Raw genomic sequence first — 72,089 nt, forward strand, 5'->3', positions numbered from 1 at the left:
ATTTCACACCAAACCACTCCGAATGACTCTGTTTACATCTCAAACGCTGCATTATGCAGAGAATAAGGGGGGAAAAAAAGATGCTGGAATTGCCCTTTTAGTGTTAGAGCGGCTGCAGTGCTGCCTCTGCTCGAGTCTCTTGTAACGTTTTGCATATAAATCCAGAGAAATGTGCTTGTGGTTCATTCAGCAGTGGAGGCAGAGTCATCACCCGAGCATCGCAGCACTACATATATATGTATAAGAACAACAGTGTGTACAGAGTCTCACAGACGCATACATGCAGGCTCTGCATCCGTCACTTCGGCGAAGTGAAGAACTTCTTCTTTCCTAGTTCAGTTCTGGGTTTGCCTCTGCAAAGGAGCAGCGTTTTCATGAGTGTCACAGGTTTTCCTACTGAAGACAAACCCAGCCAAATGTGCAGCGTTAGTGAGGGTGACTTACGGGTTGTTGAAGGCGCTGCCCAGGTTTCTGATCTTGCCCTTGATGGAGGCGTTGCCCGGCGTGCGGGTGTATTTACTGAGTTCAGGAGAGGTCACGGGCTTGAACATCCGGTCTGAAGGAGACAAAGAATCCTTCATCAAGTCTCTATTAAACCAGCTTTCCGACTTCCACCAGTCAGTGCTGAGACCCACCAGACAGTTTGCTTTGTCCTCGATCGCCAACACACCTTTACAGGAGTAGTTTGAGCCGAGTTAAAGCAAACGTGGACTAGGTATTTAGGAAATGTGTTTAGACCGAAGCCAAATACACTACACAATTAAAAAAAGGGGTTCTTTAGTAAAGAAAATGGTTCTATGCAGAACCATGAACACTCACAGAACCCTTTGCATGATTAACGATTTCCATCATGAAAAGGTTCTTAAGAATGGGTTGTGTATGGTTTTATATAGATCCTTATTGAAAAGGCTTATATAGCACCAAAAAAGGGTTAGGGTTAAGAACCCTTATTGGTGCCATATAGAACCATCTATAGCACTTTCTTAAGAACCCTTTCATGATGCAAAGAAGGCTTTAATCATGCAAAGGGTTCTTTGAGTGTTCATGGTTCTACATAGAATCATGCTCTTACTAAAGAACCCTTAAAGAACCATCTTTTTGAAGAGTGTGTATGGCAGGGCTGGTCCTATTGGGGTGCAAAAGCATGCATTTCATATATTCAGATATTTGAAATAAAAACAATTTACAGAACAAAACATGGATTTGCAGTGACGAGGTAACATACAGAGTCAGAGTATGGATGGACTGACAGATACATGTATGTATGGATGTTCAGATGGACTTGAACTGTCTGCAGGGTATGTATGGGTGGATGTTTGGATGGAGGGATGGATGGACGGATGGATAGAAGGATAAGCGTTCAGTTTGTTCCACTGCAGCAGCCGACAGCAAAAGTTGGGAAAAGTTGGGAAAATCTGAAATTTAATTCACTGTCCGCTGTGATACGCTGCCCCTGCTGCTGCTATCGGCACAGTTTTCAGTTGCTGCTCTATTAAAAATCAATTCATACATAGAATATCTGGTTTGCCCGTGAACTACTACTGTAAACAATACATACAGTATTTAAGAGGCTGTTCACTCGCAGATATAACTGATAATATGCGCCACTGCAGCCTGAAAAAATCAGGCCGTATGTTCTGACTAAACAACACACGAGTGAAGTAAATCCAAACTTACCTCGGTCTGAGCTCGCAGCAGCTCTGCTGATGTTGGCGTCCACCACAGATGAAATGACCTGGTCACTCTCCACAGTCAGGAAGCTTTTCCAGTAATCTGAAGGGAACGAGAGCAGCCGGGAGACCACCTGCACCAGACGAGACACACAATATCTCCAATATTTCCAGAGTCTCTTGTGAAATGAAGGGTATTAATAGTGAGTCTGTGCTGCAGTAACAGCCTCTACTCTTCTGGAAGGCTTTACATTAGATGTCTGAACATTGCTGTGAGGATTTGATTGAGCATTAGTGAGGTCAGGTGCTGATGTTGGATGGTCAGTTCTGGATCTCCAACTCATCCCAAAGGTACTGGATGGAGCTCCATCACTCCAGAGAATGCAGTTTCACTGCTCCACAGTCCAATGCTGGGGGGCTTTAGACCCCTCTAGCCCACGCTTGGCACTGGGCATGGTGAGCTTAGGCTTACGTTTGGCCTCCTTTTCTATTGGCTGATTTTAGTTTACTCCTAATCTGTCATGCCAGAAACTTTTACACAATGTGTCCACCTGCAGCATTGCGCAGTGCATGATGGGATAGCCAATCAGGCAAGAGTAGAACATCCATCTTCAACAACAGCAAACATGAAACATAACTCCCTCCAAAGGAAGAGGGGGAAAAAATGACAGATCTCATTTAAGTCCATGACAGCTTTACATAATAATATTTGGTTTTATACATACAGTTGTATGCAAAAGTTTTGGCACCCCTAGTCATGTTGAGCACATCGTCTATAGAGAAAACTATACTGCACATGTTAATGCACAGTTTATTTGCTGAATTGAATACATCAGAAAAAAATATACATAGTGTGCAAAAGTTATGGCATATTTAATCAATTATGTTTTATCTATTTGCAATATGTTCAAGTCAGTAAATAAACAGACATTGTGGACTAAGGTTTGCAGAACCAGGTCTTATTTAAGTATGTTCTTTATCGAGGGCGGATCTACTTATTCACACTCAGAAAATCATGTACATCGACTGTGGGTGTTCAAACTTTTGCACACGGCTGAATGTGTGGGATTAAACCTCGAGGTGTGTCCCTGAATTATGTTAAGCTACAGTCAACACTGAATAAGACTCTCAGTGTAAACTGAGTCCAGGACAGTGACTGATTTAACTGGGAGATGATTTACTGGGTCACTAACTTTGGGCTGCGTGTTGGTGTCCCTCATGATGGTCAGCGGTGACGGCTCTGGCATGCCGTGTCCGATAATAGTGGGTCCAAACACACAGGCCAAATTATTCCGATCCATCTGACACCGAGGACTGTGCATAACCCTGAGAGAGAGAGAGAGAGAGAGAGAGAGAGAGAGAGTCTCCTCATTCAGTGTACATAGCCCCATCCACTTAGCCTATACTTGTTTAGCCCCTCCTATTCAGCCTACAGCAGTTTAGCCCCACCCACTCGGCCTACAGCAGTTTAGCCCCTCCCACTCGGCCTACAGCAGTTTAGCCCCACTCACTCGGCCTACAGCAGTTTAGCCCCTCCCATTCAGCCTACAGCAGTTTAGCCCCACTCACTCGGCCTACAGCAGTTTAGCCCCTCCCATTCAGCCCACAGCAGTTTAGCCCCTCCCACTCAGCCTACAGCAGTTTAGCCCCACCCATTCAGCCTACAGCAGTTTAGCCCCACCCATTCGGCCTACAGCAGTTTAGCCCCGCCCATTCAACCTACAGCAGTTTAGCCCCTCCCATTCAGCCTACAGCAGTTTAGCCCCACCCATACAGCCTACAGCAGTTTAGCCCCTCCCACTCAGCCTACAGCAGTTTAGCCCCACCCATTCAGCCTACAGCAGTTTAGCCCCGCCCATTCAACCTACAGCAGTTTAGCCCCTCCCATTCAGCCTACAGCAGTTTAGCCCCTCCCATTCAGCCTACAGCAGTTTAGCCCCTCCCATTCAGCCTACAGGAGTTTAGCCCCTCCCATTCAGCCTACAGCAGTTTAGCCCCACCATTCAGCTACAGCAGTTTAGCCCCACCCACTCAGCCTACAGCAGTTTAGCCCCACCCATTCAGCCTACAGCAGTTTAGCCCCACCCACTCAGCCTACAGCAGTTTAGCCCCACCCATTCAGCCTACAGCAGTTTAGCCCCACCCATTCGGCCTACAGCAGTTTAGCCCCTCCCATTCAGCCTACAGCAGTTTAGCCCCACCATTCAGCCTACAGCAGTTTAGCCCCACCCATTCGGCCTACAGCAGTTTAGCCCCACCCACTCGGCCTACAGCAGTTTAGCCCCACCCATTCAGCCTACAGCAGTTTAGCCCCACCCATTCGGCCTACAGCAGTTTAGCCCCACCCATTCGGCCTACAGCAGTTTAGCCCCTCCCATTCGGCCTACAGCAGTTTAGCCCCTCCCATTCGGCCTACAGCAGTTTAGCCCCTCCCATTCGGCCTACAGCAGTTTAGCCCCACCCATTCATATATAATATGGGCCCTTCAGCCAGCAGAACTGTGTAACAGTAAGTAAGACCTCTGTAGATGCAGCATGAGGAAGGCCAGCGTCTCCCGGTTGGCCTGGGGCAGCTCTCCGATAGCCTGAAACATCATCGCCGAGCTGTTGTCATCGTCCGCCGTTTCTGTAAGTGACAGAAAGCCGTGAGTCTGAGGCAGCCGTGGAAACGGATTTAAACCCCCCTTAAATAAGCTCCATGTTCGGATTTTAAAATGCTCCGGCTCCCGTACGAGGCAGAACAATAAAACAGACACTGAGAGAGGAATCAATCACCTCCATCTCTATGTGCTCTGACTTTGTGGGGATAAAGCAGTTTTCTGCCTCAAGCCTTATAAAGACGGAGCGCAGGAACAGCGGGGTAAGCAGGGGTGACTGATTTACATGCTTAAAAAAACATTAGCGTCCAAAAGAAGCTCAACAATTTAGCTCTCGATGACATCCATCCCAGTTCATAATCCAAGAGGGAGATGCTGAACCCCTAATTTCACCATTTAGCCTCATTCAAGAGTGCAAACAGGCTGAAACCAAGTCAACACAAACTAAATGTTCAGATTTGTTTTTAGAGTCATCAGGATCTGGTCAGATTTGGCCTTCGCAGAGCTGGATGGGAGTAAATATCCATACAAAATGTATGAAATCATGCCTGCAGCAGAGAAATGCCAAGTGCTGGATGATCATTAGGATATCCACCCCAAAAAAGACTTAAAAAAAGATCAAAAAATCTAATTTACACAATTTCCCTCTTACTGCAAATGTGCCAACTGCATGCCTGAATCATCCTTTAGTGCCTAAAGAATTGTTTATGTGGTTTTATGTACTAATTTCTGTCGTAATTCATGTTTAGTCATTTTCCAACCTCTCTTTATCCCTTACAATTAAACAGGCTGTTCTTCTTACTGTGCCTTTAAGACTAATATATGTAAATGAGATCTGTTCTGATTGGCTGCCCTATATTACACCTCATTCAAAAAGTAGTCCAGGCTGAAACACTCCATATAACTTCAGTGTGAGTGGGTGGGGCTAAAGTGCTGTAGGTGGAAGAGGTGGGTATATTTTTAAATGCACTGTTTTCTTTGACATTACAAAAACAGTGAATTCAAAATGGCAGCTTAGTTTTCATATATGGACTGTATGGACTGGGGGGGTTGGGGGTGTGTCTGAAAGCTTTAACACTAACTGTTTACATATGACAAACTCTTATTTTGAAAAAAGCAAGGAAAGATCAGTTTTCCACAATACAGGCCCTTAACGTAATCTCTAATAGCAATCTCTTACGTGGTTTCTGACTGTATGACATAAATAAAAAAATATTATATATATATATATATATATAGTAATAATAATAATAATAATAATAACAATAATAACTAAATATAAAGCACTTTTCAAACCAGTGTCAGCTCAAAGTGCTTTACAGACAGGTGATAAACAAAAGTAAATTATTTCCTAGCCACCATCTCCCACCAAAATTCAGAGATACTGGTCAGCGTTGTAAAGAGATCTGAGCTAAAGAGAGTTTTCAGGGCATGTAAGTCTTATAGATAATATATAATGCAGTTTGGTTGGAAAATATCTTTGTTTTTTAAAACACAGAATTATACTGAATTAACTCTGTTTGCACTGACTGATCAGACTTTTCTAGCAGGTGTTAAACTGACCCTCTGTCTGTTACACTGAACAGCTCAAGTGCTAAAACTAAAGAAGCAAACTTAAGCCATCAAACATGTCATGGTTGCTCGACAACATTTGAAGTGGAGCAGCTGCGTCTGTAACTGTGTCCTATTCACTATACACTGCACTATTTTGGGGTTCTGCCTTTTTGTAGTGGTGTCTGAAAACAGTGCAATAGATTTTCAAATGTAGGGTTTAGTGATTTGGGGACCGTTTCAGTGTAATTTGCATTTTCTGCTGAACTAAGAACGAAGACGTTAGTCATCAAATTAAGATGAGAACATTACCAGCAGCGTCCATGAAGGTTCTGTGGAGTTTGAAGGTGACGAGAGGCTCTTTGAGTTTCCTCAGGAAGTCTTTGAGAAGGCCGCAGACGACGTGGACCTCGTCCACTTTGCGGAGCATCAGCGACCCTTTGCCGCTAATGTAGCGTTCCCGGAGCTCCTTCACCGTCCGCTCTCCACCCGGCACGCGGTACAGACCCTTCTGCAGCACCGGCACACAAAACCACAGTCAAGACACCTTCGGCATCCCGAGTCCAAAAGCAGTCAGGGTTTAGGCTGCACTCAGACGGTGGAGCGACAGGTTTCACAAAGTGGAGAAGAAGCAGAGCAGATATTTATGAGCGGGAAGCTCAACAACACATCACACTAAACAAACTGATTACCCTGCTGAAAAAGGACCATTAGAACAATTAAGATGAAACCTTGTTAGCTACTTTACCATTAGGTTTCAGAGTGTAAAGGATCCTAATGGTTTAACAGGAGATCAATGGCTGACTCTTAAATGGTATTGGATGGTTTCCTAATGGGATCTAAAGGTCTTCTACTGGAAACTAGAGGGCTCCTTTGGAAACCATTAAGCAAAACCATTAGGTTTTAATTGTAATGGTTTTGCTTTCTAATGGGAATTGGCTTAATGGTTTCCAATAGAGAGCATCTTTAGGTCCCATTAGGAAGCCATTAAATGCATTTAGTATCAGCCATTAGTCACCTGTTAAACCATTAGGGTCCTTTACGCTGTGATATCAACCACACTACGGTTTCTATGGGTTTTTTCAGCAGGGTAAACAAAACTACTCTGATGGTGTGACATACATACATACATACATATATATATACATATACATATATATATATATATATATATATATATATATATATATATATGTGCACCTATACACTTACTGTATAGGTGCACTTTGTAGTTCTACAGTTCTCTGCATACTTTGTTAGCCTGTGTTTGTTTGTCAGACACAGCAGTCCTGCTGGAGTTTTAAAACACTGTGTCCACTCACTGTCCGCTCTATTAGACACTCCTACTTTGTCGGTCCACCTTGTAGATGTAAAGTCAGAGACGATAGCTCATCTGCTGCTGCGCAGTTTGTGTTGGTCATCCTCTAGTCCTTCATCAGTGGTCACAGGACGCTGCCCACAGGACTCTGTTGGCTGGATATTTTTGGTTGGTGGACTATTCTCAGTCCAGCAGTGACACTGAGGTGTTTAAAAACTCCAGCAGCACTGCTGTGTCTGATCCACTCGTACCAGCGCAACGCACACTAACAAAGTATTTGCCTTTATTCAGGCAAATTATATATATATAGGACTCTTATTGTGGAGGGAAGGGGGGGGGGCTTCCTGGTATGTGTGAGCAGAGAGCTGAGAGAGTCAGATGTGAGCTGAGTAGCAAACGTGATGTTAATAAAGAGAAACTCTTGTGCTGAAGCTGCGTCTCTTAATAGCAGTAAACGCTACAATACATACTCAACTGTGTACATGTTTGTTTTCAGTAAAAAGTAAAGAAGAATTGTTCCCCCATCCCTCAATTTCACAACAGTGTTTAACACTGTGGAGAAGCTAAACTCAGGAGTTACTCTGATAGGAATAAGAAGCACATCACCTCGTCCAGACCTCTTCTCTCGATCTCTTTAACACACTCGACGATCAGGGCTGGAACTCTGGGCCTTGTGGATGGAGCAAAGCTGTCCAAGGTCTCCTAAAAACAAACAATCAAACAAAAAGGAAAATCAGAAAGGCAGTAATAGTCAGCATTGCCTTTACTACCCCAGAAGGGCTCCTACAGATAGTATTCCGATGACATCACTACCATCCACACCACCATTTTGGTAGCAACATCAAGTTCATTCAGCGACGCTGTGACAGTTCATAATGAGATAAAGCCATAACTGATCCAGCAAAGGCAATAAAACATTTATCACTTTTTAAATTTAATTTTTAAGCGTGTTAACCGATATACTTGAGTGCACTGCCTTGATTTTATTTGATTGGTTTCTGTAGTGATTAATAATAAATGAAAGCTGAAATCTAAATGGCTGAGATTTCCCGCTGTGTTTTTAGCTCCCCGTCCCAAACTGCATACTAGCTCACTAAACAGTGTGAAAAAATAGTGCATATCCCATTAGAAGTGCACTCATTAGTGCAGTAGGTGAAGTACAGAAGTGTGTGTTTGGGACGCGGCATTAGATCAGCCAGCGAGACGCGATCAACAGCTGCTCTGCTGAACTGCTCGCTAGCTGCTCCTCAAACACCTCCCAGAGGAAGCTTGAGGGGTTTGATGATTAAGGAGCCTTTATTCAGGCAAACTAATACATTTACTGAGGCAAATTAATGTTTATTGGGGTAAATTAATTCAGTTACTGAGGCACATTAATGCATTTATTGAGGTTGAGCTGAGGTATTAAGGTATTTGCCAACTTTCATAATTCGTTCTATATTTAAGGCACCTTTAAGGTGGAATGGAAACTTCAAATGAGAAGCTGGTGAATAAGAAGCTGACTTCAGCTTTATATCTGTGTTTGAGTTTATTATTTAAGAGCTTTGGCAGTTTTGTAGCCACTTTTATTAGTGTTTTTATTAAATCTCACGCACTGTAATGTTCTGAACTCTGGAGAAATGCTGGTTATATGGGTCCAGATCCAGTCCACCAATCTGGCTAATGTTCTCCTTGTAGTGTTTTTTTAGAGACACAATTAAAGTGTCCTAATACCTTCTTTTTTGTGGTCATTCTGGACTGTTTTATTGGTGTTTATCCACCTGCAGGGCTGTATCTGCAGTAACAGTGATGAGACAAGCTCAGTCAGAGCACAGTCAGAGCTACAGCTCTACCAACATGGAGACGGGCTCTTCTTAATGACGCAGTCGAACACTATGAATTGTTGAGTTTAGCCCACTAATGTCTGACTGAGAGTCTGTTCCACCCCTACCAGCACTAGGGTAGGAACAGGTAGACAAGTTTGCCTGTATTTACATCTCTTTAGACCTGAGCATGTTCAGCAGTGAGGATTTGACCGCATTCAGCCACAAGAGCATTAGTGAGGTCAGGTACTGATGTTAGGTGGTCAGTTCTGGATCACAAACTCATCCCAAAGGTATCGAATGGAGCTCCATCACTCCAGAGAACACAGTTCCACTGCTCCACAGCCCAATGCTGGGGGGCTTTACTGAATGTCAGTAATGTGTGCTCATCCTGAATTCAATCAATCAATGAACCAACCTTTATTTAACCTTGGAGAACATTGAGGGTGACCCTTATTTACAATACTGCCCAGTTGATACAGGGAAAAGGGATTGAGAACATGTAAAATAATATCAAATAATAAAAGTAAATTTATTAATAAAAATGACTCAAATCAGTTAAGTAAAAAAATAATAAATACATAAAAAACAGTAGAAAATATAAAACAATAATTAAAGCGTAACTGAAATGTGAAAGTTAATAAAATCAAAAGAAGACAAATAAAACAAAAGGAAACAAATTAATTAAAATGACTGAAATAATAATAAAATAATCATAATTAAAACAAGAATATGAATAATAATAAAAGAATAAATAAACAAATAAATGGGGAAAAAAATAAAATAACTAAAATTAAAGACGATAATAGTGAAAATCAGGCAGTTGCAGAGTGGAGGTGGTTAGAAAGTAAAAGTTTAAAATGACTCATTCACTCATTAAAAAGGCTGTCTGGATACTTTTGGACTGGTATATGATACAGCATGTATATATGATGGTACCTCACTGGGATGAGAGTTGCCGTGTGCATTGGGGGAACACCTCTCCAGACACATGTGTTTACACTCGGGATGGGCCACCACACGGCAGTCACGGCATTTCACCGCCACCTTCCCAAAACGGATTCTCTTCCCGCAGGGAATGCACGTCTCAGGGCGGATGACCTAGTGACACATGAACAAACAAACAAATAAACAAACAGAAATAAAAAAACAGGGTATCTCCAGTTTTTGTACAGCACATGAAAAGTTAGGGATGACTAGATTTTCCAAATATTTTTGCTAGCTTGCAGTAACTGAACATCTGAAAGCTTAATCAATAATAACAGTACAGGCACAAATACATAAGTAAATATTTGTGCCAGCATGAATGACAGCACTACTTTGGGAATAAAGTCAGAGGCCACACATTTTACGCCCTTGTTGTGATGTCAGCACCCAGCTTTTTGATTTGCTATCGAGCATTTTCAGTACCAAATTCTCTTTTTCAGAACTTTTCACACCAAAACAGCTCTATTCCTACCAAACCATGAACGCTGTTTTCCTCGCTGGAATACAGAAAACATTCACATAATGCAATTTCACAAAGTTCTTGCATCCACTGACTGTCTGGTATTAACAAGTCCTCCTCCGCTTGGCCTCACCACTTTCGTCTACGCTCTAAGAATAAAGGGACTAAACTGTCACTGGGGTGGAACCCTCAAGGCTCCATCTCAGTACCTTTAGTCAGGGAACATAACTGAACCATAATCCACTGAAATGATATGTTCTAAGCTGTACTGACTCCACACACCCCGTCTCGTCTCCAGGCTTTTATTTTACTGTTCTGTTTAAAACATTCGGTTATGAAAAGGTACAAATACGAACTTTTCACCTGGAAAAACTTATTTAAGGTTCACAATCAGACCTTAAAACCACTGTTGGAGCTTTGAGGGAACATTTACACTGTTTGTACCTTGATGAACGAGAAATGTACCTCTTAGCAAAACAGAAGAAACACAGTATCTCTATTTGACTGATTTTAATAGCTTCTGCAGGTAAAACAAGCACAACATTCACCACGAGGCTGAAGTTGACTATATTCAGGAGCTTCATACTGGAACTTGCTGTTCCACCTTAAATGGTGCAGTGGTCAGGCGCCGGAACGTAACTGCTGCACCGTTTAAGATGGAAGGGAAAATTGGAATAAGAAGCTGCTGGCAAAAACAGTCGACATCAGCTTCGTACATTCACCATCACTTTGCTGTCTTTTCTGTAAACAGCTCGGTTGTTTTGGGTTCCGTTGTCTAAATTCAATTTAAACTATTGGTCGTTTTTAGTTGGCTGAACTTGTTTTAGTGCTTTAGAGTTAGTTTTTATTTTAATCCTGTGTGCCCAATGTTCCCAAAAATCATCAAAAATATCAATTATTAAATATAAAGTTTTTTTTTTCAGTAGTATTTTTAAAATTCTTTTTGTGTGTAGTTGCACTACTCTTTGTATATACAGTATGTCTTTCATGGTTATCTGTGTAACATGGATCTTGTATTTTAGTTGGAAGGGTAAAAAAATAATATACACACACACACACACACATACATACACACACACACACACACACACATACACACACACACACATACACACACACATACACACACACACACACACACACACATACATCATCTAAACCGCTTATCCTTCTGGGTCGCGGTGGGGTGCTGGAGCCTATCCCAGCAGTCATTGGGCGAAAGGCAGGATACACTCTGGACAGGTCGCAGGTCCATCGCAGGGCAGACAGACAACAGACATACACACACATTCACACCTAGGGGCAATTTAGCATGTCCAATTGGCCTGACTGCATGTTTTTGGACCGTGGGAGGAAACCGGAGAACCCGGAGGAAACCCACGCAGACACGGGGAGAACAGGCAAACTCCACACAGAAAGGACCCTGGTCACCCGGCCAGGAATCGAACCCAGGCATTTCTTGCTGTGAGGCGACAGCGCTACCCGTGCCCCCCCCAACAAACAAACTAACTAACTAATTAATTAAAAATAAAATAAAATAAAATAAAATAAAATAATAAACAAAATAATACACAGCCATACACTGCCAATGTGCTGTCATTAAAAGGCTATAGTACCTGGTACTCGACTTGAGACTCGCCTGTAGCGACTCGGGACTTGAATCGAGACTCAACTATCTTGACTCGGGACTTGAATATGAAGACTTGAGACTTACTTGTTACTTGCAACTTAGTGACTTGTTCCCTCCTCTGTATGGTTCTATATAGAACCTTTTTGAAAAGGGATCTTTATAGCACCAAAAACAGTTCTAGAATAAAGCCTTTTTAATTCAACTATTAATGCTGAAGTTCAAAAACGTTTCTCCTTCCCCTGAAAAGTTTGGAGATACAAGGTTTTCAGTCTGACAACGAATATGTGCTTGAAGAAACGAACCAGCAGAGGGATCAAAGGGTGGATGGACAGACAAACGGATGGAAGAAAATAAACAAATAGACAGGCTTACAGATGAATGACTAAACAGTAGACAGACAGATAAGACGGTCTGACAGCTCAGTTAGGCCAGATTAGCCTTCGCTTGGTGGTCCTTTCTCTCTGACTCGAACAGAGAGAACGCTGGGAACAGAGTTTTGTAAAACTGAGTGGGAGGGACACAATCAGCCTCGTCATTGGTGGGGATATTGCTTATGTATGCATGACCCCAGTTTAGGACCGAAAGAGGAGCTAAACACATCAGCCATTTACTGAGCACTGGAAATTTTGTAGATGTTTCTAGGATGTCCACAAGATCAACCCTGCTGAAAAACGACTGTAAGAAACCATTAGGACTAAAATCTAACAGTTTTGCTTTCCAATTGGAATTGGCTTAATGGTTTCCACTATTTTCCACTATTTTCCCACTATTTTCCTGTAGAATACCTTTAGACCCAATTAGGAAACCATCAAATGCATTTGGAATCAGTTATTGGTCACCATTGATTAAAGCAGTAGGATGACTTACATTGTAATATCAACTCATAAAAATAGCCAAAACACATTACAAAACCCTTAAACGTTTAAAGGTTTTAATGTTTTTTTTCTGCAGGGAAGATCAACCTGCTTAAAAAGAAAACATGATCTCTGGGGCTAAAAGAAGATGATAGCTGTGTCCCAATTCAGGGGCTGTGTCCTTCGTAGGCTGCATTTGAAGGCCGATTGCGTCACAGCGGTGCGACTAGGCTGTCCCATTTCGAAGGCTCCTTCATATGTGGCCGAGAAATGTGTCCTTCTTGTCCATGACAACTGGTGGATCCTTCGCCAGCCAACATATCCCAAGGCTCACTGCGTACCGGTGAGGATTCGAGAACATGCCGGCGTCAGCAGAGGAGCGAATGGCAGCAGAGGACACGCTTTAAATTTAAGTATTGAGTTTAAACTGAGTCGAATAGCGAACGATACAAATGTGAACAAGGCCAATGTGGTCTAAAGTAAAAAACTTCGTTTTGTTTTGTTTTAGGAAGCAAAGAGCCGACAGAGAGAAGCATCTCCAGCTGTAATAAATGAAAAGATAAAAACTAAAATCAAAGTTTCTCCGTCTTTAAAGAACTTTAAAAGAACCTGACAGGAGCGGCGTTTCGTGACGCAGCGGTAAGGGCGGGAACAGCAGTGCTGTGACACAAACAGGAAATCCGTAGAGCAGACTGTCTCATTTCAGTTCAGCCTTCACGGGTCTATCCTTCGAAGGATGCAGCCCCTGAATTGGGACACAGCTAACGTGTCCCCAGATTTTGCCTGCTGAGTAAAAGGTAAGTAAGTAGAGGAGCTCTTACAGTTTTGGGCAGGAATACGTGCTGTAGCGTTTTGTCCACAATAGGAGTGAGATCTGGAGTGAGTCTGGACTCTGGAGGGGTCACTTCCACCTCAATAACGGTCTCAGCCTCGGTCACATCGTTGGGAGCCCACACTGACGTCTGCTCCGTAACGCACACCGTCTCTGAGCGCTGGACCATTCGCGCTGACAGATCAGGGTGGGACTGTGATTTACCGCTGATGGACGGCAGGAGATCGGTTCTGCTCCTGGCCGGTGGCTCTGGAGTCTCCTGGGTGATGTCGATCACCATGTGGATCTGACCGCCGTTGTCCGGCGTAGTGACGGATGCTGTGACAACTGTCGACTCAGTTTCCTAAATAAAGTAAAACAAGAAATGTAGGACTTTGTAGGTGAAGGAAAACATTTATTTAACTTCAGAGGATCCATATTATAGAAAAACAAACCTCTCACTTTTTTGGAGGCACTTAATGTAGTATGTATTTGCAAAAGTTTGTGCACCCCAAATTTTATGTTCATTTCCTGAGTGTAAATAAGTGAACAGATCCTCTACAGAGAACACCCTTCTGGTCATTTTAATACACAGTTACTGTTTATTTAAACTTTTTGGGGAAAAAAACAAACAAACAAATAAACAAACAAAAAAACAACCATAAAAGGTGCCCTGTGCAAAAGTTACAGCTCATTATAATTTATGCATTTTTCCCCCCTGGTATCTAAAACTCTAATACAAACATCTGCTTATTCAGCCTACAGCAGTTTAGCCCCACCCATTCACACTGAACTGAATGTTTTAGCACATACTGCTTTTTGAAAAAGGCATGACATAGGGCAGCCAATCAGAAGATAGTACTGTAGGTTGGAAAAGGATATTTTTAAATGTTTTTGCTACATAAAACCACACAAACACCACGGAGTGGTACTTGTACATTTGTGAATCCTTTAGAATTTTCTATATTTCTGCATAAATTTGACCTAAAACTTCATCAGATTTTCACGCAAGTCCTTTAGTAAATAAAGAGAACCAAATTAAACCAAGAAGACAAAAAAAAATAGACTTGGTCACTTATTTACTGAGGAAAATGATCCGATATTCCATATCTGTGAGTGGCAAAAGTATGTGAACCTTTGCTTTCAGTATCTGGTGTGACCCCCATGTGCAGCAACAACCGCAACTAAACGATTCTGGTAACTGTTGATTAGTCCTGAACATCGGGCTGGTGGAGTTTTAGCCCTCTGTACAAAACAGCTCCAGCTCTGTTATGTTGGTGGGTTTCCTCCCAAGAACTACTGCTTCAGGACTCTGGCTCGGTCATTCCAAAACATTAACTTTACTCTTCTTTAACCGTTCTTTGGTAGAACGACTTGGTGTGTAGGATCGATGTCTTGCTGCATGACCCATGTTCTCTTGAGCTTTAGCTCACGGACAGATGTCCTGACATTTCCTTTAGAATTTGGTGGGTTCTTTGTTCCATCAATGATGACAAGCCATCCTGGCCCAGATACAGCAAAACAGGCCCAAACCATGATACTACCACCACCATGTTTCACAGATGGGATAAGGTTATATGCTGGAATACAATGTTTTCCCTTTCTCCAAACATAACGCTTCTCATTTATACCAAAAAGATCTATTTTGGTCTCATCTGTCCACAAAACATTGTTCCAATAGCCTTCTGTCTTATCCAAATGATCTTTAGCAAAATGTTCAAAATGTATGCATAATTAAATGGTTGAGATGTAAACAGAGTCGTTCAGAGTGGTTTGGTGTGAAACACCCTGTTCTAGAGAGACTTACAGAGTCAGAACTGTTCACAGTGGTGGTGGTAGGAACCAGACGTCCACCTCTAAAAGCTCCCTCACAGAAAGTTACTACAGGAAATGGTTATGAATTCACTGTGTGGTGCCTTTACAATAGTTATTGTTAGTAATAGCACTGTGAGGCAAAATAGTCCCCAATGAAACCTTTTTTTTCAGATTTATCACTACTTATATGAAAGTTCAGAAGACTCGTGTAGGTTCACTGGTGGTTTTGGATAGTAAATAAAATGTCTATTTCTGTGTTGTAGTCATGGTGACCCCTGGTTCCTATCACCACCACTGTAAAGACATCTGAACCATTTTACACCAAACCACTCTGAATCACTCTGTTTACACCTCACACACTGAATTATGGAGGATTTTTGAGTGGAATTCCTCTTTACCTGTAAAATCTTTTAAAAATCACAGCTTGCTTCAACGCTTTCGGTCTGCAGTGTATATCAGAGGGAACAGTGCCAATGCAGGAGCTTCAGTACAGCGATATGAGGACAAATGGACTTCCTCAAAGTGCTGAATTGCCTCTGTTCTCTCCGAGTGATCTGCGTGGGCTGGAGAGGGGGACGCTGAGCCGTATTGAAGGCAGAGAGACAACGATACAGACCGCTGCTGGTTCCACCTGAGCAGAGAGGTGGGCAGGAAAAGGACGAGAAGGAGCCGCAGGCCGCGAGACTGATGAACGAGAGCTCTCACAGAAAGGGGCACCGAGCTGCAGGCGGTAGGATTTTACACAAGGGGCTGAAAAATGTGAGCGAAAGTTGAGTGAGGAATTTTATGTTCCACTAGACACTCCTAATGTTTTGCTAACCGTGCCCTACTATTCCCACCGCTCAGATTCCAAACCCTGCCTTGTAGGAATCAGCCAGCAGGAAGCATTTTATTCAGCCTCGGGAAGCCATAACCGCCCTGCTCGGGACTAAATTCTGTCTAATGGGTGAAAAACGCTCCCCAGCTAGGCTTTAAGGATTTTACTGGTCGTAAAAGTACCAATTACGACCAATTTGGTCTGTTGGTGCTGATTCTCTACAGGAAAACCTTGTTATATTAAAGGGGAAGTCCATCGATTTTTCAGAATTTCTGTTCAGTTTAGTGGTTGAGATGTAAACCAAGTTATTCAGAGTGCTTTAATGTGAGATGGTTCTCTGTAGACTAACTTACCTATGACTTCTTTACTTTGCTTTAAATGTAGCTTTGAAACACGTCCATGAGTCAGGAAAACAGGAAATTGACCTGTTTTAAAGGTACATTTAATGAAATGTAAAGAAATCTTAGTTGGTGAGTTTCTCTACAGTGAACCATTTTACATTAAAGCACTCTGAATGACTACAGCTCAACCACTAAACTGAACAGAAATTGAGAAATTGGTGGACTTCCCCTTTAAAGAGGGGTAAATTTGTCTGTAAAAGTACTTCACTAATAAAAGTCATCACATATTCACCAAGACAGTTAATTGCAGCCTTTTGCACCTGATAAATGTTTCAATATGGTTTTATTATAGAACATTTAAAGAGACTTTATGAGGTGTTTTAGTGGTGGGGTTTGCAGTGATGCCGATAAATCCAATGATATCTCAGTCAGGCCTTGATCAATTAAAAAAATTCTTATGATTCATACATAATTATCTGATAATTCAATGTGTGAAATGTAAACAGAGTGATTCAGAGTGGTTTGGTGTGAAATGGTTCAGATTTCTTTACAGTGGTGGTGATAGGAACCAGGGGTCGCCATGGCTACAACACAATCTATCATAAAAAAGTCATCAGGCAGTGAATTCATAACCATTTCATGTAGTAACTTTCTGTGAGGGAGCTTTTAGAGGTGGACGTCTGTGTCCTATCACCACCATTTCAGTGCTTAAAATGACACAAATATCATTTGTGGACATCAGGGACAAAAAAATAAAACAAGTAAAATGTAGGGTACGGGCCCTTTAAGTAGTTTTTGAGCTGCTACTTTGTTTGGTATGTTTTCTGAAGCTTCTGTTCCTTCTACTTCATTAATTAAGTTATTAATTAATTTAATTAACAACACTTTAACTTGAGTGCAGTGTCAACTTCCTCTACCCGTCTCTGCACAAAAACAGAATACATGCTGATGCCTGATAATTAACTCGTATGCTGTATTTACCAGGTCATCATCAGTTCGGTCATACATAATTATCTGCATAATTCAGTGTGTGAGATGTAAACAGAGTCAGTCAGAGTGGTTTGGTGTGAAATGGTTCAGATTTCTTTACAGTGGTGGTGATAGGAACCAGGGGTCGCCATGACTACAACACAAACTATCATAAAAAAGTCATCAGGCAGTGAATTCATAACCATTTCATGTAGTAACTTTCTATGAGGGGGCTTTTAGAGGTGGACGTCTGGTTCCTATCACCACCACTGTGAACAGTTCTGACTCAGTAAGTTTCTCTAGAACAGAGCGTTTCACACCAAACCGCTCTGAACGACTCTGTTTACATTTTTAATTATGCAGAAATAATTCCACCATTTTTTAATTTTCCCTTTAGGACTGGGCTTTAACCGAGTCACAGAAATCAGCTATTACAGGACTTCACACGTCTTGGCCAAATATGGCTTATGTATTTTTTATTCTCTGTTAAAATGAATTTAAAACAGCTAGAACGTTTCTTATTTTTATTAGAACTTCATTCTGGGCGTTAATTTTACTAGAACGTCACTCTGGATGTTTATTTTCATTTTAGAATCTTTTACAGTTTTGTTCATTATTCTGGAAACATCTAAAATTTCTACATTGTTACTGTTTGTTACTTGTTATTATTAAAACTTATTTACACAGGACTGAAATTATTTGAATAATCTGAAATCAAATTTGTTTTGTATTGTTGAACATGTTGATTTCAAGATTTTCTAACAGTCCTATCTGAACTGTATGGACTGGGTAGAGTGGTATGGTTTTCAAACGTATTCATAATTCATTTGGTTTGGCACTATTTATATAATTCATCTCTTTTTTCAAAAAATGAATCTTTGATTTTGGATGATGTGTGCTGTTTGTAAGTGTTCAGGGAGAGCAATGCATTTCATCAAATGGCCAAGATCCAGATCGATAAACCTCTTCACCTTTTCCATTTGCCGTCCCGCGAGGAGGTCTCCAGAGCGGCCGCCGAGTCGTCCACGCTTCTGCATCTGAACTCCAACGTTGGGCCCCATGGAGGAGCGCTGAAACACAGCACCACAGCTTTTCTCTCCTAACAGCCTCCACCAAGACCAGCAGGCATGTACACACACACACTCACACACACACACACACACACACACACACACACACACACACACACACACACACACACACTACCACTTTTATGACTCGCAACATTCAGAGAGAAAAGAAGGAAACAACTCTGAGCAGAGCAGAAAGAGCCTGGAGCTCAGAGCGCTGCGTGCCAGGAGGACCCTCAGCGCGATTCGGTGGGCACTTACTCTTTTCTCACGAGCTCTCGACTTCAGAGGCTTCACCACCGCTGTGCTGTCCAAGTCCTGCAGACACGCCGCCCATGAAACAAACAAAAAAGTTTATTTTACAGGATTTGACAGCTTAATATCTTGGAAACAGTACAAACAGAGTTGGCTGGTAGCCAGTTACATTTACACTATATGGACAAAAGTATTGGGACACCTACAGGAGCTTTTATGACTCTCACTCTAAATCCATAGGCATTAATATGGAGTTGGTCCCCCTTTGCAGCTCTAACAGCTTCCACTCTTCTGGGAAGCTTCTACAAGATCTTGGAGAGAGTCTGTGGGAATTTCTGCCCATTTATCCAGAAGAGCATTTGTGAGGTCAGACACTGATGTTGGACGAGAGGGCCTGGCTCACAATCTCTGTTCTAGTTCGTCCCAAAGGTGTTGGATGGGGTTGAGGTCAGGGCTCTGTGAGGGCCAGTCAAGTTCTTCCACACCAAACTCACCCAGTCAAGCCTTTATGGAGCTACTTTGTGCACTGGGGCTCAGTCATGCTGGAACAGAAATGTCACTAACTGACTTGTGGCAGAGGAGGCATCACATGACAGAGCCTTGTTTAAAGTCACTGAGCTCTTCAGTACAACCCATTCTACTGCCCGTGTGTGTCTATGGAGACTGCAAGGATATGTGCTGAATTTTATCCACCTGTTAGTAAGGGGTGTGGCCAAAACACCTGAATTCAATAATTAGGAGGGGTGTCCCAATACTTTTGTCTATACAGTGTACTTAAAGGGCCCAAATAGTGACAATAGTGGCCCAAAAAACCCCCCAAAAAACAAAAAAAAACAACAAAAGACTATATTATATATATATATATATATATATATATATATATATATATATATATATATATATATATATATATATATATATATTTACTACTTTGCATCAAATAGTTTGACGTTGCATGTTAACATTGTTAAAGTTGCAGAACATTCCAGTCTCTCCCCATCTCCTGCGGCTCATATGAGGAAACTAAGGCCTATTTTGAACTCATTGTTTTTGTGATGTCACAAAAACAGCACAATTACATGCATCCACCTTCTGCCTACAGCAGTTTTAGCCCCACTCATTCACACCAAAGTTATAAAGGGTGTTTCAGAGGGATCGCTTTTTAAACAGGGTATAGTAGAGGGCAGCCAATCAGAACAGAGCTCATTTACATCTATCAGTATTAACTGTGCCGTATCAAAAAAACGTGTTTAGTTCTAAGGGATAAAAAGAAGTTGCAAAATGGTCATGTAGAAAAGAATGATGAGCATTTCAGTGCTAAAAATGACACAAATATCATTTGTGGACATCAGGGACACAAAAATAAAACAAGTAAAATGTAGGGTACGGCCCTTTAAGTAGTTTTTGAGCTGCTACTTTGTTTGGTTTGTTTTCTGAAGCTGCTGTTCCTTCTACTTCATTAATTAAGTTATTAATTAATTTAATTAACAATACTTTAACTTGAGTGCAGTGTCAACTCCCTCTACCCGTCTCCGCACAAAAACAGAATACATGCTGATGCCTGATAATTAACTCGTATGCTGTATTTACCAGGTCATCATCAGTTCGGTCGTAGCTGATGTCTGAGTGAGACAGGAACGAGGACTCATCAATGACCGATAACCTGTTGGGAGATGAATTAGTCAGACGTGCACCTACACATGTCCATTTGGAGTCTCTTTGCCCTCTTTTGAACAAATATTTGTTTTTCACTTCAGCTAAAGTGGAATTTTACTGATTTTTCTGCATCATTTCTGCATAATTAAGTGGTTAAGGTGTAAACAGAGTCATTCAGAGTGGTTTGGTGTGAAACGCTCTGTTCTTGAGAAACTAACAGAGTCAGAATTGTTCATAGTGGTGGTGATAGGAACCAGACGTCCACCTCTAAAAGCTGTTTTTTTTTTTTCTAAATGTCTGCTTAATTGAGTGTGTGACGTGTAAACAGAGAGATTCAGAGTGGTTTGGTGTGAAATGGTTCAGATGTCTTTACAGTGGTGGTGATAGGAACCAGGGGTCGCCATGACTACAACACAGATATAGACATTTTATTTACTATCCAAAACCACCAGTGAACCTACACGAGTCTTCTGAGTTTATATGGAATGTTGATGATGGAAAATAGTGGAAAATCTGGAATAATAAGTTTTATTTGAAAACTATTTAACCTCACAACATCCTGCATGTATCCGTCCACCATGACACAAATACATATACATATATATATATATATATATATATATATACATATATATATATATATATATATATATATATATATATATATATATATATATATATATATATATATATATATATATATGTTTTCCAAATTCTTCTCAAAACTATCATAAAACAGTGTCTCAGTCATCAGGCAGTGAATTCAATACCATTTCATGTAGTAAGTTTCTGTGAGGGAGCTTTTAGAGGTGGACGTCTGGTTCCTATCACCACCACTGTGAACAGTTCTGACTCTAGGTTTCTCTAGAACAGAGCGTTTCACACCAAACCACTCTGAATGACTTTACATCTTAACCACTCAATAATGCAGAAATTTTGAAAAGTGGGTGGAGTTCCCCTTCAATATGTTACTGCAAACTGACAGATTTGTATTGGTATTATGATCCCTTTGATGGGCGGAATACATGCAGTACAGTAATGAGCTCACTAAGCCTCTGTGTACCGTTTGCTCTTGCGCTGGGCGATATTGGCTCCTCTGTGATTGAAGTTGGCCAGCATGGATCTCTGCTCATCATTAAGGCAGGCGCCTGATTTGCTGTCATGGACGAGTATATCACTCATCAGCAGCATCTGACGCTCCTGTTAGGGCCAGAGAACACTCAGAGTCATGCTGTCATCATCACCATTAGCGCAACCCGTCACGCCGTCGCCATCATTAACACATTTCAGCGCTGGTTCATAGGTCACTATCTGCTAATTAACTCACGCCCTCATAGCAATTCTTCACACTTCTCTCAGCGCCCTCTGATCTCTCACTGCTTAAAAACATGAAGACATACAGCCAAAGATTGTTTTAGAAAGTGGAGATTTATAGAGTTCTGCACACTGACCACCCTACATTCATTTAATTTCCAGTCAAAACAGCCATTTAGTAAGAATTGTTCTTTTTTCAGGATGTTTTCGAGGAGATTAGATATAATAATCCACTTGCATAACGAAGGAGAAAGTCAAAGGAAAACAAGGGAAAAAACAGGAGTTTCTAAAACTGGAAACAGAGAAAATGGGGCTCCTAACAACCACCTGGAAGAGCTGGTCGACCCCAAAACTGCCCCCATCAGATAAACAGCACTTAAAGCTTTCATCTCTGAGAGAGAGGAGAAAATCAAGCTGCTTCAGATCTGAAAACATCCACAGGTGTTTCTGTCCATCCTTCCACTGTGAGAAGACGACTCAGCGCTGTGGGTCTGAAAGGATGTGTAGCTGATCAAGAAGAACCTCACTGAGAAAAGGAGACGGACACATCAAACAAAGAAGCTGAACGATGGACTGACCACCCCAGAGTCCAGACCTCAACACCACTGAATGTGTTTGATTACTTCAGAAAATGATCAACCAGCTTCTAAGACTGAACTTTGGAGGTGTGTCTGCAGATTCTTTGAGGAACTGAAAGAGAGTCTCCTGAAAAGAATGGAAGCTGGAATGAAGGTGAAGAGTGGACAAAAATATTGCATATTTTCTTGTTTGTATGTGATTTTCTGTTAAATGTGTGTTTTCTGCTTTTGTTTTTTTACCTGTTCTTGAAAATTGAATAACTTGTACTTAGTGGCTGTTTTGACTGGACATTAATTAAAGGACTGTGGTCTCTGATCTTTACCGTACTGTTTATTAAATTACTCAGGCTCTTTGTAAAACTAACAATTAAACAAAATTTGGTATAGATTTTATCCAAAAAATCCGAAATTTATCCAATTTAATTAAATCAAGTCAAAATTGTGACATTTCACAATGCACTGAATTGCTTCCTAAACAACTGTAATTAAATTGAATTATTGGATTGATACTGAAAATACCCCAAAGGCAGCACCAGTTAAACCACTAGTTATTTTCTATTCGTTGATATTATGTGTTTTTTGGCAACTGTAGAGATTTGAGAAGAAACTGTTTTGCATTCTTTTCCAGTCCACTGCAAAAAAAGGCATTTCAAAAAACAAAAAAGCATAATTGAGAAATAAATTCATAAAGGCAGCGTCTGCTGACAGGATCATTTTGCTTGATTTGATTACTTCAAATGAATAAAATATCCAGAAGCTTTAATATAATCTAATGCACAAAGATATAGAAGGGATTTTATCTCATGATGGAAGATACAACATGTATTGTCCAAACAGTACTGTGTAAAAGTCAGAGACCCCCTCCATTCATTCACATTCTACTCAAAACAGACATCAGCCACAAGTTCATTTTACAGTGTCTGGAAACATTTATTTAACAGAAAATCACACAGAATCCTCAACAACTAATCTAATCTCAGCTGTTCAGTGTTCAGTGAGTCACTCTTCACCTTTATTCCAGCTTCCATTGTTTTCAGGAGACTCACTTTCAGTTCCTCAAAGAATCTGCAGACACACCTCCAAAGTTCAGTCTTAGAAGCTGGTTGATCATTTTCTGAAGTAATCAAACACATTCAGTGGTGTTGAGGTCTGGACTCTGGGGTGGTCAGTCCATCGTTCAGCTTCTTTGTTTGATGTGTCCGTCTCCTTTTCTCAGTGAGGTTTAGCCGAAAATATTTTTGGCTTACTTTGTGGTGACTGTACCGGTATTACACAACAATACAGCAACACAAAGGGTAAAAACAGCCAAGTTTGGAGTTTGGGGTTTCATGTTAAGTGAGAAATGGAGGCTGCCCCTTCAAATGAGCTAATGAGCTAACAGAGCTAACCGGTGTTGCCCTGGATGCTGATGAGGACTCACCAGCTTCTACACGAGGCCTTTTCTCCTCTGTGGAGGATGTGCCAAAGAGTTATTTTGTCAGAAAAATATATTTCCACTATGTCTGGACCTATAAATTAGTTGCAATAAAGCTGCGCTACACCATCCTTCTCAGTTGTGTCTTTAACAGTGTGTGTTTGAATACAATTTGAATACTGGCACCTCAAACAGTTAACAGAGTACTCCAGTACCCATCTCTACTGGTAGGATGGACAGAAACACCTGTGGATGTTTTCAGATCTGAAGCAGCTTGATTTTCTCCTCTCTCTCAGAGATGAAAGCTTTAAGTGCTGTTTATCTGATGGGGGCAGTTTTGGTGTCGACCAGGTCTTCCAGGTGGTTGTTAGGAACCCCATTTACTCTGCAGATTTTAATCATTTTTTGAACTCCAGTTTTGTAAACTCCTGATTTTTCACTTATTTTCCTTTAACTTTCTTATTCCTTATGCAAGTGGACTATCTTTCATTTAATCTCCTCAGAAACATCCTTAGAAATGTATGACTTGTACTTAATAGCCTTACTGAATTGCATAAATGAAGTGTATAAACATAACCATAATCAATAATAATGCATTCTAAAAGACCTACCAGGTACTGATAGTCGGCCTCTGCTTTGTAGCGCTTCTTGATCTCCACGTCGACCTGGTTGCGAGCGTGCTTGAGTTTGACCTCCAGAGCGGCACGAGACACGTCCGACTTGACCAGGAGCTCTTTGTATTTCTTCAGCTCCAGTTCTGCATGGAGCCATTTCTTCCTGACCGTCTCAAAGTGTCGCATGACCTCTATGAACAGCTCTAGAAGAAAAGAAAGCAGAGGCTCAAACACAAAATAAAACGGACCACAGATGAGATCCAGAACTGACCATCCAGTACCTGACCGCACTAATGCTCAATCAAATCCTCACAGGATAAACTCACTATTAATACCCTTCATTTTCAGAAGAAAGCTGATATCTGCATTTTTATATATATCAGTATATTAGATTCCCATTTGGGCCATTCCAGCTGTCTTCACCTATTACCTGTATAGGTATAAACAAAACTCAAGCACCTTTATTTTATCCTTTCTTAAGTGGTCTTAATGCATTTCTGTTGTGCATCTCCTTAAACAGACAGCACTCTGAAGATACAGTACTTTCCACTTCAGTAGAGCTTTCCTCCTCAGAAAATGGTAAAGGGGAGCACGCCAGCACCTAACGCCTGGGTTGCTGGAGCTTTTGAATTAACTTTGGCTCATACAACTAAAACAGGCCTGTGCAGGAAGCTGCTGGCTGACCCGGTGCTGATTTAGAGGCTCTGCTCATTAAACAGGTGGAAACAGCAGCTTTAAACAAAGATACCCTGATACTGCAAAAGCCACGAGAGAATAAACCACGATCAAAACAAACACCAGCAAAACAGCTTCCTGTTTACTTAGTAAACAAACTGTGATGGACACAGCAACCTGTTCAAGGCTTTCCGTGTCCTAGGTCGGAGCAGGATGTTGGAGAAAAGCAAAAACAGAATATTTCTCTCCAAAACACGTAAATAAATCATCATGAAGTGAAAGCAGTGCAGGTTGAGCTCCACGTGCTTTCAGGTGCTAACCTCTTAACACCAGAAAGGAGGATATACTGAGGTGCAGGCAGCGTAGAGTCATCTTTTAATCATTCAATCGATCAGTCTGAATCATAGGAGGGCCACAAATGGGGAGAGGAGATGCAAAGCGACCTGCAGCAAGCTCACCGAGTTCAGAGTTGATGTTCTCATCCAAAGCAATCCGCTGCAAACACAGACCGAGGAGCTCCCTCACAAAAGCTTCCCCCATGGTGAGCAGAGAGGAAGGAGGTTATTCAGCACAACACTAAACCCAAGAAAGACTCGGCCCAGCTCCTAATTCAGTCTGCTCATCGTCTCCACTCAGCACATCCAGGAGACACTGGTCTGGAGTGCTGGGGGAAGTGTGCTCATCAAACTTGCCCAGCTGGATAGTGGGGTGGAGCTACAAAGTGTGTGGAGTTTGTTTAATCCCACCCTTTCCTGATCACATGAAAATCAGGGCTGGGTGACACGTGACCCTACATACTTCTGAAAAACTGTCATTTCTCACCTCATTTCATAATTATCCAGCATGTCTCAGTCACTATCTGTAATATCTCTGTACATATCCCCATATCCCTGTAATTATCCCTCATTCCTCTGTAAATATCCTTCATTTCTCACTACCCATCTCTCATTTCTCAGTATCTACCTCTATTTCTCAATATCTACCTCTCATAATGATCAATCTCTTATTTCCCAGTAATAATTTCTTATTTCTCAATAACTATCTTTCATTTCTCAATGACTGCCTCTTATTTCTCACTATCTATTCCTTATTTCACGCTGTCTATCTCTCATTTCTCAATATCTACCTCTCATGTCTAATAATCAATCTCTTATTTCCCAGTAATGTTCTATTTCTCAATAACTATCTTTCATTTCTCAGTCATCTTCTTTTATTTCTCACTATCTATCCCTTATTTTACATTGTTTTTCCTCTCATTTCTCAATATCTACCTCTTATTTCTAATCATCAATCTCATTTCTCAATCGCTATCTTTCATTTCTCAGTCATCCCTCTTTTATTTCTTACTATCTATCCCTCATTTCACAATACTTATCAATTCTCTATCAACATATCTTATTTCTCACTATATATCCTTCATTTCTTACTGTCTATCTTTCACAACATCTACCTCTCATTGCTCATCACCTGTCTCTTATTTCTCAATAACTATCCCTCATTTCTCAATTATTACCTCTCATTTCTCAGTATCTACCTCTATTTCTCAATATCTACCTCTCATAATTATCAATCTCTTATTTCTCAGTAATAATTTCTTATTTCTCAATAACTATCTTTTCTCAATATCTACCTATCATTGCTCATCACCTGTCTCTTATTTCTCAATAACTATCCCTTATTTCTCAATTATTACCTCTCATTGCTCGCCATCTTTTTTTTCCTCAGCACCTGTCCCTGATTTCTCAGTAATTATATTCTAGTTCTCAATCATTATCTCTTATTTCTCAATATCTATTCTTATTTCTCAGTTGCAATCTTTTATTTCTCACTTTCTAGCCCTCATTTTACAGTAGTTACTTTCATTACTCAGTGACTTTCCCTCAATTCCCATAAAGTATCTGCTTATTTCTCACAATTTATCCTTCTTTTTTAATACCTATCTCTCATTTCTCAGTAGTGATTTTTCATTTTTCACCACATATCCTTAATTTCTCAATAATCTCTTTTGTCTCACAATCCCTCATTTCTCAGTAGCTATCTCTCATTTTTCACCACCTATGCTTAATTTCTCACCAACATTCTCTCATTTCCCACTGTTTATCCACGATTTCTCAATAGCTGTCTGTCATTTCTCTGCAGCTCAGTCTCTTAGAGATTCTCTTTACTCTGTCAGGTTGCAGTTACCTTAAAACTCACCAACCATGCTAAATGTACATGCAAATGATTGGTTGCTGTGACAAAGACAGTGACTTTCCAACACTGCTTCTGATTGGTTGGTGTTTCCCGCCTTTCCAGGCTGTGTTCATTGGAGGAGAGAGAAGAACTGCATGGACAAAGACAGCAAAGTGATATAAACAAACAATTCCCACGTAAGTCAGTGAAACAGTGTGAAATCTGAATGTGGTAAACTTTCTGGATGGGAATCTCAGGCTGTATAAAATCGAGTTTTCAGATAAGTAAACCAGTATTAGCTGAACTGACTTAGGTTAGTGAGACAGTTGAGTGAGGCCAAAGTGAGCGTGTTTAACTTACTGTTACATAAAATCAATGAAGACTTTTACAAGACAGTACATCTGGGGAGTATTCCACAAAGCAGGATTTCTCAGTTTAGCTAGATAACTTAAGCCCAAAGTCAAGCCTGTCCAAAGGGAAAGGGGGTGAGGGACATTCCCATTGGACAGTCCTCATCTTTGAGCTTAAGTTATCTGGTTCTGAGAAATCCTGCTTTGTGAAATACCCCACTGTTGTCCAGTAGTACTATCAACAACATCATCATCATCAACAACAACAACAACAACAACAACAACAACAACAACAACAAAAACCTCTTTAAGAAAGTTCACAGTGGCTGTTTTGAGCAGAAGTGAGGGTGCTGTTGTGCTAGTTATGCTAATTGTTTTGTTGTTTGGTATAGTTGCTATAGTTGCTAGTATATTTAATTATTTTAAGATATTTCTTGAACTTGAGCTCTTGATTGAATAGTATGGGACAGATAACTGATCACAGCTTTCACTCAGGCTGGGCTAGTTTGCTAAATCTTGGACAAACACCCACATCAGTAAAAATTATCAATATGTTTTTAATATTTATGAATAATTTTCAACATTGAATCACAACACAACAGCTAATTATCTAGTTTAGCTCTATAAATGTATGTTTCATGGCAACAATATCATCATGCTAAGTTAAAGTGTATAAATAAAGTTTACTGATGGTATTAGCTGAACTGAGTTAGGTCTTAAGTGAGGGGTCTTAGATTAATGTTACATAAAAAAATGAAGATTTTTGAAAGACATTACGGCTGTTATCTAGTGGTAGTACTATCAAAAAAAGTTCACAGTGGCTAAATCTCCTGCTGTTTTGAGTAGAAGTGTGGGTGCTGTTATGCTAGTTATGCTAATTGTTTTGTTGTGTTGTTTAGTTGCCAGCACCATGATAACACCTCACATTAGCAGTCTGGAGGGTATTGGGCAGCTATTGATCTGAGATATTGATGTAAACTCCTAAAAATTGTAGTTCAGGTAGTTATTTCTTGAACTGAGCTTTTGATTGAACAGTATGGGGCAGATGACTGATCATAGCTTTCCTTCAGGCTGAGCTAGTTTGCTAATTCTTGGACAAACACCCACATCAGTAAAAAGTATTCATGTTTTTAATATTTATGAATGAATTTCAACATTGAATCACAACACAACAGCTAATTATCTAGTTTAGCTCTAAATGTCTGTTCCATGGCAACAATATCCTCGTGCTAAGTTAGTTAAAGTGTATAAATAAAGTTTATTGATGTTGTTATGTTTTTTGAGGCAGAAGAGTCAGTTACTCTATTTGCAGTTGCTCCTGGTATGCTTTCAATAACAGTAAAAGCCGTGTAGAGAGATTGTACAAAAATATTACATTTTTAACAAGAAAATCTGCCTCAAACTGCCTCTGACAGAAAAGCACAGGTCTAACTTTGCTGTAATGTGTGAACTTGATGTAAAATGTAAACGTTACTTAGTCCATGAGGTCCATATATGGAATAAAACAGCCCATTTTGAACTTGTTTCTTTTGTTATGTCAATGAAATCAACGCATTTACATACATCCACCAATTCAGCCTATAGCATTTTAGCCCTGCCCACTCACACTCATCATGCTAAGTTAGTTAAAGTGTATAAATAAAGTTTACTGATGTTGTTGTGTGTCAGAGTTCGTCTACTTATCAAACTTTCTCAGCCTGAGGGAGATTTGTGACGATTATATCCTTCAAACTCTTATTTTTTAGTGTGTCTGTTGTAAGATTTCCTTTCTTCTGGCTGTCAGCACAAATTTAGTTATAACCAGCTCAGACCAGCATGGCTGGTCACCAGGAAAACAGCATATCGCTGCTGTTGGAGCAAAACCTTGTATCTCCATTAAGTTTTTGACATAATTTGAAAATACCTGAGGTCCGTCATGTTGTGTGTACATCTCATGATGAATGGACCAACAGAAATGACCCAAAATTACTCAGAAAAAAATCTGGTTCCATTGACTTACATTAAAAGTAAAGTATGTTTTTTCCTTCTCCTGTAAAGTTACCATTTTGTAGATACAAGGTTTTGATCCGACAACGGCAATATGCTGTGTTTTGAATGCTGGAACGCTGGTCAACCAGCATGACCTTGCTGGGTGACCAGCTTAAAACAGCACAGAATGCATGCTGGTCTGTGCTGGTTTTTCATGCATACAGACTGTGATATTACCTCTCCCAGCAAACGTGGCCCATAAAACAAGTGTTTATTGTATATCCATTAAGTGTTATGTAATGATGTGAAGGTCAATGTAGCACTGACCTTTTCCCATCCAGCATGAGCTTGCGAATCTCCTTTATCACTGGAGTTTTATCACAGGGCTAATTGGGCGCAGATGGTCTATGAGGCCATCATACGTTCCTCAGTAACAGTGAAAGTCTGGTCTATCATAAAACGATGCTCTTTAAGCTTTATGCACTGGCCGGTACGCTGGCTGCTCACTAGCTATACCTGTTGAGGCCATTCTGACTGTGCTTTACTGGAAAGCAACTAGAAAGTTGGTTAAATCACAATTAATTATTAAAATATCGCTGCTGTCGGAACAAAACCTTGTATCTCCAAAATGGTAACTTTACAGGAGAAGGAAAAAACATATTTTACTTTTAATGTAAGTCAATGGAACCAGACTTTTTTCCAAGTATATTTTGGTCGTTTCTTTTGGTCCATTCATCATGAAATTTACACACAATGTAAAAAGTGACAGGCATTTTCAAATTACGTCAAAAACCGAAAAACGACAAAAATTGAGATAGGAGGTTTTGTTCTGACAGCAGTGATATATTTTCTCCTTTTCATTCTAACACTTTAATTCTCCACTTTAGTTATGTTTTTTGAGGCAGAAGAGTCAGTTACTCTATTTGCAGTTGCTCCTGGTATGCTTTCAATAACAGTAAAAGCCGTGTAGAGAGATTGTACAAAAATATTACATTTTTAACAAGAAAATCTGCCTCAAACTGCCTCTGACAGAAAAGCACAGGTCTAACTTTGCTGTAATGTGTGAACTTGATGTAAAATGTAAACGTTACTTAGTCCATGAGGTCCATATATGGAATAAAACAGCCCATTTTGAACTTGTTGCTGTTGTTATGTCAAGAAAACCAATGCATTTACATACATCCACCCATTCAGCCTATAGCATTTTAGCCCTGCCCACTCACACTGAAGTTATAAGGAGCGTTTCAGGCTGTACTGCCTTTAAATGAGGCACAGCCAGAGATAATTTAGATATGTCAGTGAAGGTACAGCAACAAAAACAGCCTGTTTAATTCTAAGGGTTAAAGAAAGGTTGGAAAACGGTCATGTAAAAATAATTTTGGCGCATACAACCACATAAATATGGACCTATATTGTTTCTTCAATATATAAGAAAAATATAGGATAAGGACACTTTAAGAAAACCCAAAAACTTGAATAATGAACAACATAAAGGCCAAATTTATACTTCTGTGTCTACAGAAATGTGTGAGCACACATAGTCGTCTGCCAATGTACTCACGTGTAAAATGAATGCGACCAGTAGGGGGCAGTGCAGTGTGTGAAATACCCCCTGCTATTTGGCGGGTCCCACATTGCCTGGCTAATCCAGCACTGACTGGCTGCTAACTCGCACTCCATAGCGGCGCTGATGCTTCAATGGCAATAAAACGTTTGTTTATCAGTTGTTCTCCTGTAAAGTCTCTGTTCTAGTGCGGTTCTGCGCTCTTCCTCACACTAACTGAGATCTTCCTCGTCTCCTCTTCCATCTTCAGTGTGAGAAATGAGGAACAGTCACTCCAAACTCTTGGGAAATGTGGTGGGCCTTCAGATTGCCACTGGGGTGGAACCCTCAAGGGTCCATCTCAGTACCTTTAGTTGTACTGACTCCACACACCCCGTCTCGCCTCCAGGCTTTTATTTTACTGTTCTATTTTAAAACATTCGGTTATGAAAAGGTACAAATACGAACTTTTCACCTGGAAAAACTTATTTAAGGATCACAATCAGACGTTAAAACCACTGTTGTACCTTTGAGGGAACATTTACATTGTTTGTACCTTGATGAACAAAAAATGTACCTGAACAGAACCTTTATTTTTAAAGCTTGAGGCAGAGCTGTGCAGCATCTCTAGTTAAGAATAACAAAGGCAGAAGCTGATTGAGGGTGAAGCAGGTTAGGCAATGACCTTTTCTTGAATTTGCATTTGTGCATCTATTTTTTCCCCAGAATTTTGATTTTGAGACATTCAGAGGGTCTAAGAGGTTAATAAGGAGGTCCCAGACTCCCTCTATTTTGCACCTTGGGGCTGTGTCCCAAATCTCTCCTAGAACTAATATTCACTTCATTGTTTTTGTAATATTTTGAAAGCCGGTCTCATAAACCTCTTTTTCCAGCTGATCCTCAAGCTGCTCCATTAATTCTGCACAAATTCTGCTTTAGGTTCTGTGTTTGTTTGACGTACAGCTTCGGATACATGCAAAGCACAGTGCAGCTTTTGGAGGTGTGCATGTTGTGGCCTCTGTGAGCTTTGCTTTTATGTTCACGTGCATCTTTGCAGACGTGCAGATCAGCCTTAACAAAGACCTGAGAGCTGGAAGATGAGGCACTAGTGTAGGACAATATTGATAGCATGTGATGTCGTGATATTTTCAAGATATGTCACATTATCACAGTTTGAGATCATATTTAGGTTAGCATTAATAAAGTGATTTAACCTGTTCTTCCTCAGTGCTGCTTCTCTATACTAAAAGACTTTCTCATAAACCTGATTGAGCTTCTACTGGATGGACTGTTTTGCTCTGTTTTCTTCTCTTATCAGCTAAAAGGGAACATAACGTTTTAAATGTCAACCAGAGAGAAACAACATTTCCCCAAATTCAGCTTTTTTCCTTTCATTTTATCTGATTTAAACAGTACTGGAGCTCTGGGGAAATCAATACTGTTAAAGGGGAATTCCACTCATTTTTCAAAATTCCTATAATTCAGTGGCTCAGATGCTTTAATGTGAAATAGTTTATTGTATCCATCCATCATCTAAACCGCTTATCCTTCTGGGTCACGGTGGGGTGCTGGAGCCTATCCCAGCTGTCATTGGGCGGAAGGCAGGATACACCCTGGACAGATCACCAGTCCATCGCAGTTTATTTATTGTTTAGTTTAGTTTATTGTAGAGACTCAGATTTATTTCTTTCCTAGAACCTATCTTTAAACAAAGTGGCAGTGCATTATGCAATATGTATGGATGTATAAACAAAGTGGCAGTTCAGTATGAAATATTTATGGACGTATAAACAAAGTGGCAGTTCAGTATGAAATATTTATGGACGTATAAACAAAGTGGCAGTGCAATATGTATGGATGTATAAACAAAGTGGCAGTTCAGTATGAAATATTTATGGATGTATAAACAAAGTGGCAGTGCAATATTCAATATGTATGGACGTATAACCAAAGTGGCAGTGCAATATTCAATATGTATGGATGTATAAACAAAGTGGCCGTGCAATATGCAATATGTATGGACGTATAACCAAAGTGGCCGTGCAATATGAAATATTTATGGACGTATAAACAAAGTGGCAGTGCATTATGCAGTATGTATGGATGTATAAACAAAGTGGCAGTTCAGTATGAAATATTTATGGATGTATAAACAAAGTGGCAGTGCAATATGCAATATGTATGGATGTATAAACAAAGTGGCAGTGCAATATGAAATATTTATGGACGTATAACCAAAGTGGCAGTGCATTATGCAATATGTATGGATGTATAAACAAAGTGGCCGTTCAGTATGAAATATTTATGGACGTATAAACAAAGTGGCAGTGCAATATGCAATATGTATGGATGTATAAACAAAGTGGCCGTTCAGTATGAAATATTTATGGACGTATAAACAAAGTGGCAGTGCAATATGAAATATTTATGGACGTATAAACAAAGTGGCCGTGCAATATGCAATATGTATGGATGTATAAACAAAGTGGCAGTTCAGTATGAAATATTTATGGATGTATAAACAAAGTGGCAGTGCAATATGCAACATGTATGGACATAGAAACAAAGTGGCAGTGCAATATGCAATATGTATGGACGTATAAACAAAGTGGCAGTGCAATATGAAATATTTATGGACGTATAAACAAAGTGGCAGTGCATTATGCAATATGTATGGATGTATAACCAAAGTGGCCGTGCAATATGAAATATTTATGGACGTATAACCAATGTGGCAGTGCATTATGCAATATGTATGGATGTATAAACGAAGTGGCAGTGCAATACACAACATGTTTAGATGTATAAACAAAGCAGTATCGTGGTACGCTGATAATAGTGTACTGATACAGATAGTATTGCACAGCACTACCAAACACTGTGACCTGGTTATCTTAGAGTTTTGACTCATTTCTGGACTGTCCAATTAGAGACGGGTTTAGTGATGTGTCTGTCGGACAGTGTTTGGGTTCCAGTTAGTCCTGGCTTGCAGGAAGAACAGAGAGAATGCTCACTTCATGTTCAAGTGATCGGCTCTTTGAGCGCTCCCAGCTGAGGGAGTGCATATTCAGACAGCTCCAGAAAGTGGTTGAAAAATCACAACAAAGCTTTGTGTGTAATGTTTTGCAGCTGGGACTGTGTTGTGATGAAGTTTACTCTGAAGGGCCCTCGGTTTAACTTTTTCTGGATCTGAGAAACGGCGTTAGGAGTTTTGGGGCAGCCAAGGCTGTTTTGGCAGTTTGTGACTGTTGCATTAATGGCGTCTGAAGCATTTTGAACCTATTTTCCTTAGCGTGAGGCCTCCTGTGTCCGAGCCGCCGGAGGCTTGCTGGAGGAGTGTGGGTAAAGCAGAACTAATTGAAACTCTTTTATTTTTTGTTTACTGAAGGACACGGGCAGCATTAATCTACAGGCCACTCCGAAACACACTGCTTTCATTTGGCCGGCTCCTGTACTGAATCACATATTGATTCCCAGCATTATAGATGCAAGACACACGATCTGCTGTTCCAGAATCTTTCGCAGTGGTTTGCTGATGTTGTTTTAGTTGCACATGCTGCTTAAAGTTGTTTGTGTTCAGCTGAGCAAGTAGGGCATGTCGCCCTGTTGGTCCTCACTGAGGTGGCACGCTCTGTTCCAGCTTTGGTCAGCAGAGGGCAATCAAGGTATTCACTACTGGCCAGTTACCGTCTCCACGTGAGGCTGTGTGGACCGCCGGTGATTAGGACAGTGTTTGAGCGTAGCTTTGTTGTGTTTGGTCGACTCAACGCTGTTTACAAGAAAATAAGCTCCTCGGTGGTGCTGCTGGAAACGCTCCATTTCACAAACAATGAGTCGTGCTGCTACTGAAGTTGCTTCAATTTGCCACCCAAAAATCTTATTACGGTCATTCTTAACGCGAGTCCTTTGAGCCTGCAAGATCAAGGCCAGCGCTGCTTTATTGGTACGAATTCAATTTATTGGAGTGAATAGATTACAGAGCCACATCTTCTGCCGTGTGTTCAAAGTTTAGGCCGCTTCTAAGGTCATGGTCACCTATTTGTGGAACATGTCATCTGGAGTTTAGTCTCAGTCATGAAAGCCTTATGCATCAACAATGGTGGGCTCAGGATCTTGATTAGCCCAGTGTTAATCTCAGAAAGCAGGATGGGTGCAAACTGCAGGACCTGACTGAGTTCCAACCTACTTTCAGATCTTTTTGGATTGGCCTGCAGAGTTCCACCTAATTTTCTGGTCTAAAACATTTCCCTTTAGGTCCAAAGGTCTGAGACTATACTGAGAATCAGGGATTTCTTTCATTAAAGCCTGAAATTAAATGAAGTTTTTGAATTTTGAAAATTTTTAAACAAAGAAAAGCCATGACCAGTAAAATGATGAAATGTTTAAGATTCTGCAGTATTTCTACACACTTAAAAATGGTTCTTCAAGGGTTCTTTAGTAAAGAAAATGGTTCCATGAACACTCAAAGAACCCTTTGCATGATTAAAGGGTTCTTTGCATCATGAAAGCGTTCTTCAGATTGATGGAGAATGTGCTGTAGATGGTTTTATATATAGCACCTTATGAAAAGGGTTGTATATAGGACCAAAAGAACATCTTTACTAAAGAACCCTTGAAGACCCATCATTAAGTGCGTGATCGAAATCTTTCAAATTTTCTGCATAATTAAAAGGTTAAGATGTAAACAGAGCCGTTCAGAGTGGTTTGGTGTGAAACGCTCTGCTTTAAAGAAACTTACAGAGTCAGAGCTGTTCACAGTGGTGGTGATGGGAACCAGACGTCCACCTCTAAAAGCTCCCTCACAGAAAGTTACTACATGAAATGGTTATGAATTCACTGCCTGATGACTGAGACACTGTTTTATGATAGTTTTGAGAACTTAAACTCCATTCATGGTGGAGGGATACATGCAGGGCGCTGTGAGGCAAAATAGTCCCCAAAGAAAACTTATTATTTCAGATTTTCCACTATTTTCCATCATCAACATTCCATATAAACTCAGAAGACTCGTGTAGGTTCACTGGTGGTTCTGGATAGTAAATAAAATGTCTATATTTGTGTTGTAGTCATGGCGACCCCTGGTTCCTATCACCACCACTGTAAAGAAATCGGAACCATTTCCCACGAAACCACTCTGACTGACTCGCAACCATTGAATTAATGCATTAATTATAAAAAAAAAATCAGTGGATTTCCCCGGGGTTAGGCCTTTGTACAAAAAGGTCAGATCTATCTATCTATCTATCTATCTATCTATCTATCTATCTATCTATCTATCTATCTATCTAAAAGAAAATGCAGATTAATCAACCTTGATCTAAGGTTTGGTACAAATTCCTCAAGATAAGTGCAAGACAAGAGTCTTGCTCATTGTGCATGGAGCGATTCTAAGCTTTATTATCTCTCACAAGTTTCACAGCCCTGTGTGAGCTGTACAGGACTGTAGCTCTAACAGTTCAGAGACGCTGGGCAGAGCGGAGTGGGCAGTGGCACAGTTAACGAGGGCTGAGGAAGCCCTGCGAATGCCACCAGAGCAGACAGCTCTGAAAGGGACGTTGTACCAAACATGTGACTTTCATTCTTGCTACATCAGCACTTATTCAAACAAGACTAGGCTCATCTACTATTACTGGAACATCATTGGCTGCTTGCCTTTTGTCATGCAAGTGTCTATAATGCAGAATAAGATGAGAAAAAAATATTCAGTAACTGTTGAAATAAATTAATCGCCTTACTTAAACAGTGGAGTTAAAAGGGACTCTTATTGTGACAGCAGTGCTGTTCGAGGCAGTATCCTACACTATTATCATCCAGTCAGAGCAAATTTAAGACTCACTAGAAATTCTCCATGAATTTCTTTAAAATTAGTTTCATAATTCAAACGTGGAGTGTCTAGCGCAGGGGTTGCAACCCAAATGTTAAGAAGAGCCATTTTGTCCTTTCAACAAAAATCAAACCACCTTGGGAGCCACAACATTTTACGTCCATTTTACCATCTTGGCTGCAAATATGTATCAGCGTGTGTTAATGTACTAGTATAGGCTAAAAATATATAATATAAACAAAAACACAGACTCACTTTGCTCTGCTTTAAGCTTTAGCTCAGCTATAGCTGCTTTTCTCGCATCTCCGGCAGGAAACTTTTCCTCAAAAGTAGAACAGTTTCTTGTAAAATGTCTCTCAGTGTTCAACTTTTTACGAAGTCGCTTCTCATTCGCCAGCTTCTTGTTCAAACTTTCCCGTTCCACCTTAAAAGAATGTAACTGCTGCACCATTTAAGGTGGAATGGGAGACTTTGAACAAGAAGCTGGCAAAGGAGAAACTTCAGCTTGGCAGCTTTTTAGTGTTTCAGTTTCTCACTGCAGATTAAACGTATCAGGAAACCAGCTGGAGTGATTATAAACACAAACAAGTCCAAATTATCAACATTCATCTTAAATCCCTCTCTTTGCCGTTTCGTTAGCTACTAGCTAGACAAGACTGTTGTCTGTGTTGCTATGGTGACCAGCAGTCTGCGCTGATCTTCAGGGTTAAAGGGTGAATCAGCAGTTCTACATTAACTCCAGAGTTTAAGACCATTTATTGTTAAACTGTGTTGAACGATCAGCAGAGCTTTATTTTACTGTAAAGGAGGATTATTTTAGTTTTAGCTACTAATCTGATTCTGCTGTGGAGCCGCAACAGGGCAGTAATGTTGCTGACCCCTGGTCTGATGTTCTGTCCTCAATGAATCCATAAAGACTGATTTAGCTCTCCAGCTACATCTAAATTATAATAATTTACCGCTGTTAGCATAGTAACATATCTATCAGGCTCTAAGATGATTTCTACTTACATGTGTACAGTAACTCTGAACTACACATGATTTTCAGAGTGTACAAATAAGAGCATAAACAACTAGCTTTAGTATTATAACTTCAGGCTACCTGAGGTTAACCTGGCGAGTAGATGGAACTCAACCACGTAATAATTTTAAAAATGGTGATTTTATTGTGATCTACATGTACTAATGCCTGATAATTGTCTCCTCAGCTGGAACGAAGGTCAGCATAGCTAAATAAATCAGCAAGATGAAGGAAAATATCCAACCAAAGTCATTCAGCTGGAGCTCAACTACAGATCACTCACCTGCTGTGTTATTTCATCCATTGAGTTTTTGTGAGACGCAGGATGAGGCGCTGCCTTTCTGCAACATTTCATTTTTTAGCCTGATGTTGGTGGAGCTGGGATGGTACGACAGTAGATGATGTTAAATGGTGTATAGCACCACCTGCTGTTCGTCTCAGGCCATGTGTACATATGGGCTTCAACAAGGGTGATCCATCAGTTAGTCAGTGACTCAGTGAGACATCAACACTCATGTTCTTAAAAAAGATGGTTCTTCATGGGTTCTTTAGTAAAGAAAATGGTTCTGTACAAAACCATGAACACTCAAAGAACCACTGGGCATGCTTAAAGGGTTCTTTGCGTGGTAAAATGGTTCTTCAGATTGATGGACAATGTGTTGTATATGGTTATATATGGAACCTTTTTGAAAATGTTCTGTATAGCACTAAAAAGGGTTCTTCCATTGTTAAAAGCTTGACATCATAACAATAGAAAAACCCTTTTAGGTGCCATATAGAACCCATTTCAAAAGGTTCTATACACACTTAAAAAAGATGGTTCTTCAAGGGTTCTTTAGTAAAGACAACTAGTAAAGAACTTAGCATGATCAAAGCATTCATTGTATCATCAAAGGGTTCTTCAGATTTATAGAGAATTTGTTTATTTGGTTCTATATATAACATTTTTGAAAAGAGCTCTATATAGCACCAAAAAGGGTTCTTATAAGCTTGTAATGATAGAAGAACCCTTTTTGGTACTATACTACTTTGGAACCCTTTTCAAAAACATTCTAAATAGAACCATATACAGCACATTCTCTATCAACCCTTTCACAATGCAAAGAGCCCTTTAATCTTGCAAACGGTTCTGTGAGTCTTCATGGGTCTATATAGAACCATTTGTCTTTACTAAAGAACCCTTAAAGAACCATCTTTTGTAAGAGTGTAGGCTGTGCTTGCTGGACGGTGCAGAAGAAAAGGTTCCATCACCACTTCTCACATTTCTTTTATAATGATAAGCCAGCATTTCCACTTTATCCAGATTTCTGGGTTTTCCGTCCAGGTTTTTTAATGCATATTTTGAAAAGTTGCATGAAAAGAGATGCATGGAAGATGCACAGTTGTTGTTAGTGTTCAGACAACTCTCCGCTGGATTTGATCTGCTCATTAAGGGAACCTCTGGAGTTCCTGCAGCTCAAGTAAATGCTGTCATTAAAGCAAAAGGGTGTGCTGTGACAAATACTAGAAAATTTTGAAATGTATGTAAATATTTAAGTCTACTTTTTATTAAAATTCTTATCCTGATAATACACCAATCAGGCATAACATTATGACCACCTCCTTGTTTATACGCTCATTGTCCATTTTATCAGCTCCACTTACTATATACAGTGGTGTGCAAAAGTGTTTGCCCCTTCCTGATTTCTTATTTTTTTGCATGTTTGTCACACTTAAATGTTTCAGATCACCAAACAAATTCAAATATTAGACAAAGATAACACAAGTAAACACAAAACGCAGTTTATAAATGAAGATCTTTATTATTAAGGGAAAAAGAAATCCAAACCTACAGGGCCCTGTGTGAAAAAGTGATTGCCCCCCATAAATTAACTGTGGTTTATCACATCTTTGGAAAGCTGAGTTCAATTTCCCCAGCCACACCCAGGCCTGATTACTGCCACACCTGTTCTCAATCAAGAAATCACTTAAACAGGACCTGCCTGACAAAGTGAAGTAGACCAAAAGATTCTCAAAAGCGAGACATCATGCTGCGATCCAAAGAAATTCAGGAACAAATTAGAAACAAGGTAATTGAGATCTATCAGGCTGGAAAAGGTTATAAAGCCTTTTCTAAAGCTTTGGGACTCCAGAGAACCACAGTGAGAGCCATTATCCACAAATGGCAAAAACATGGAACAGTGGTGAACCTTCCCAGGAGTGGCCGGCCGACCAAAATTACCCCGAGAGCGCAGCGACGACTCATCCAAGAGGTCACTAAAGACCCCACAATAACATCTAAAGAACTGCAGGCCTCACTTGCCTCAGTTAAGGTCAGTGTTCATGACTCCACCATAAGAAAGAGACTGGGCAAAAATGAGTTCCAAGATGAAAACCACTGCTGAGCAAAAAGAACATAAAGGCTCGTATCAGTTTTGCCAGAAAACATCTTGATGATCCCCAAGACTTTTGGGAGAATACTCTGTGGACTGACGAGACAAAAGTTTTTGGAAGGTGTATGTCCTGTTACATCTGTAACACAGCATTTCAGAAAAGGAACATCATACCAACAGTAAAATATGGTGGTGGTAGTGTGATGGTCTGGGGCTGTTTTGCTGCTTCAGGACCTGGAAGACTTGCTGTGGTAAATGGAACCATGAATTCTGCTGTCTACCAAAAAATCCTGAAGGAGAATGTCCGGCCATCTGTTCATGATCTCAAGCTGAAGCACACTTGGCTTCTGCAGCAGGACAATGATCCAAAACGCAACAGCAAGTCCACCTCTGAATGGCTTAAGAAAAACAAAATTAAGACTTTGGAGTGGCCTAGTCAAAGTCCTGACCTGAATCCGATGCTGTGGCATGACCTTAAAAGGGCAGTTCATGCTCGGAAACTCTCCAATGTGGCTGAATTACAACAATTCTGCAAAGATGAGTGGCCAAAACTCCTCCACAGCGCTGTAAAAGACTCATTGCTAGTTCTCAAACGCTTGATTGCAGTTGTTGCTGCTAAGGGTGGCCCAACCAGTTATTAGGTTTAGGGGGCAATCACTTTTTCACACAGGGCCCTGTAGGTTTGGATTTCTTTTTCCCTTAATAATAAAGACCTTCATTTATAAACTGCATTTTGTGTTTACTTGTGTTATCTTTGTCTAATATTTAAATTTGTTTGGTGATCTGAAACATTTAAGTGTGACAAACATGCAAAAGAATAAGAAATCAGGAAGGGGGCAAACACTTTTTCACACCACTGTAGGTGCACTTTGTAGTTCTACAGTTACAGACTGTAGTCCATCTGTTTCTCTGATACTTTGTTAGCCCCCTTTTACCCTGTTCTTCAGTGGTCAGGACCCCCATGGACCCTCACAGAGCAGGTACTATTTGGGTGGTGGATCATTCTCAGCACTGCAGTAACACTGACGTGGTGGTGGTGTGTTAGTGTGTGTTGTGCTGGTGTGAGTGGATCAGACACAGCAGTGCTGCTGGAGTTTTTAAACACCTCAGTGTCACTGCTGGACTGAGAATAGTCCACCAACCAAAATTATCCATCCAACAGCGTCCTGTGGGCAGCGTCCTGTGACCATTGATGAAGGACTAGAGGATGACCAACACAATGTGCAGCAGCAGATGAGCTATCGTCTCTGACTTTACATCTACAAGGTGGACTGACAAGGTAGGAGTGTCTAATAGAGTGGACAGTGAGTGGACATAGTGTTTAATAACTCCAGCAGCACTGCTGTCTCTGATCCACTGATCAGTGTATATAACAAATAGTGATGAATCCCAGATTAAATTAGAGAAGACTGCAAAAAAGAAGCATTTTCACAGGAGCTCTCAGATGTTTGGACCCCACCGCACACGTTAATCTGTCTAAAGCGACCCTCGTCCACAAACCTGAGGACAGAAATGACCCCCATGCTGATTTTTGCTTGTGCAGCTGCTTGAGGCCTTGTTGTCTCCAAAACCAGTCAGAGCGTTAATTATGTTCATTTCTTCTATTGGGACTCTTATTCTCTTTGGACATATTTGCAGTAATTTCCAGTGATCGATCTATTCGTGTCAGTCAGGCTCTCGAGGTGCCGCTGCTTTACTCAGGAAGTCGTTAAACACGGTGCTAGACTGAAGAAAAGATTTTCAATGGAGGATCTTCATGGACGGGGCAGTTTATTACAGCAGCTGAACCTCATATTGGTCTGTGGAACTGGTTCAGGATGTTCAGCTCTCAGTGAGCGTTTCTGACAGCGCTGTTTCTGTGCCGTACACAGGAGGCCGGTGATGAGGTTAGGATGGAGAGCTGTACGGCTTAAAGAGCCCATTTCTCTTCCCTCAGGTCCACTTCTGAGTTTTGTGTGGGTTTCACATAACAAAAATATTTCTTCTAATATTTTTTATTGACCGTTTTCCAACCTCTCTTTATTCTTTAGTATTAAACAGCCTTTTTTTGTTACTGTGCCTTTTAATATTTCGCTGCTGTCAGAAGAAAACCTCGTATCTCCATTTCTGTCATTTTTCAGTTTTTGACCTAATCTGAAAATTTTGCTCTTCACATTGTGTGTAAATTTCATGATGAATGGACCAAAAGAAACGGCCCAAAATTACTTGGAAAAAAATCTGGTTCCATTGACTTACATTAAAAGTAAAGTGTGTTTTTTCCTTCTGCTGTAAAGTTACCATTTTGGAGATATGAGGTTTTCTTCCGACAGCAGCGATATGTAAATGAGCTCTGTTCTGATTGGCTGCCTTATGTAAAAAGCAGTCTGGGCTGAAACACTCCTTATAACTTCAGTGTTCTATACACTCTTAAAAAAGGTTCTTCAATGGTTCTTTAGTAAAGACAAATGGTTCTATATAGAACCATGAATGCTTTTTGGAGCCATATAGAACCCATTTCCAAAAAGTTCTATACACTCTTAAAGAAGCTGGTTCTTTAAGGGTCCCTGTGATGACAAATGGTTTTGTATAGAACTATGAACACTCAAAGAACTTTTTTGCATGAATAAACCGTTCTTTGCATCGTCAAAGGGTTCTTCAGATTGATGGTGAATGTGTTTATTTGGTTCAGTATAGAACCTTTTTGAAAAGGGTTCTGTAGCACCAAAAAGTGCTCTGCTACAGTTACGAGGTCAAGCTCATCTAAAAAGCAGTGTGGGCTGAAACAATCCTTATAACTTCAGTGTGAGTGGGCGGAGCTAAACTGCTGGTGGATATATGTAAAAGAGTTGTTTTTGAAGACCTCAGAAAAACCATGAATTCAAATTGTTCCTTATATTTCTTTAATGCTTTATCAATAGCCCTCTTTTACCTTCATCTTCAAAGGTCAGGACCCCCATGGACCCTCACAGAGCAGGTACTATTTGGGTGGTGGATCATTCTCAGCACTGCAGTAACACTGACGTGGTGGTGGTGTGTTAGTGTGTGTTGTGCTGGTCTGAGTGGATCAGACACAGCAGTGCTGCTGGAGTTTTAAAACACTGTGTCCACTCACTGTCCACTCTATTAGACACTCCTACCTTGTCAGTCCACCTTGTAGATGTAAAGTCAGAGACGATAGCTCATCTGCTGCTGCACATTGTGTTGGTCATCCTCTAGTCCTTCATCAGTGGTCACAGGACGCTGCCCACAGGACACTGTTGGCTGGATATTTTTGGTGGGTGGACTATTCTCAGTCCAGCAGTGACACTGAGGTGTTTAAAAACTCCAGCAGCACTGCTGTGTCTGATCCACTCATACCAGCACAACACACACTAACGCACCACCACCATGTCAGTGTTAGTGCAGTGCTGAGAATGATCCACCACCCAAATAGTACCTGCTCTGTGAGGGTCCATGGGGGTCCTGACCACTGAAGAACAGGGTAAAAGGGGGCTAACAAAGTATCAGAGAAACAGATGGACTACAGTCTGTAACTGTAGAACTACAGAGTGAAACTATATGGTCAGTGAAGCTGATAAAGTGGACAGTGAGTGTAGATACAGGGAGGTGGAAATCTATGATGTAAAACGACTCATTATAGTGGATTCCACTGAAATGAATGAACTTTCATGCTCAGTCACACTAGTTCATGATTTGTACAATACTGGCTTCATGATTAGATGTTCTCACAAAATTGTGACATGAACGTTGAGTTGGTGTACGATGGATTAGTTCGTTCTTGCTGGTTGTTTGTAAACAGTAGTGTTTAAACAATGCATGCATTAGATGCCATAATTAATAGAAAGCCTATAATCCACGATGCATTGTCAGATCTCCACAATGAGCACTGTTAGTTTTTTACAGTATCCTAATATCATAACGCACGTTAGACCACTACAGTGTAGTACTAACAAGTAAAAGATGGGGAAGGATAAGGAACGCAGTTTGAAAGGTTCTATTTGGGTCTGTTATGTAAGAACTCATTACAGTTGCAGTTCAAATTAACTTCTAATCCAAAACCTTCAGTTGCATATTGTTGCTGTTATATATATATATATATATATATATATATATATATATATATATATATATATATATAAACCTTTTTGCCAATTTTTACTTTTACCTCATTGGAAAATACCAGCTTTACATTTTGACTGACAGATTTGTCCACATTTACATATTGTTGATGATTTTCTGAGTGAATGTAAGTTAACACATCCTCCACAGAGGACACATTTTATTGCACATTTACTGTTTATTGGCTGATTTTTACATATTTGGGGGAAATGCAGCCTGTGCAAAAATTATAGCACATATTATATTTTGTTATTTTTTTCCAATATGTTAATCTACGCTAAAAATAAATAGAAATTGTGCACTAAAATTAGCAGAACACTGCATACTTAAGTGTCCTCTGTAGAGAACATGTTGCCTTATTTTCACCTAGAAACTTAACAAAATGTAAAATTTGACCAGAAGTGTTGAGACCTTTTATATATGACTGTATATTTCTGTTTCTTTATAGAACCATGAACACTTTGCATGATTCAAGAGTTCTTTGCAACGTGAAAAGTTCTTCAGATTAATGGAGAATGTGCTGTAGATGGATCTATACAGAGCCTTTTTGAAAAAGGTTCCATGTAGCACCAAAATGGTTCTGCTATTGTTGCAAAACAAGCTTGCAGCAACAGAAGAACCCTTTTTGGTGCTGTAGAATGGTTTTCAAAAAGGTTCTATATAGAACCCTCTATAGCACATTCTCCATTAATCAGAAGAACCTTTTCATGTTGCATGTAGAACCAAAAGCAAAAAGGGTTCTGCTATATTTATGTCAAGCTTGCAACAATAGAAGAATCCTTTTTGGTAGTATATAGAACCTTTTTTAAAAGTGTATAACATGTTCTCAATGAACCCTTCCACCATGCAAAGAACCCTTTAATCATGCAAAGGGTTCTTTGAGTGTCATGGTTCTGTATAGAACCATTTTTTTCACTAAAGAAGCATTGAAGAACCATTATTTTCAAAAGTGTTTTTATAACAAAAGAACCTCTTTTTTGTGCTAAATAGAACCCTTTTCAAAAAGGTTCTATATAGAACCATCTATAGCAGCATAGAACCATGTACATGTTTTCCAGCATACACAGAATCCTTTAGTCATGCAAAGTGTTCTTTAAGTGTTCATAGTTCTATATAGAACCCCTTATTTTAATAAAGAACCCTTGAAGCTCCATGGTTTTTAAGTGTATAGTCCGAATTTATTCATTAATATTCATTCATTAATACCTACTATCTCTAGGTGATGTCGTTAGGAAGCATGATATACATTTTCATAGCTATGCTGACGACACCCAGTTATATATTTCTATTCCTACTGAAGATCAAGACTCTGTAGACAGACTGACCAGCTGTGTGTCAGATGTTTCTCAGTGGATGTCGCAAAATTTTCTACAATTAAATCAGGAAAAAAACGAAATACTGATCATTGGTACAGGAAAAAAACAAAAATGATTTATGAGAAACTCGGTTCTTTAGCTTCATATACCAAACCTGCAGCAGTAAACCTGGGTGTGATCTTAGACTCTGAGCTCTGTTTTATCTGCATGTAAACACAGTCACTAAAGTGGCTTTTTATCATGTGAGAAAATCACTAAAGTTCAGTTTTTTCTATCTCAGAGTGACGCAGAGAAACTCGTTCATGCATTTGTTACAGCAGAGTTGATCACTGTAATGATCTTCTTGCTGGACTTCCTAAGAAAACAATACATCCTCTACAACTTGTACAAAACGCAGCAGCATCCTAACAAAACAACACAGAGAGATCAGATCAGTCCCGTTTTGAAAGAGCTGCACTGGCTGCCTGTATCATTCAGGATAGACTTCAAGGTTCTGCTACTAGTTTTTAAGGCTCTAAATGACCTTAAAGCACCTGCTTACATCACAGAGTGTCTGTCTGTCTATGTTCCGGCACGTAATCTAAGATCTGCAGATAGTGGCCTTCTACAGACACCCTCTGTAAAATACAGAAAACATGGAGAGGCTCTTTCAGTTATTCTGCTTCTAAACTGTGGAGCTCAGTTCACCTTTTATTAGACAGTCAAGCTCAGAGCTCACTTTTAAGAAGCACCTAAAAACGTCTCTCTTTAACTCAGCATTTAATTAAAACTCTTATCTTCTAATTTGATCTTTTTCATTTTCTTCTGATTCCAAATAAATACTAATGATTTCTTGTATAACTATATTTTATCACCTGTCTGTAAAGCACTTTGAGCTGCCACTGGCTTGAAAAGTGATATCTAAATAAAAATTTATTATTATTAATATTATTATTAATGCAAATTTCATCCAGCCAGATATCTTGACCCAGCTAGAACTAATAAGTCTAATAAATATGTTTAAATAAATATCAGTGCAATAGAATACAGATAAATACAATCCAATTAAGTGTGCTTCACTCATTATCACACACACAAATGTGGCAAGATTGACCAATACAGCTGTAGAAACAGACGTGCAGAAGCTGTAATGTTTGCAATGCAGTCGTACGTTACTGTCTGACGTTTGTTATTATGATGCAGAGTGCAATGCTGTAACATGATCCCTCATTTATCCCCCCCTAATTTCTTTTCTTTTCAGTTTTGATGGATGTTGGAAGGCAGGCAGCAGGACATTAACACAGGGAGTCAGTAGGGGAGGCTGAGAATACTGAGCAGAGAAACAGCTCCTGACTGCTGCGCTGTGTCTGAGTGAGTAGAGCCTATTAATGAACCCTTTTACTGGGGCTGGAGTGGTGGGAGTGGTGGTGGTGTGGTGGTGGGGGGGTATAATTTATGTGCCTTTTGTACCCACTTTTCATCTCTTCACCTCTCCACCATGTTTCCATGTCTCCACCACAGTCATCCAACCCCCCCCCCGCACCCCCTGCTGTGTATACAAATCCAGTGTGGTTTCAGAAATGGAGCTTTTGCTCTCTAATTTAAAACGTCTCCCTGGTGCCACATTGATAAAAATGTAATTCTGATAGCGAGCGCTGGGTGGAATGGGAGGAAATCTGCTTTCCTCTGGGGACGCGTTCCTCTTGGTGGTGTTTAGAAAACGCTGAGAATAATCAGTCTGTGATGATAATGGCACATTCGATTTATTAAGCAGGTTTATTATTGTCAATTTAGCGAGAGCACACGTTTCAAAATGGGGGCTTAATTTGTTTTGGAAATAGACGCGGCCGCTAATTGTCCTCTTTTTAATATGTTTATCTGTTCGGCTCTGTTTGTTTGGGGATGAATAGTTTTGCATGAATATGCCGCTTGCCTTCATGTCGCCATTGTTATTTAACAAGGATTAATTAACGACGAGTGTCGTTAATAGCGTTGTGTAACAACAAGCATATTTTCAGGTTCGATATGATCTTTAATTCTACGGTCAAGGTTCAGTTCGAGTTAATTTTATTTTATAGTTCCACAAGTAGAACTTTTTCCGCACCTGCTGTGCTGCCCTGTCGCAGAATAAACCCTAAAAATCATGACCTTCAGAAAATAAGCGATTTCACAAAAGAGCCCAGTCATTTGAGTGTGGGTGTGTCCATAGTATAAGCCACGCCCTCTTTACCACACAGTCGCAGTAAAAATTTGCACTTTGCATCACCTTGAACAGAGCCAGCTCTACATGATAAGCGACATAAGCAGCAGCGTAGGGCCCTGTAGCCACCACGGGGCCCCCCCTAACAATTCTAAGTTATTACTGAATCATGATGTCTAAGAAGCTCGAATGAGGAGGTTAATCATGTGTCAAAAAAGGACGGAAACATGTGGTGCTGAAAAAATGGAAAAGAAAAATAGATGAGGAGAAAAAGGCCTTTCATTTTATATATATATATATATATTAAAGCATAATTACACGATTCACTGTGCTGAACAGCCATTCACCTCTTACTTTACATTTAACACTTTATTTGATTCATATTATTTAAATATGAAAAGTGATATTTCCTTATATTATGATATTTGGCTAAAAGAACACAAGAAAGACTAATAGAAATCAGCCAAAAAAAAAAAGAAATTGCCATTGTTAAGTTTAGCCATAAAGAAACGAGAATGAATCAGCCATAAAATCCATGATCAGTGTACCCCTAGTAAACGTGATTATTACAAAATAAACATTTATAAACAAATTCATAAATTTATCCACTTTATAAGTGAATTATAAGTAGATAACTGTTATGGTAGACAGCAGTGGAGTGGCTATTGAGCACATAGCCAAGCAGCTAGCCTTGCAGTTTGCAGCCTGGTATGTATGCGTTGTAGGTTCCCTTATGCGCTGCTGTCAGGCTTTCTAATCCTCACACTCATATAACAGCCTGAATGAGTAACCTGTATGGCCTGTCTGTATGATATGTTTATCTTCAATTTAATACACACTGATAAAAATTGATAAATTTAATTTACTTGATTCAAATCTTTTTCTCATGAATGTCTAAAATGCTGTAGTGTGTTTAAGAAATGTTGACACATTTGTTTTACAGTAATTATTCGCTTAGTTATTCTACAAGGACTCTTATTGTGAAGACTAGGCTGGCTGCCAGGCTGCAGTTATGTGTAGATCAGGAAGAACTGAGAGTCAGTCTAGCACTGACGGAGAGAAAGTAAGACTTAGCGAGTCTAGAGTGAACTGTTAAAGAAAACTCTGCTTATGTACAGTGTAGCTGTGGCTAATGACAGCTGGTTAATAAAGCACCATGACTTATTTAGTACAGTTACATCAGTAGTAGCCATACATAAGGTAATGTCATTAAGGTCACATAGTGTTAATTTAGCCAACGCATCACTTTTTGTCATTTTAATACAGTAATACGATTATATTTTGTTTTCTAGGACTGATAAAAATCCTAAAAAAAAGCCACTCTAATAAAATCTCATGGGCTTACCTGACCACTCCATTCTCAAAGCTCTGGCTGTACACCTGCCAAAGGGGCATATTGATCAGTTTTACTTTTCCATATGCTGATTCACATGTTCATTTCTCAGATTTTATGATATTGCATTAATATTATCTTAATACTGGGGAGAGAAACAAATTCTTTCCGACCCAAATGGTTTGTCCAGCTCCATCAGACTAGACCTGTTTTTGTGTAGAGAGGTGTGCGTGCCGGACGCTCCACCTCTCTTGCGATCCTCTCGGCTTTCTACCTCATTGGCTCTCCAACATGTGGCCTGTGGCATCAGTGTCACTTTGTGAAAAATCATTCACAACAGATTTAGCATTGTGCTTTGCCACAGTGAGCTCAGCTCCAGCACGCCACACAAGGACACTCTCTCTAGACTGCACGCACTTCCAGGAGCTGTTTACCACACAGTTTGAGATGTTTATTGTTCCAACGCGGTAATGCTAGTTAATGCTACAGTTCCATTAACATGCCCAAAATAAGATAAGGTAAATAAAGTGGAGTGGCCAAAAACGGTAACTGACATTCTGCACATTTAACAAATGTCCCACTTCCATTTTCTGCCTTTTCTACTTTTGTCTGCATTGACAAGAGAAAGGAAGCGACCAGCATAACCTAAATTTATCATACAGTAACTTTCCCATTAAAACAATGTGATACAGACAGCACAAAAAAGTGCCTGAGTCTATCCTGAAAAGCACTCGATCACACCGTGTAATATGATTTTTAAAAGCTCAAGTGAAGTGTTTCAATAAAAAATAGCTCATTGTAAAACTTAGTAAACGAAAATAGCAAACGAGAAAATATTGGTATAAGTCGATATCAAGATTTTAATATTGGTATCAGAAAAGAAAAAGGGCGGCGCTGAGCGGCGTTTGTTTATTTGATGTCTGTGAATGACGCCTTTAGAGGGCGGCGCTGAGCGACGTTTGTTTATTTGATATTTGTTAATCGCGCCTTTAGAGGGCGGCGCTGAGCGACGGTTGTTTATTTGATGTCTGTTAATGACGCCTTTAGAGGGCGGCGCTGAGCGACGGTTGTTTATTTGATGTCTGTGAATGACGCCTTTAGAGGGCGGCGCTGAGCGACGGTTGTTTATTTGATGTCTGTGAATGACGCCTTTAGAGGGCGGCGCCGAGCGACGGTTGTTTATTTGATGTCTGTGAATGACGCCTTTAGAGGGCGGCGCTGAGCGACGGTTGTTTATTTGATGTCTGTGAATGACGCCTTTAGAGGGCGGCGCTGAGCGACGGTTGTTTATTTGATGTCTGTTAATGACGCCTTTAGAGGGCGGCGCTGAGCGACGGTTGTTTATTTGATGTCTGTGAATGACGCCTTTAGAGGGCGGCGCTGAGCGACGGTTGTTTATTTGATGTCTGTGAATGACGCCTTTAGAGGGCGGCGCCGAGCGACGGTTGTTTATTTGATGTTTGTTATGGCGCCTTTAGAGGGCGGCGCTGAGCGACGGTTGTTTATTTGATATTGTGTCTATCCTCAGTTTGGAGCTACTAAGTATAGACAGCAAGGAATTTTATAATTTTGACTTGTACTTTAAAAGTTGCACACAACTACCAAAAAAAAGACAAAGTAATTGTTAATCATAATTACTGAAATGGTTATTAATCATCTAAATTTTTTTGATCGTGGCAGTTGTAGGTATCCTGCCGGCTCTAGTAATGATCTACAGAAAGTTTTAATTTAATTCTTATATTTGCTCAAACATCTACACTGGGTGTCTGGGTGTGATGGCTAATGCGTGTGTCATCTTACCACTTAGTACTTCATTACAGGTCATATATGCTCCCCTGGGCTGCATTGATATGAGCAGGAGGTGAATCTGAGAGATCTGAAACTGAGAAATGTGGTTTAGATGCTGTGTGTTTGCTGTTGCCCATGTAGTCATCATGTTCCCACTAATGAGACATTGTCTCCGGTGAATTATTTATGGATTGGGTTTTGTTTTGGTTTAATACATGTTTTTTTTGCCATTATGATGTCAACCTGACCTCGATTTGGTTGTAGGCCATCTCTGTCCTATCCAGTCATGTCAAGTGTGAGGAAGCGTCTGTCTAATATGAGTCACATGCTCTGACGTTCTGCAGCTCGGAGCCATGTTCCTGGATGTTAGCAGTTGCGGTGCACATGCTACATTAGCTCCAGTATCTCTTCAAAACAATCGCGGGGGTCCGCGAGCGTCCGCGAGCGTCCTCGGAGCAGAAACAAACAACGAAATTCAAAATCTCTCTCATCAAAACCTCGTTTCCGAGAGCAACGTCCAAACGTATTCAGGTCAGGATCCGGGCCAGAGACACGACCCCTCCCGTCCAAAGGCCAGAGTACAGCGATACATATTTTGAGAAGATTTCAATAATGAGTTTCCATCTGGGCAGCCTATGTTTTTTGCCTCAGTGAGTCTGTTCTCTTTGTCTAGCAGGCTTGACCTCCCCGTCTCTCACTCGTGCTCTCATGATTCATTTAAGCCGGTGTCACTTTAAGTCAAAAGCACACTCCAAAGAACCATAAGAGCAAATACAAAAGATCCAGCACTCAGAGACCCACCACCAACAACAAAACAACCCATTTGCAGTCTTCGCTGGAGCACGACTCTGTTGTGTTGAAAAGTGAGGTGGGAAAGAACAGGAGCGTGTGAGGTGGGATGGTAAATAAAACCATTTTTATTTATTTGTTTATTTTTTTGCCCAGAGCCTCAGAGAAGGTCAGGCTCGTCTCTTTGTGTGCAAATCTGAGAGTTTGAACATTGAGCGAGGTCGGTAACAAAGTCATGTGCCTGTATTGACGCAGGCAAACCAACAGTGGCGTCCAATTATAGACCCATTTCCTACAAAGTGCACACCATTCAAAACAGCGCTGTTTCTGTCTCGGCCTCTCTTTATCAGTCACTGTGCTGTTCGGAGCCTCGGACGTCAAACCGATCTCGGCAGGAGTTTTGTGTTGGAATTTCTGACACAGACAGCGTGCGGATTATGCGTGAGGTTTCCGAGCCAGATACCCAAACGTGGCTTTTTTGTATATATTGTTATTTAGGGTGACTAGAAGTTTTTGGGTTTTTGAAAGGTGATGAAAATCTACAAAATCAAATAGAAAATTTAGCATCTCATGCCTGCCTTATGTTATAAAGTTTCCTCTGTTTAGTCTCCCCATGCGTCATACACAAGGCCCGGGGGCCAGATCAGGCCCGCAACACAATCCTGTCCGGACTACGAAAGTGTTTTAATTTTGTATCAATATTAGCTCATTTCACAATGTACTGCACTACAGTTCCCAGCATGCACTGCAGCGTGCACTGCTCTGACTCCCTCTGCTCTGAGTGTGTTTACATGCATTCAATAATCTGATCATAATCAGATTTCTGCTGTTATCTGATTATTCAAATAATCAGATAAAGTCTAGAAATCTCATTAAGAAATCCAATAAAAAGGCTGGATTTTAGCTCAGTAATCAGATTTCTCAGTGCATGTAAACTCTTACTCTGATTTCTTTCAGATTTCTCAGTCTGAGTATGTGTGAAAACAGACGGCGGCACCGGAAATAAGCAGCAGCGTCGCCGCAAAATGCAGCAACGCACTTTTGGAGCGACGCTGAAACCAAATACATTCTTGACGAAATTAAGGATTTAAATATCCTTCATCTTATAGGTGATGTATGTTCATATTTTCAGGTAAAGTGACTCGGTATATATATATATATATATTTTTTTTTTTAAAGCTGCAGCATGAAGTTTTACGTTGCATTTACGTCACGTCATCTTCTGTGAGTTTATTGGCTGGTTGCAAAGCGGAAATCTGACTACTGTCTGACTCATGTAGACCCAAAGTTTCCAGAGTGCATGTAAACGTGTGGATCGGATTACTGACAAAATCTGATTTTCAGCAGTTATCAGATCATTAACTGCATGTAAGCAGTCTATGGGACAGTGGTTACACCTCAGTTCTACACAGTTCCACACCAGTCATATCACCAAACACACTAACTGCAGCTGAGCCAACATACACATCTAACGTCAGTGCAGCAGCTCAGAAACTGAGCCTAGGGACATTTAGCTTCTAGGAAAAATTTTGAATATTTCAGATATTCCTGTAATATTTCATGGTCAACTACAAGTGCCTATATTTTACTGTTGAAGTATTTGTTGAACATGGACATTCTCTGACCCATGGATTTGTTGAGATTTTAATATGGGCCTCTTAGTAGTTGAGTGACACCCCTGGTTTAGTCCAATAAAGCAATCATAGAAAGACTACTGCAGGGGGCTAAAGCACAAAAAGCGATGTGCTGTACCACGAATAGCACAGACCTCAGGTTTAGCACATTAAGCATCACAGAAATCAAATTCAAGCCCAGTTTACAGTCTGCCTGTGCAAACATTTCTCCATAATTAAGTGCTTAAGAGGTAAACAGAGTCATTCAGAGTGGTTTGGTGTGAAACGCTCCGTTCTAGATAAACTTAGAGTCAGAACTGTTCACAGTGGTGGTGATAGGAACCAGACGTCCACCTCTAAAAGCTCCCTCACAGAAAGCTACTACATGAAATGGTTATGAATTCACTGCCTGATGACTGAGACACTGTTTTATGATAGTTTTGAGAGGATTTTGGCCTAAACCTCTTTTTAAATCCATTCATGGTGGAGGGATACATGCAGGACGTTGTTGAGGCAAAATAGTCCCCAAAGAAAACTTCTGTAAGTTTCTCTACAATGAACCATTCCACACCAATCACATCATATCAAAGCTCCATTTTCCCAGCAGATGCACATTTCTGCTGTTTATTAGAGCTTAGGAAGTTTGCCAGTTGGAAACTGACATGATAAAATGTGACAATTCACAATCTTATCAGTCAGTAAAGAGCTGTTTAACTAATTCTCTGTCATTTTTGACCATGTAAAATGGTATCGGCTATCAGTTTTCATACTTTTTAGCCCTTTAAAGTCTGCATCGTTGACAAACTGTTATCAGTTGGTCCCTAGCTTGAAGTTCTGTAATGCTTTTCCTGTTTAAACTGGCTCTCTGGGTTTAACGCTGATGCCCCCCTGAACACTGCGGCGCGTCTGCCGAGGCTTCATGAAGGGAGCGAGGTATAAACAAGGAAATGCATGCATGATGTCCCAGGCTCCAGTGGGACCCATTATCAGCACCGGTGAAGCAGGAAATAGATTGAATGCTGAAAATAATACCCTTGAATAATTAATCAGATGGGTTTTTAAATGCGCAACAAACACAGCGCGTCGTCTCTGGGGGGAGCGGAGCCGGTGGTTTTACAAGTGCAGGTTTAAAAGCTCGAGCCCCGGCCCGAGCGCGCCTGTTTGTTTGTTTGCGTGTGCACGAAACCTGAGAGCAGATGATAACTAGGTGCAGCAATTAGATTAGACCTCTGTTTGCACTCGAGAGCCCTGTTTGTGCCTGTATGTGTGCGTGTGATGAACAGAGATAAGACAGAAGCGCTGGGTTAGATGATCTCTCCCGCTACGCGCAAGGTTCGTAGGGTCACCTCATCTCCACCATCGGCTTTGCGGCATCGTCATTTCCCTTTACTGAATGAACCGGAGGGAGAAAAATCACTACTTTATCGATTGATCTCTTCTAACGGGGTTAGGTTTGTGCGCCACGCTGATAAAAGCAATTAAGAAAATATTGTGTTTCCAAACGGACTCGACCACTCGTGGCCCCCCGTTAGTTTGCGGCACTTAAAAGCGCGTGTCGAGGGCTTTGGTGGGATGACTAATTTGGCAGCCGCTCCGTCCAGGCAGCTTTCCGAGTTGGAACGACATGAAATACTACACGCAATTTTCAATGACATTTTTAAAAGATAATTAGGCAGAAATGTCAACTTTAACAGTATACCTAAACTTGGACCCCATCCTATGTCTCGCACACTTTGTTTCATTTATTCTGTTGGTTGTTTTAAAGCAAATTACAAATGTCACCGACTGACCTTTTGGGTGGCATTCTAGTTTTAGATAATATTAAAGCAACTGGTGGTGTTCTGCGGGGCCAAACAAGGGCACGGGAAATCTTTGGAAGAAGCACAGCTCAGCGCTGGCTCTGAAGATTGTGAATCAGGCTCCAGCAGGATGCATTCTGGGTGTGAAATTTGCGGAGGGCCTTGGGACGGCGTTTCCGCTGCATACTGATCCTCGCTGAGCCGTTATCCTGGAAGGCAGGTGTGCCTCAGATGGTGCTTCGCACTCGGGTGGAATTTACTTTGTGATGAAAATGAACAGCAGCGTTGCCTGGTGTTCAAGGCCGAGGAAGCGTGCGCATTGACACATGTCTGCTGTCACACGTTGGCTCTACCTTAGGGGTGCGCATCCCTGATTCGTTTGTAAATTATGTTCCGGAGCACTGAATAGTGACAGATCCAGCAGGCTGGTGAAGGGGAAGAGGTTATGGGATGCATAAAAAAGTGTGCATGTTGCTCGGTGGGAGGTTTCCCAGATCTTAGGAATAATACGTGTGTTAATCAAGTTCTGAAACAGTGAATATTCTCTCACAACACATTCATTACATGGATTTTTAAAAGAATAGTTTGCTGAAATTCCAGTTTACCCGCCCCCCCTTATCCCAAACAGAGTTGATTAGCCAAGATACATTTGCTCTTTTAGTTTTGGAACTGGCACACAGAGGAATATATTCCAAAAAATAATTGATTATTAAAAATAGCTGTGGGAAACTGGCATGAGTAGCAGAGGCTGCCTCTTCAGATGAGCTGAAGTATGTGTGCTTTGTTGTAAGTACACTGGGGCAATATGGCTGCCGCTTTGCATTGGTTTTTCATTTGTTTTGTATTATTTGTGTGTTTTGATGTTTCCCTGCTGGCTGAGGAGTTTGCCATCATATCTCCTGAGATAGCAGCTGAGAGTGATTTTCCAGCTGTGGCTAAGAGGCATCTTGAGCCGGCCGTTTGGGTGATGCTACATCACAGCTACACTATATTGCCAAAAGTATTTGCTCGTCTGCCTTCACACGCGTATGAACTTGAGTGACATCCCATTCTTAATCCATAGGGTTTAATATGATGTCGGCCCACCCTTTGCAGCTATAACAGCTTCAACTCTTCTGGGAAGGCTTTCTACAAGGTTTAGAAGTATTTATGGGAATTTATGACCATTCTTCCAGAAGCGCATTTGTGAAGTCAGACACTGATGTTGGACGAGAAGGCCTGGCCCGCAGTCTCCGCTCTAATTCATCCCAAAGGTGTTCTATCGGGTTGAGGTCAGGACTCTGTGCAGGCCAGTCAAGTTCTTCCACACCAAACTCGCTCATCCATGTCTTTATGGACCTTGCTTTGTGCACTGGTGCGCAGTCATGTTGAAGGAAGGGGCCGTCCCCAAACTGTTCCCACAAAGTTGGGAGTATAAAATTGTCCAAAATCTCTTGGTGCTGAAGCATTAAGAGTTCCTTTCACTGGAACTAAGGGGCTGAGCCCACCTCCTGAAAAACAACCCACACCATAATCCCCCCTTCCACCAAACTTTACACCTGGCACAATGCAGTCAGACAAGTACCGTCTCCTGGCAACCGGCAAACCCAGACTCGTCCATTGGATTGGCAGATGGAGAAGCGTGATTGGTCACTCCAGAGAACACGTCTCCACTGCTCTGGAGTCCAGTGGCGCTTCACACCACTGCATTCCACGCGTTGCATTGCGCTTGGTGATGTACGGCTTGGATGCAGCTGCTCGGCCCTGGAAACCCATTCCATGAAGCTCTCTATGCTGTTCTTGAGCTAATCTGAAGGCCACATGAAGTTTGGAGGTCTGTAGTGATTGACTCTGCAGAAAGTTGGTGACCTCTGCTGACCCTGCTCTGTCATTTTACGTGGCCGACCACTTTGTGGCTGAGTTGCTGATGTTCCCAGACGCTTCCACTTTGTTATAATACCTCTGACAGTTGACTGTGGAATATTTAGTAAGTTAATTTCACGACTGGACTTGTTGCACAGGTGGCCTCCTCTCACGGTACCACGCTGAAGCTTTTATACACTTGTGGCCATGGAAGTGATTGGAACACCTGAATTCAATGATTTGGATGGGTGAGTGAATACCTTCGGCAATATAGTGTATGATGCAACCTGAACCAGCCACTTGAGTGATGCTGTATCACAGCTATGAGGTTCTCTGGACTGGAGACCTGATCGATGTGACATTGCAGCCTGGGCCGGCCACTCGGCTGAAGCTGCATTGCAGCCGTGAGGCTGACTGGACTGTTGTGGTGTTCAGCTGCTGGAAAATGTTCCCCCTTTGTGGCTGAGGACATTTTTTGCCTTCGAGGCTTTCTGGTCCGGCCTCCTGTGTGATGCACCATAGATGTGGTGTCAGACGTTCCCCCCACAGCTAAGTGACTCTATACCGTGGTCAGTGGAATCCCCCCACCACTAGCTGTGGAAACTGTGGAGTTGAATGATGATGTACCAACATATTAGTTTGTCAGGGAAATATATTTTCATTGTTTTTGAACCAAACTAACATCAGCTAGAGTAGTTAACAATGAATCTTAGGTTTAATTTAATTAATGTGTTAATAAGGTTCTTAAGCAATGAACGTTCTCTTGTATGTGGATCTCTTATACATACTCATTAGACAGACTCTAGTTAAGGCATATTTTGGTGGAATATGTAACTGACCCAGTCTCCACCCCTCCCTTACTGCAAACATAGGCGATTAGCCACGAGATGTTTGATGTCTGAAGTTTGCTTCTTTTGTTTAGCACTGGAGCTACTAGGCTGATGTAATAGAAGTGTGCTATCCAAAAACACTGCAGCACAACTTTAACATCCATTACCTGATAGCTGCACAGCTCCAGTGTTAAAACCAAAGATGCAAACTTCAGACACCAAACATGTCTGGGCTTATTGGATTACATTTGGGGGTAAAATTGTACACACTGGATTTTTCCTTGGACAATTTCTAGAAGCTCAGCAGCTTTTCATTCCTGCTGAGGCATGAATAGTTTATTAGTTGGTCATCAGCCAGTTGTTTGGCTTCTTGCTTCGGCTTCAGCTAAATCAAACAAATTTGCTTGTCTTTCCAATGTTTTCTCCACCAGCACTGTGCTACAGTGCATGCTCAAACACTAGCCACGTGAATATGAACTGGACCATATGTTTGTGTTCACATTAGGGATGTGCATTCTGACCAGTGTTGATTTTAGAGTGTCCATTAAAACAAATAACTGCAAAGAAAGAAAACCTTTTCAGAAAAGTCACATATATATCACATGAAGTGTGGAAACAAACATGTTTACAAGTTTTTTTCACACACACTGAACACATTCTCATGTGATCATGCTTTTTCATGTGTAATAAGACATTTTTTAGCATGTGAAGTGTTTATTCACTTGTGAAACACATGGAACTTTGTTGTAAAGGAAACACAACACACACACAAAATTTTGGCTAAAAATTAGCAGCACTGGTGTTGCACAAACAATAGTAAAGCACTGCATCAGAAAATAATATGATTTATTATTCAGAAATGGCTGAGCGAGTACCAGTATGATGATGTAAGCTGGTGAGGACTCTACACAGGTCCTGTTCTACACAGTGTGCCAACATATTTGTTTGAGAGAAACACAGTTCCACTGTTTCTGGACCTCGTTAACATCAGCTAGAGTAGTTGGCCTAGTTAGCAAGAAAGTTGTGCAACCTTTGACTTCTCAGTCTTATTCTTAACAGCACATATTTGGCAGTGAGCCCTGCTGAAAAACAGCTTAGACCAGCATGCATTCCTTCCAGGTTGGCTGATGCTGGTCTGGTACTGGTTACCCTGAATGGGCATATTGGTTGATCAGCTTACCAGCACCCAAAACACAACGTATGATTTGCTGGTGACCAGCTATGCTGACCTATGCTGGGTTTTCTAGCAGAGTGTTTACTTTAGCAAAACAACTATTAAACAACCCAATTCAAACCCTCCCTTACCCCAAATGTAGACTTCCCAGAGGAAGGAAATATCCTAAATGAGATCTCTTGATCTCAGGTATTTCTCCTCCACAATTGAGTCCAGTTTGAGATCAGAGTGAGACCTTAGCCATTTTCTCCTGTTTCTGAAATCCGACTCCTGAGAAATAAAAATAATTTTCTCAATTTGATCAAAATGTCACACATGTGGCTTAACTCTTTAGTGTCTGACTCGTCTCAGCCCAGTCTCAGCTGAGTAATATCTCCATGAGAAAAGTGTGAGATCTCATTGTTTTCTTATACAGCTCTGTTCTAGATCACAGAACTCTCTAAGCAGTCTGTTAGTGCAGAAGGAGAACTCTCGCTTTTCTCCTTCATCACCAGAACTTCTCACAGTAAAACAATGATGTTAATCTCCTCTTTTCTCCTAAGGAGGTTCAGGAGAAACAACTCAGAAATCAGTGATCCTTCATTAATATAATATTGAGATCTGCTTTATTTCTCTGAGGAAATCTTAAAGATTTTTTTCCTGTGGGTTCTTTGGTGTCTGAAGTTTGCTTCTTTAGTTTTAGCATTGAAGCCATGAGGCTAATGAAGCTAACAAGTAATAGGATTATAGAATCCTTGGATAATAGAATTAGCATAGTGCTAACCGCATGCCACTTGGCTCTCTAATGGAATTGATCATATGGTTTCTGACACTGTGTGACTCACTGTTATCAATAGAAACATACATAAGGATGTCGCATAGCTAAAAATTGCCATTTTCAATGGTGAATTTTGTGCTTTTGTTCCTTTTTATTTCCGTTTCTACAGCCGTTGCAGCCTCAGTGCTAGCATTTAATAAGAGCTTATACCTCACCCATTAGCATAAAGCTAACTGCATGCCACTTGGCTCCAGCCATGTGGAGGAATCAGTAAACTCTAAAAGAATTGATTATGTGGTTTCTGACACTGTATGATACACTTATCAATAGAAACAGACATAAGTACATCACAGCTAAAAACTGCTGTAGAAGCCATTCTTGATGGTGAATTTTGCACATTTATCCATTTTTTTTTCTGTTTCTTCAGCCATTGCAGCCTCAGTACTAACATTTAAGAAGAGTTTATACCTCACCAGTTAGCGTAATCCTAACTGCATGCCACTTGGCTCCAGCCATGTGGAGGAATCAGTAAACTCTAATAGAATTGATTGTGGCTTCTGACACTGTATGACTCACTGTTGTCAATAGAAACAGACATAAGTACATCACAGCTAAAAACTGCTGTAGCAGCCATTCTCAATGGTGAATTTTGCACCATTGTCCATTTTTTTCTGTTTCTATAGCCATTGCAGTCTCAGTACTGGCATTTAAGAAGACAACACTAGCTACAATGGCTTAATTCACCATTCCTGGCTTCAAGATGTGTCCCTACTACAAAATAAAGTCTGGAAGTAGAATCTAGATGGTTTTCCTAGTTTTTACATGATGTTTTGGGTGTTTTTACACACGTGACATCTGGCCAGAGTTTCATGTCATCAACCCAGACTTGGGACAGGTTCACTGGATGAGGAACAGACTGGGTGACACCATTTACAGTTCTTGTTAGACATTCTTGTCCATGATGCCACCGCGACACAACTGCCATCTTCTTGTATCCATAAAGCGAAACCTAGCGAGCTACACAGTTTAATAACTGGCTAATGATAAATCTCTTTAGCCTTAAAGCTAATTCGTACACTATCGGCTGTGAACAACAAACACATACCGGAAGTCGTGCCCATTCTCGTTCCAGAGACGCTCAAAGCGTAATGGTAAATGTTGTTGTCAAGTAAAACCATGGATAGTAATTACAGCCTCAGTTCTGGCATTTAAGAAGACTAAACTAGCAAAAATGGCCAAATTCACCACTCAAGATGTGTCCCTACCCAGATAGCGAGCATATATTGGTCCGCTGGCTTGATAAGGTCGGCACCCCACTGACCGTTTGCCACTGCTGGTCCACCCTCAGACCACCCAGATTACTGTCCTGCATACAAGCTCTACCTAGTTTTTAATCTCCTAAACAGATTTTAAATGCACAGAGACTTTTATTTTGGAAAATAACTAAGAAAGTATTACAAACAACTGAGAGAAAAAAATAATGAATAGGCCTGATATGAAATTGGTTTGCAGTAAATGTTGTTGCTGACGCTGAGCTGGATTAAAATGATTTACTAAACTAATTTACAAAGTATAACTAAAGAAAAGAAGGAAGGAAAAATCATTAAATTGGACTGTGGGTGGAAAACGAGCGATGATAAGTGGAATTTTGTCTAATACTCTGCTTAACCACTCGTGGACCACCTGTAAAGCGCTGAGCAAAACACCAGTGGACCACCAGCTTTGCCAATCAGTGGGCCAACAGTGGTCCACCATCCACTTGCCATCAGGGTACTTGAAAATAGAGTCTGGAAGCAAGTAGGATCTCCACAGTTTTCCTAGTTCTTTAAATGTTATGGGTGTTTTACTTGCTCAGTCTCAATATGACATAACAGGTTATATTTCCTATAAACTGTTAGGAAATCTTTTATTTAAAGCGTTGTTTTCCGAGCTGCTACTGTAGTGTTTTTTCCCGGAGTAGAACTTCATTTCAGAGCGCCAGACAGGCTTCATAATGATGCCCTTGGTGAAGCTCTGGGTTTTGTGTTATTTGAAAATGTCACTGTTCCTCATATTACCCGAGCCGAATGCGGTCTCCCTGCGCAGCTCCTCACTTAGTAAGTCTGTCAAATGACTTTCAAGGTTGAAGAGAATCTGCCAGATCCCATTGGAGATAGACGAAGTTGTGTTAGTTGTTTTTTTTTTCCCCTCTTTTGTTCGTCTCCGATGGCTCTCTTGAGAGGAGGCGTCGTTCTTGATCGGGGAAAACAATTTGCGTGAAAACAGGACCCATCTGAATACGCGGTGAATGGGGTGAGGTTCTTGAGCGTACTGTATCGGTTGAATGTAAATTTGAGCTGGAGACAGTTTGGAAGGGCTCTTCCGGCGTCCGCTGGGGTTTGTCTGATTAGAATTGATCTTAGGGTTTTATTTGTTTTTGTCAGATTTGGAGAGGAGGCCGCTTGGGAGATCTGGGTACTAATGACTTTCTGGGATTCCCTCTTGAAGTGAAGCGTCAGGCAAAAACAACTGTTTGTTTTTTTTTGTGTGTGGCTCGAATTTGGAAAGCCTGTTTTTTTTCATGACTAGCACAGACGTGCGAATAGTGGAGTGTGTGCCAAATCGCATCCTCTCCACGATTCAGAGCGACAAGCGAAAGCAAATATATTTCAAGTTTTCCATTACGACGAGGATAATAGCTTTAGGTCATTCTCACTGCGTTTGCACTTTCACTGCTACCCCCTCCTTCTCCTCACGGCTTCTGGTAGAGCTCTCAGAAAGCCCAGGCATTACATTGCACAACTTCAGAAACTGTCAGACAGGCGCGGGTGGAGAATTGCCTCCTGTATAATACGAATAATGGCACTTTTCCAAATGCCTGAAAGCACCTAGTGTGCCTAGCGTGTGCGCTCTCTGGGGTATTGGAGGAGTCGGTGGCAAGTGCCTCGGCTGATAAGGCCCAAAGAATAAGGAGGAGAAAACTCATTATGGGCTCAGAGCTAATGTTGCCAAAAGTCGTCCCACATGGTGAAAAGGCCACTTCAGCTTGTGTTTCTATACGGATTAAAAGAGCCCCCCTTCTATTCTTGGCGACTTCTGCCACGTGTGTCCCATAGCTTAGCGCGGAGTTGAGCTGGGATTACGGAGCTGCTCGGATTCGGTGGCCTGTGTCTTTGTGACGATCGCTCGTAAGAGGAAAGTGCTGATGTAAATGAGCAGGTTTTGTTTTATGTGCCCTGATAAAATGACGAAGTGTATTATGGGTAAAAGAGCAATTTACTGTATACTGTACTTTACTGTGTGTGACAGTTAGACCAGAGCCAGTTTAAGAGGTGCCTGGGCATCTCCTATTCCCTATTACTGCTAATTGGCTGGCATTACTGCTACTGAGTGCTGATTGGTTAGCGTTACTGCTACTGAGTGCTGATTGGTTAGCGTTACTGCTACTGAGTGCTGATTGGTTAGCATTACTGCTACTGAGTGCTGATTGGTTAGCATTGGTGCTACTGGGTGCTGATTGGTTAGCGTTACAGCTACTGAGTACTGATTGGTTAGCATTGGTGCTACTGGGTGCTGATTGGTTAGCGTTACTGCTACTGAGTGCTGATTGGTTAGCATTGGTGCTACTGGGTGCTGATTGGTTAGCATTACTGCTACTGAGTGCTGATTGGTTAGTATTGGTGCTACTGGGTGCTGATTGGTTAGTGTTACTGCTACTGAGTGCTGATTGGTTAGTGTTGGTGCTACTGGGTGCTGATTGGTTAGCATTGGTGCTACTGGGTGCTGATTGGTTAGCGTTACTGCTACTGAGTGCTGATTGGTTGGCATTTCTGCTACTGAGTGCTGATTGGTTAAAATTACTGCTACTGAGTGCTGATTGGTTAACATTACTGTTACTGAGTACTGATTGGATTGCATTTCTGCTAATGAGTGCTGATTGGTTGGCATTACAGCTACTGAGCGCCGATTGGTTGGCATTACAGCTACTGAGCGCCGATTGGTTGGCATTACAGTTACTGAGAGCTCATTGGTTGGCATTACTGCTACTGAGTGCTGATTGGTTGGCATTACTGCTACCAAGTTCTGATTGGTTGGCATTAATGCCACTGAGTGCAGAATAACCATATCATAGTTGCCAGTTTATGCTGACGCCTGGTTCTGTGTTCCATGCCACATACAAGGAACACTTTTTACTATGTTGGTGCATTGATGCATTATTCAGTGGATGTGAGCACTCATAAGTGTGTGTATTAAGGATTTATAACAGCTTTGATCGTAGCTCAGCTTGACTCCCTTTTGATCTGGACGTTTCTGTTTTATAATTGATATTTTGATGGGCCCTTGTTTGTTCAGCTTGTCGGTTAACAATTAATCTCTGACTAATGACAGTTGGTCATCACATCTGCCTAAAATTGCACCTCTAGTGTGAATAAAAGGGATTTACCATTTACAAATTAAAGTTTTGCACAAAGGCACCTTAGGACCCAATACATTTTGGACTCAGGAGCAGTCTGTAGTGTCTGACCAGGCCAGAGGACATAACTGACTGGCAGTCAGTCAGTTCCTCCATCATTTCTTCCACTGTGGTTTACAGTTCCTTAAGCCACAGTGCAAGAATTGTCAAAGGTATTATGGCAGTTTGTCACCTTTGGACTGACAGCAGTATTAATTAGTGGAATTTCATTAATGCAGGAAGCTAATTACTCCAGGAACAGGATTGTGGGGCTTATCTGGCGCGATAAGAAGTCGAATATCATGATGGTTCTGCTTAGCCTGCTGTGGGTAATTGTAATTACTACAGTACATTGAAAAAGGAACATTGGCAAATTAACTCCGATTAAAAAATCATTATCGGCCTCTAATGAACATGCTACATGGCCTCCTATAATATTATAAAAACAGCGTGGCAGTTTTGAGCCGGGAGGAGATTACTGCTAGCTATTAGGATTCATTCTTTCATGTCAACTTGTAGTCTCAAATGGCACATGCTGATAGTGTCAGGGCCCAGGGGGCGTCTTTGGCGCTTCTCATAAATATAATGCAGGTGAAAGCTGCTCTGTATCTCTGCTCCCTGAGCCCACAAAGCACAAGCCTTAATTGAACGATGCCTTGAATTCTTCCACTTAGACTTGCAAGACGCTATGCATTATTCATTTCTGCCTTTTCCATGAACAGTTTTAATGCTTCTTGCTTTTTTTTGAGGGGTGGGGGGTATGCTGAGTTCTACATGACCCCTTTTTTCTTTAATTTCACTTTAGTTTTTTGAGCAGATTTCCTGTAAAGGCGGATGATAAATTTAGACGTCGCTGGAGTGACTACATACCAGAATCCATTATGCGATGTTGAAAGTGTTCTGAGAAGTGAAGGGCTTTGGCGGAGCAGCAATTAGATCCAGCTTTGATTCTTGATGGAGTCGAGTGATGAAGGCTGGCACTTTTAAATCGCCGTATCTCGCGGCCGGGTTAATGAACAGCACACTAATGCGTGGCCTGCTATTGTGTTTTGATTGTGCAGTTTGTGCAAATAAGTGGAATTCAGAGGCAAAGTATGTGTGTCTTCACCCAATCTGAGACTACATTAATGTTGTCAGATTAGAAGATACTTATTTCTGATAGCCCGGCCATGTGGCTGGGTGAAACTGAACTGCAGCACTCTTGGTGGATTCTCTGCTGAACTTTAGTACAGCTCAGCAAATTATTATTATTATTATTATTATTATTATTATTATTATTGAGTGCTAATTGGTTGGCATTTCTGCAGCACTTTTGGTGGATTAACTGTTTAAATTCAGTACAGCTCAGCAAATTATTATTATTATTATTATTATTATTATTATTATTATTACCGAGTGATGATTGGTTGGCATTTCTGCAGCACTTTTGGTGGATTCCCTGTTTAAATTCAGTACAGCTCAGCAAATTTGTATTATTATTATTACTGAGTGATGATTGGTTGGCATTACTGCTACTGAGTGCTGATTGGTTAGCATTACTGCACCACTTTTGGTGGATTCCCTGTTGAAGTTCAGTACAGCTCAACAAATTTGTATTATTATTATTACTGAGTGTTTTTCTTAACTTATTTATTGACTAGTTTCAATTCACCCTAATTGGAATTAAAGGAATATTTCAGCAAAAAATTAAATGTCAGTTTTTCCCCTTTTACTCCAAGTTGATCAGTGATGACATGTTTGGTGTCTGAAGTTTGCTATGTTAGTTTTAGCACTGGAGCTACGAGGCTAATGTAGCTAACAAGTAAAGTAAAGAAAGCTTATATCTCACCAATTAGCATGATGCTAACTGCATGCCTAAGTCATCACCCGTTGACCTTAAACATGGCACCAAAAATGACATTAAAATTAATGTTTATCTTTGTTGCTGTGTGGGCATTACTGCCTAACGTATTCCAGTCATGACCACCACCAGTTTAGCTTTAAGTACAGTGCTGATGCATCGCCCCACCCCAAACTTGCATGTATGAGTGTGAAGAGAACACTGATACAGAATAGAGGTCTACATAGGGTTCATTGTTAATGCCCACACCCCCTGCTTCAAACATGTATCACCAATGTTGGAAAATAGAAATACATATTTAGTGTATATTTAGGCTTAGCAAAACCATGAAAAATCGCATATGGCACCATGCAATGAGTATCGTGTTGCAAGATCTCACCAGGCTCAGATCACCAGGAGAAAGGTGTTATGGGTGCAATGCCCAGAGGCCCGAGCCACGAGAGAGCCACTGCGAGAAATTATGAGAAAATCTAACCAGCTGTTTTGACTCATGGTGGGAACTTTACTAGCAACACAGCAAAAAATGATGGTAACACTTTCTATGAATGTAGCATTTGTAAGCATCTATAAACACATTCATAACATGTTATAATGCATTCATAAGGCATTATAAACATGGCTATAAATATTTATAAAAAAGAATTACACTGAATTACACTTTATAGCCATGCTTATTATACATTATGAATTGTTAATATAATGCATTATAAATAATGTTAATAACATGTTATAGTGTCAGTGCCAAAGAAGTCAGTCCCAGCTTGGAGAGCGTAAAGTAAAAACAAATACCAAGCTAACGGTGGTGTACATTACCTTTCCCACATTGGGTAAAACACTGATGGCAGCTCTAGTTTAAACTCTGACATTTGAAGCCTGTAATGTGCTTTACTGTGTATGTTTTAGTGTTTCAGTAAATCCTTCAGTAAATACTTCAACTTGAAGCCTCACTCTGAACACTGGAGGAGGCTTTAGTACAGTACGCTTCACTTTACTTAGAGCGGACAAATACGACTTATGAGCTCTTATAATTTGTTATGAACAGTACTTATAATGTATTATGTTAACAATTCATAATGCATAATAAACATGGCTATAACATATAATGCATTTTTATAAATATTTATAGCTATGTTTATAATGTCTTATGAATGCATTATAACATGTTATGAAAGTTTTTATAGATGCTTACAAAGGTGACATTCATAGAAAGTGTTACCAAATTGATCTTATGTTATTGTTTTATGGCCTATCAAAGTCTTGACTCTCTCCATGTCTTTCCTAAATGTTTGCTTCATTTTGTCCTCCAACCACTGCTTAGCCCTGGTTACACCACCCCCCATTACTTTCAGGATTTTTGAGTTTTAAATGTATTTTGAATTCAGAGCTCCAGATGTGCCTGAGGGATCTGCAAAAGTGGTCCTACTTCCACACAGTAGAGGATGCCCATTTCCAAAGCCAAATATTAAATATCAGGTACCCAGGTTAAAAGAAAAAATTACAGTGTCCTTGTCAGAGTTGAGCACTGATCTGAGGACTGTCATCCAAGGTAAGATATAAATAAAAAAAACTTTTTTTCTTCTTTGGGGTAAATGGTTTGTTGTGAAGAGTGGACACATGGTTTATTGATTGTTGTTGGGCTGCATTGGTTGTTGGGGTTATGTTAGCCTGTGTTGTCATTAATGTGGGCACAATCTTGCTATTGTTTTGGGGGTGCTTATAGGAAGGCAAAACAGCATTTGTTCCACAAACTGCCACATATGCAGCAAAATAGACACTTAAACTGTAACAGGCATAGCAGCATATTCAGTATTTACACACTGCAGGGCTGGGACTAGTACAGGGAGAGTGGTCATGCACCGTGCCATGGTATAAACAAAAACAAACTTCTACTGCCTAAACCCAGTCTGAGTTGAATGGAAATAAATGCCTATTCTACTTAATTGAAAATCAAGTGAGACATAGACACATATGTTAATGTTAGTGTGTCATACAGCTCCACCAAACATGGCTTGGTGTTATGGCTGCGTTTGTAATGAGAGAGAAAACTCTATAAGTTTGACTTTCTGACAAAATCTTCCTTTAAAAAGCCTTTTTTTTCAGGAATGATGCTTGTCTAAGCTAAACTGGCCATGGTATCGGTCAGAACTGTGTCTTTATTTTGCTATTTCATGGCCTGTTCCTGCTGGTCAGTGGCCGGCGGTTGGGTCTGCCTGCTTGTCCAGCTGCTTTGTGTGATGGACAAGCGGAAAATATTTCCTCATCCACATTATAAACACGGACAGGCGATATGCTTCCACTTTAGTGCGTCCACCGGAGATTCTCCAGCGTCAATCTCTCCAAAGATGATTGGGATATATTTGCTATATGTGGCATCACAACCTGAGCACGGCTCCCATTAGACGTCTGCCTCTCTTCAAATCGCAGGGGGAAGAGAGAGCCTAAGGCAGCCGTGGCTTTAGAGCCTGAAGGCTGGAGGCTGGATCCTACTTCTGGAACAATCAGGCCAGTGGAAATAGAGGCACATCAGGCCAGCTCTGGACTGCTTCCTGGGTACATGGTAACCCTTTAATGCCTACACAAAACCAATTTTAACCCTTTAATGCCTACACAAAACCAATTTAGGCTTTCATAAAAACTATTTCTGCTGTTTAATCTACACTTATATTTCAAAAACGTGATGCCTCAGTGTGATGTTGCATTTATCTTGATATGCAAATAGCAATAATAATATAGAACATAACTAGAAACATTGTTAGAAAGTTACCCTGTGTTTCATTGTTTGAATGTTTAAACAGTGGTTGTTATGGTATTCCAGGTGGTTGCAAGAGTGTTGCCAATTTGTTTCTGTGACATTCTCAGTGGTTGCTGGGTTGTTGCTAAGTGATTGCATGGTATTGCAGGTGGTATTTTACAGTATTGGTAAGTAGTTGCTATGGTACCTTAGGAAGTTAATGGGTGGTTGATATTGTGTTCTACATAGTTGCTAGGATGTTGCTAAGCAGTGATATTCCAGATGGTTACTAGAGTGTTCCCTGATAGCAAGAGGATAATGGGCCCTTGTTGCTAGGGCATTGCTAGGCAGTGTTTGGTGGGTGCCAGTTTGTTGCTAGGGTACTACAAAGTGGTTACCAGGGTATGGCTAAGCAGTTGCTAATGTTAATCTGTTGCTATGCAGTTGCTATGCTGTCTTATCTAAACATGGCTAGGCAATTCTTAGGTGGCTGCTAGGTTGTTTCTATGGCATTGATTGGTAAAGCTGTGGTATTGGAGGTGATTGCTGATATGTGGTATATAATAATAATAATAATAATAATAATAAGAATAATGTTGTATTGATAGAGAGTGTTCATTTTAAAGTGATTTACAAAATCAATAACAAAATGTACAAAAACAAAACAGAAACACAACTAAAGCTACAATCTATTTATCAGGCATTAGGATAACAAAGTAAATGAAAGACTGCTGTTCAACAGAAAAATAATAAAAAAAACTACAGACTAAAGATCATGAGGACACAAAACAGCACACAATTCAGAGGTGAGGGTACAGCAATAGCATTATTCTGGAAGAAAACAGCAGCAGGAAAGGTGTAGAACAGAGAGGGAAGGAAAGTCTTCAACTGGGGTTTGAAGGCTGAGTTTGTGGAGATGCTTCAGAGACTCAGTGGGAGTTTATTCTGGAGTTTACTGCTCCTTTGCCACTACACTGAAAGACCACTGGTAGAGAGATGACGCAGGGGTGTAAGGGTGGAGTCGCTCAGACAGATATGGGGAAGACAAGATCATGGAGGGCTTTAACGGTTGAAAGAAATGTTTTATTCTTGTCTCACAAATAACATTTAAACCAGCAAACAGATGAACAGTATATGTTTCACACTCCAGTGGCCTTTTAGTGTTACTCTGATGAAGCAGATCAATAACATGTGTTTCCATAGTGATGCGAATGTGTGCACATGCTCACCCAGAAACAATCTACTACTACGCAGTGCATCCAGCAATAAAGGCAGCATGGAGCGTCTTTTACACAGTGATAGGAAACACAGCAGCTCACAGAAAGATCCGATTCCACATGATGATCCATCTTACTGACCAACGTGGGCTCACCAGCTACTCTGGGGACAGATTTTAATCAGTTACAGAGGACAAAGATAAAGACTTCTGGTGGATCACAAAAAAAGTAGTCCCTTCAGAACAGTGTCAGGATTAACCAGGGCAAAAGGGCAAAAATGACCCCACTTTAAATTATATATATATATATATATATATATATATATACACAAAATGGCCACATGTAACCTGTTTAAGATAACATTCTTTGCCATTTGTACAGTGTACATAGGAATTCTTGTGTGCACACACAGACAAAATACTGCAAAAAATGGTATCTTGTCAAGTAAAATTCTTAAATATAGTCAATAAATCTAATATTTCTCCTGTTGAGATTGTTCTAACTTAGTTTAAAATCATTTACCTTATTTCTAGACATTTTTACTTGTTTTTAGTAATTCTATTAAGTGAAATTATCTGACTATTATCTGACTATGTTGGCAGATAATTTTGCTTGTTGTAAGAGATGTGCTTGAAACCAGCAAAACTATCTGCCAGTATAGTGAGATAATTTTACTTTAAATTACTTAAAACAAGTGAAATTGTCTAGAAATAAGATGGATAATTGTATAATAAGTGCACAACCATCAAAATGGGAAATATTAGAAATATCAACTAGATTTAAGATCATTTAACTAGACAAGATGCCATTTTTTGCAGTGAATAACATTTCGCTGCTATCGGAACAAAACCTCGTATCTCCAATAGAGTAAATTTACAGAAGAAGAAAAAAATTCTTAATTTTTCATTTAATTTTTCCAAGTAATTTTGGACCATTTCTGTCAATGCATTCATTATGAAATTTTCACACAACATAAAGGGAGACTGGTCTATTTAAATTGTGTCAAAAAACGAAAAAATACAAAAATAAAGATACAAGGTTTTGTCCTGACAGAAATGATATGCATACACACTTAGGATAGACATAAAAACATAAAACAAAATATGATCAATATGAATGAACCTCTAAGTGTAAATACGGTTGAATGCATGTTAGTATTTAGATTAAGATTAAAATGATATTTTTTAAATTTACCAGACTTGGATTAACCTAATCCTAGACTAAAAATGACTTTTCAAAGGAGATTCACCACTGACACTGCAATTTGCTCCAAGACTAGGCTTGATCCATGTCCAGGAACCCAGCCCTCTGAGCGTTTAACATCGTACTGTGAGGTCTTTAAGAGTGAAACTGAGGGTCTCTGATTTAGCTGAGCGTTGTCTCTCTGTGATAGGTGGGGGTGGTGGGATGGGGGTGTGAAACATGATGATATTGCGCTTTCCCCACCTGCTGGTGACAGAATTAAAAATCTGAAAATGTTTTATAAATGAGGAAAAAGTCAGAACATTCTGATGGAAGATTTTGGGAGAACAATAATTTAGTCTTTCAAATGACACGATATGATGAATTGTGCCCAATTAGACCAAAGATACGAGCAAATAAGATAAAGAAAATGTCCGTTTTGAATTCAGGTTTACTTCAAAAACAAGCATTATTTCATTCTCTGTTTTGGAAAAAGGCCAAAATGTGAACATTCTGCTTTTGACACAGTTATAGATTTGACTGTTTTCTTCAAACAGCACAGGGTTATTACATAATCACCTTTATTTGCAAAGACACATTTCCTTTTTCTATGACAGCAAGGCTAATCTTGGCCTGATGTCCCTGGAGTGAGATTTGAAAGCAGCTTTTGCCACTCTTAGCTGTTTATTCACACTGAACTGATGAAAAGTAAAAGACAGCCT

At 40.5% G+C, this 72,089-nt stretch overlaps 1 protein-coding gene across 1 annotated transcript; it reads right to left on the reverse strand.

The window, feature by feature from the left end:
* Positions 1-298: 298 nt before the first annotated feature.
* si:ch1073-416j23.1 (rac GTPase-activating protein 1) lies at positions 299-25,737 on the reverse strand. Its single transcript, XM_036573148.1, has 15 exons — positions 25,656-25,737; positions 24,520-24,725; positions 21,666-21,802; positions 20,537-20,609; positions 18,953-19,009; positions 18,593-18,691; positions 13,690-14,043; positions 9,877-10,038; positions 7,742-7,837; positions 6,130-6,328; positions 4,190-4,295; positions 2,864-2,996; positions 1,678-1,804; positions 445-556; positions 299-353 (listed from the first exon to the last, which is right to left on the reverse strand). Exons 1-15 carry the CDS (start codon positions 25,735-25,737, stop codon positions 299-301), a joined length of 1,998 nt encoding a protein of 665 aa, XP_036429041.1.
* Positions 25,738-72,089: the final 46,352 nt, after the last annotated feature.

The sequence above is a fragment of the Colossoma macropomum genome, unplaced genomic scaffold (genome assembly GCF_904425465.1).
Source record: "Colossoma macropomum unplaced genomic scaffold, Colossoma_macropomum, whole genome shotgun sequence".
In the NCBI taxonomy this organism is placed as follows: Eukaryota; Metazoa; Chordata; class Actinopteri; order Characiformes; family Serrasalmidae; genus Colossoma; species Colossoma macropomum.

Bases quoted from the DNA above. Each gene is read 5' to 3' on its own strand.
- si:ch1073-416j23.1 (XM_036573148.1), bottom strand. From the start codon at position 25,737: ATGGGGGAAGCTTTTGTGAGGGAGCTCCTCGGTCTGTGTTTGCAGCGG. The intron at 10,039-13,689 runs GTAAGAGCTCCT...ATGTGTCACTAG, and splicing joins ACGTATTCCTGCCCAAAACT to GTCATCCGCCCTGAGACGTG. The intron at 557-1,677 runs GTAAGTTTGGAT...TGTCTCCTTCAG, and splicing joins TGCTGCGAGCTCAGACCGAG to ACCGGATGTTCAAGCCCGTG.